General features: G+C 56.7%; 4 protein-coding genes and 1 non-coding gene across 9 annotated transcripts; 4 read left to right on the top strand and 1 right to left on the bottom strand.

Moving 5' to 3' along the window:
- Nucleotides 1-225: 225 nt before the first annotated feature.
- Nucleotides 226-27,829, top strand: KIF19 (kinesin family member 19). 4 transcript variants are annotated; one of them, XM_027974030.2, is made up of 20 exons: nt 226-362; nt 1,930-2,010; nt 12,980-13,090; nt 13,743-13,830; nt 14,116-14,252; nt 15,461-15,586; nt 15,940-16,134; nt 17,892-18,038; nt 19,676-19,798; nt 21,512-21,677; nt 22,324-22,498; nt 22,608-22,803; nt 23,900-24,170; nt 24,254-24,375; nt 24,844-24,980; nt 25,227-25,332; nt 25,488-25,575; nt 26,150-26,544; nt 26,695-26,902; nt 27,163-27,829. In XM_027974030.2, exons 1-20 carry the CDS (start codon nt 324-326, stop codon nt 27,291-27,293), a joined length of 3,042 nt encoding a protein of 1,013 aa, XP_027829831.2. In that variant the 5' UTR covers nt 226-323; the 3' UTR covers nt 27,294-27,829. The 4 variants fall into 4 exon arrangements, with proteins under 4 accessions (XP_027829831.2, XP_042112374.1, XP_042112375.1 ...); XM_042256440.1 differs by having other exon boundaries at nt 26,150-26,902; XM_042256441.1 differs by lacking the exon at nt 15,461-15,586 and having other exon boundaries at nt 26,150-26,902.
- On the top strand, nt 11,018-11,090 carry TRNAC-GCA (transfer RNA cysteine (anticodon GCA)). Its single transcript has one exon. It is a non-coding gene; the product is annotated as a tRNA-Cys (tRNA).
- On the bottom strand, nt 23,318-33,741 carry BTBD17 (BTB domain containing 17). Of its 2 annotated transcripts, none has more exons than XM_060395032.1 (3): nt 33,608-33,741; nt 31,477-31,828; nt 23,318-30,018 (listed from the first exon to the last, which is right to left on the bottom strand). In XM_060395032.1, exons 1-3 carry the CDS (start codon nt 33,690-33,692, stop codon nt 28,944-28,946), a joined length of 1,512 nt encoding a protein of 503 aa, XP_060251015.1. In that variant the 5' UTR covers nt 33,693-33,741; the 3' UTR covers nt 23,318-28,943. The 2 variants fall into 2 exon arrangements, with proteins under 2 accessions (XP_060251015.1, XP_014954462.2); XM_015098976.4 differs by having other exon boundaries at nt 31,477-31,753.
- Nucleotides 33,742-38,820: 5,079 nt separating this feature from the next.
- LOC101105673 (probable G-protein coupled receptor 142) lies at nt 38,821-40,171 on the top strand. Its single transcript, XM_042256830.2, has 2 exons — nt 38,821-38,963; nt 39,684-40,171. Exons 1-2 carry the CDS (start codon nt 38,942-38,944, stop codon nt 39,920-39,922), a joined length of 261 nt encoding a protein of 86 aa, XP_042112764.2. The 5' UTR covers nt 38,821-38,941; the 3' UTR covers nt 39,923-40,171.
- Nucleotides 40,172-40,456: 285 nt separating this feature from the next.
- Nucleotides 40,457-41,510, top strand: LOC132657445 (probable G-protein coupled receptor 142). The gene is made up of 2 exons (XM_060395918.1): nt 40,457-40,556; nt 40,657-41,510. The coding sequence occupies exons 1-2, from the start codon at nt 40,457-40,459 to the stop codon at nt 41,508-41,510; spliced, it is 954 nt and encodes a 317-aa protein (XP_060251901.1).
- The last annotated feature ends 19,438 nt before the right edge of the window (nt 41,511-60,948 follow it).

Genomic DNA, 60,948 nt, shown 5'->3' with positions numbered 1-60,948 from the left:
AGGCAGGGAGCGCAGGCGTCCGCGGGGCGGATGCAGAGCCGCGCCTAGGGTCCGGGGGTCGCCCAGGCTGACGCTAGCCTGGAAGAAGCGCAGGCTCGGCGGCCTCCCGGGAGGAGACCGCCACCTCCCGTTCGCAGCGCGCGGGGGGCGGGCCCCGACGGCGGCCCGCCCCAGGCCCCGCCCGCCCCGGTCCGCGCCCTCGGCCGCGCGCGCCTTGTTGGTTTCGGGTTGTCAGGCAGCAGCCGCGCGGGCCCCGGCGGCGGTGGGCGTGCGGCTCGGCCATGCCCGCGATCTCGGCCTGAGCCCTTCCGCCCGCCGCAGGCATGAAGGACAGCGGGGACTCCAAGGACCAGCAACTCATGGTGAGACCCGGTCAGCCTCCTCCTCCTCCTCGACCCCATCTCCGGCCCCGAGAACCCAGACCCTGCCGGCGGCCCCCAGACTGTTTCCACTAAGAGGGACTCTTAAGACCCGGGGCTGAGACGGTCCAGAGCAACTTTGCCAAGTCGTGGATATCAAGAAGGAAGGCATCCTGGCCACCCTGCTAAGACCTGAGAAGTTGGCCAAGCTTCAGTCCCACCCCCCTTTACACCTCCCACCGGGGGACACCCTGCGGCCAAGACTGCTTTCTGATCCAGAAGAGACAGGAGCAGGGGGCGCCTGACCCATCTTCCGGAAAAGGAAAGTGGAGGTTTCCCAGTGAACGAGGGTACCCGGGACTGGTGGGGTCAGGAGGTTAGAGAGTTTTGGGGACCATAGGTGGGCAAGAGTCCCCACGTGACAGAGGACCGGGCACAGGATTGAGGGTGGCTGGTTATTGAGTTGCTGTCCGTGTCAGGACTCTAAATATTTCAGAGAAGTGCTGGAAGCCACTTGATGGAGCCCCAGGGCCCTGGGGACTGGGCAGAGGAGGAGGTGTGAATGGGGGTCCAAGAAGCAGCTAGAGGCAAAGACAGATTTCTGATTATCAACAGGGCCAGGTCAGAGTGACGGGGGTGGGGAAGACTCAATGATCCCAAGGCTGATGCGCCCTCCCAGCCCCTAACTTCTGAGATCTGGGGAGGTTCCTACACCACCAGTGGGTGCGTGATGACGTAACTGGAGAATAAGGCAACCCCAGCAAGCCCAGGGCTCTAGAACATCCTGTCTGGCAGTTTAGAACTGTCTCTTTGCAAATGGCTTGCCTTGGCAGGTGTGGACAAAGGGGCCGCCCCTGCCATCCATGGAGTTTGATTGAGGAGGCAGGAGGGCACTCTGACAATGAAGTGCCTCTGAGAGAAGGCTTCTTACCGGGCCTGTGGATGGCTAGTTATACCCACCCGCCCAGCAGGTGTTTCCCCTTGATCAGAAGAAGAAACAGCTTCCCCTTCTTTTGGGGAGACCCATGCCCAGGAAGGGGACCCACCATCTCTCTCTGGCCGGAGGACCGAGAGAGGAGGGAACCCCTGATGGGGCTGTTGTTGGGTAGGGATGTAGTCAGCACGAGGAGGGGAGGTTCCCTGGGCCTCCATCCCACCATCCGGCCGCCACGTGCAGCGCGTCACTCACAGACACACAGACAGGCTGCCCCGGTGCCAAGGGCTCCAAGTTTAAAGCCCAGGGGGGCTGCAGGTGCTTAATTCGGGCGTGTGACTGATGCAGCCGGGAGGAGCAGACAGCTGTCTCCTCTGGGGCTCTCCTCTGGTGCACAGGCTCCTGGGAAATTCATAGACAGACACAGCCTGCATGCTGTGGACCCGATGCCCTCGCCCTGGATGGTCACCTTGAACCACCGAGTTTTCCTCAAGATGAACCGGGCTTGGCTGGCTGATCAGAGAGGAACCCATGAGGCTTGTCCGAGGGAAGGATCCTGGGGTCCTCTCATCCTTCTCTTGGGGCCCTGGCACAGCCCTCTCCATCTAATCCCAGGGGTCTGACCTTCCCTCCCAGGTGGCGCTCCGGGTCCGGCCCATCAGCGTGGCGGAGCTGGAAGAAGGAGCCACCCTCATCGCCCACAAAGTGGACGAGCAGGTATGTGGGGGCTGTGGCCGGGAGCTGCACAGCAGGGCCGGGGTCTGCGCTCACCTAGTAGGGGCAGGTATCTACTCACCTGGTGGAGGCAGGAATGACCCCTCGTCTACCCTCTGAATCCTTGGCTGTACTATTGATTGCATCATCAAGGAAACCACCATCCTTCTTCCAGGAAGCCTCCCTAGATTGATCCAAAGAGAGCTAAAACCTTCCCTGGTCCAGGGGGAAGTGAGCTGAGCCCTTTCATCCAGCCCTGAAAAAATTCACATACCTTCCCTGTACTCATGACTTAACTTCCCCACCTTAATGGATCTACTCCCCATAGAGCATGTGTTCCTAGGGTCACCAGACTGTTCATGGTTTGCAGAGTCTTTGGATGTCTGTTTGCTCTCTTGGTCTTCCTGTCACTATCATGAGCTGGGCAGGGCACGCTCCACCTCCACTTACACAAGAGACAATAAATATTTATCAAGTACCCACAACACACTGGGGACAGTGCTAGGAGCCAGGAAACCACGGTGAGCAGAAAAGGCCCTGTCTTCCTTCCATGGCTTTCTTGTAAAGAAACGTATGAGTGTGTAGCCAGCAAGGGCTGCAAAGAAATGGGTGCTGCTGTGAGAGTAAGAGGGAACTTGACCTTGTCCCGGAGTCAGGGAGGACTTCCCTGAGAAAGGATGCTTGATCTGAAACACACAGGATGAAGAGGAGCTCTTTAGGAGTGTGCTGAAGGGGGAATTTCAACCAGAGGGACTTGCGTGTGCAAAGGCCCTGGGGTGAGAGGGGTGGTGATGCACTTGGGTAACTTAGAAAAGGCCAGCGTGGCTCAGGCTGGAGAGAGAAGTGGTGAGAGGAGGCTGGAGGTGTGGGCAGGAGCCACATTGTCCCCCACGGCAGGGGTGTTTTCTGTTTGTTTGCTTGCTTTTCAAGGAAGGTTTTATTTTTGACATTTCAATCTTTAAAAAAATTTTTTTTATTTTTGGCTGCATCAGGTCTTATGTGGGATCGTCATTGTAGAGAGTGGGCTTCCCTCTAGCTGTGGCCCCAGGGCTCAGCAGTTGCAGCGCGCGGGCTCAGTTGTTCTGAAGCCTGTGGGATCTTACTTCCCCAGCCAGGGATCAAACCTGTGTGCCCTGCATTGCAAGGTGGATTTTTAACCACTGGACCAGCAAGGAAGTCCCAGGCAGGATGTGTTTTGGGGTAGGCAGTTGAGGATCCAAGCGTGGGCTGGGGGTGGGCACCGTGGTGGGGGCAGCAAGGGCACTCTTGGTGCCTGGGTAGAGGCGTCATGCTGCTCTAGCCTATGGGGACCCTGAAAACGGCTACTTGCCTCCACTCCGTGGCTGCTGCCGGCTTCTCCTGAGCTTCAGGGCTCATCAAGGCGGCAGAGTGTGCAGAGGAGTCGGGGTGGCCCCGCATCGTGCAGAAAGAGACGCAAAGTGAGCACTTGCTGCCCGTGATCCTGGAAGGCAGGACTCAGGAAGCCCGACAGCCAAGATAAGAAGAGCACAGGCGGGCAACCCAGCATGAGCTGCGAACCTGCCTCGGGGATTCCCACGAGCTGTGGGCATGGCGGAACTGGGTGGCACCGGCCTCCTGATTTCTCTTCCTCTGTTCCCCCTTGGAAAAGGGGAGCCTTCCTCAAAGACCTCAGGGAAAGCATGGGAGGGTTGGGAGGCCCCACCTAAAGGCCAGCGGGAGCAGGACGTACACACACAGCAGTCATGCAGGGTAGGTTCTGCCTTCCACCAGCTGTGTGGCCTTGGCCAGGTTGCTTCCAGAAGCCTCAACTACCTTCTCTGTAACTGGGGACAGTGACCCTAACCCTTCCCTGAAGAGTCTTTAGGGAGTGCGCTGATGTAGGCACAGTGCTCCCCCAGATCCTGGTACGCAGTAGGCATTTAATAGCTGTGAATTATCATCTCCTGGCCTTCCCTGATGGCTCAGACGGTAAAGAATCTGACCGCAGTGTGGGAGAGACCCAGGTTCGATCCCTGAGTTGGGAAGATCCCCTGGAGAAGGGAATGGCTACCCACTCCAGTATTCTTGCCTGGAACATTCCACGGACAGAGGAGCCTGGAGGGCTACTAGTCCATGGGATTGCAAAGAGTTGGACACGATTGAGCAACTAACACACACGTCATCTACTATAAGTTCCCTACCTACTAAGGAGTTCCATTTGGAGAGCACGTTCGTAAGCCCACTTTGTGCGTAAGTCCGACAAAGTTAGCCTAGGTACCCAATTAACACCATTGGCTGTGTAGTACTGTACTGTAATAGGTTTATAATGCCTTTCACCCAAATAATATATTTAAAAACAAACACAAAAAATAAAGAAAGCCTTTTTAATCTTGCAGTACAGTACCTTGAAAAGGACAGTAGTGCATACAGGGGCTGGCGAGGAGTGAACAAGCAAGAAGGGTTACTGACTGGAGGGGGCGAGGAGGTGGGAGACGGTGGAGCTGAAGGATCGTCAGCAGGAGGAGAGGGAGGGCAGGCTGCAGCGGCTTGCATGCCTGGCGCTGATGGCGTGGGCTCCAGGTCCTTGCTGGAACCAGGTGTACCTTGGCATCTTTAAATGTTCTCACCTTGAAGGTTCAGTGTAGGGGACTTACTGGATTAGTGAGAGAAAGTGCCAAGCATTGCTGATGAGAGGGGCCATCCATGAAGGGCCAGGGAACTCCAGAGGAGAGCCCTCCTTCCCGGCAAGGCCACTCCCTGTTGGTCCCGCTTGTCCCCAGGACTGTCAGGGACAAAGATGCCATCTCTCTGCACTGCTCCTGGCTCCCAGCCGGACTGGGGGCTGAGAGATATTAACCGACGCTGATAGAAATGCTCCGGTCCAGGGCACAGCCCATTGTGTGCCCACACACGGCAAACACTGGCTCCTTTCTGTCCCTGCCAGTGGAGAGGGAGGCCGGACTGCGCCTCTGAGAAGGTCCTGGGCTGGACAGTGCTGACGGGCCTGCTTCTTTGTCGGCTTAGACATACAGAGGGTGGTCTGAGTGGCGTGGGCCCGGGGCTCTCAACACGGACTCCAGGCCCTGCAGGGGGAGAACGCTAGGCTTCTGCCCGGAGCATCTTCTCTCCCCACTGGGTTCAAAAATGCACGTGCCTGCAACTTCCCCAGTGGTCCGATGGTTAAGACTCTGCCCTTCCCCTGCATGGCAGTTTGATCTCTGCTCAGGTAACTAAGATAAAACAAGGATGCACTTGCCTGGCCTGCAGTTTGGGAGAAGCCACAGTGCATGGCAGGCTGGGCACCTCTCAAAAACCAGCCACCACTCAAGTGCTCCGTTCCTCTGACCAGTAAGACCCTGGCTGGCAGAAGGTAAAGACACACGAGTCCAAGAAGCAAAACGGGGGACTTGTCTGGTGGTCCAGTGGTTAAGACTTTACCTTCCAATGCAACGGGCCTGAGTTCAATTCCTGGTTGGGGAAGTAAGATCTCACATGCCTCGAGGCCAAAATTTAAGAAAAGGGCAACCTCCCAGTCTGGCCAGGCCCTGCACCCTGACCTCTGTGGCTCTTTGGTGACCCCCAGGGCTCGTCTCTGACCCTGGCCCCTCAGGCCTGCATCATTGACCCCGAGAGGGCTCGGGGCTGCAGGCTTGACCAGCCTCACTGATGGGGCAGCTGTTCAGCTCCTCCTTCTTGAGGTCTGGAGCCCGGTGACTGGCAGGGTGAGCATGGGAGCAGCCCCAGCACAACAGGGCCATGGAGCTGCTTCCCAGCAAAGGTGCCGCTGGCCCAGGCGGCCTGCACAACGCCCTGCCTCTGCTAAAGAGACTTCTTCTTGGGAAGCAGACCTGCCCTTGACCCAGGGGCTTCCATTGCCCCCTTGCTGTGGCCCTTCCTCACAACCCCGCCCCACAGAGGGGCTCCCAGCCCAGTCTGTCCTGGCCTGGGCTTCTGGGCTCTTTCTTCCCTCTCTGATGGAGGAGCTACTTGCTCCCATGCTCAGGCCAGGGGGTGGGGAGCAACCCAGAGGTCACACTACTGAAGCCCGGCCCTTGGTGGTTAGCAGGGAGGCCGTGCTGTGAAAGCCCGCCAGTCCTAGTGGGGAGAGGTGGGCCTAGGCGTCCGTCACCTGTTGGCGTGAGGGGTCCCAGGACAGCCTTGCTTGGAGCTGGGGGTCGTTCTCCTGGGGCTGAGGGAGTCCGTGTTCCCCGGCTTTGCAGAGGTGGACAGGGGCAGGGCAGGGTGTCCTCTGCAGACCAGAGGCTGGTGCCTGCATTCTGAGGAAGCTGGAGCAAGGTTTGGCTTTGTAAAGACGAGATTCAGGTGCCTGTGGTCTTACCTGCCCCACCCCCGTCCCCGGGGGGCTTGATTTGGGTTGACGGTTGATTCGGGGCATCATCATAGCACTGTCAACACAGTGCCTTCTTAAATGTCTCCAGGGCTTCCCCGTCGACGCTAGTGGTAAAGCACTCGCCTGCCAATGCAGGAGACATAGGAGATGCTGGTTCGAGCCCTGGGTCGGGAAGATCCCCTGGAAGAGGGCTTGGCAACCGGCTCCAGTATTCTTGCCTGGAGCATCCCATGGACAGAGGAGCCTGGCGGGCAACAGTCCATAGATTCACAGAGTCCGACACAACTGAAGCGGTTTAGTATGCATACATAGACGTCTCCATGGGTTCCTGGACGCCCAGTGCTTACCCAGTGCCCGGTGCCTGGTCGGGATTTAAGAGATGTTAGTTTATCTCAAGGGCTGACAGTCGGATGGTTTCAGGCCCCGGAGATAAGTGAAACCCTGGCCCACCTCCTGCCCACCCGCTTCTGGCTTCTGGGCTTCCTGTCTGGTGGTCCCCAGTTGGTCTCTGCCACATATATATGTTCAGGGAGGGGTCCAGTAGGAGCTCAGTCTCCTAGCATCGGGCGTTGGGTCTAGACTCTGATGCCAGATCCTTCAGGGAGGGCCCCTGATGACTGTAAAGTGGGGAAGGGCAGCCTGAGAGGGCTGTGGGGCCCAGGAGTCCCAAGGCTAGAAAAAGAAGCTCCCAGAACAAAGAGCTTCCTTCTCCCCACCCCACCCCCACCACCCCTTGGAGCCCACAGCCCACTGCCCCTCCCCTCAGCCTCCCAGACTGTGTTTATCTGCAGGATTTAAGTCACCTGCGCACATGCATAATCCCATAATTAGCCTCAAACCCCAACTGTCGACCTCCCTGTGCCCCTGGGGGTCCTGTCTCAGGAGTCAAGGGACTTCCTATCTCTGTTTTCTCATCAGAAGGCAGGATGTTAATAACCTGCTCTGCCAGGCCGTAGAGCTGTTGAGAGGATTAGAGCAATCCTCTGAGGGTGAGGCCCACCGCCTGGATGCTTCCCGGCTCCATGGCCCCAGAGGGCCAAGCCTGGTGGAGGGTGACTTGGGAGAGGATTCGGGGAGCCTTTCCCTCCTTAGCCACACCGCCACGCATCTCCCCAGCCCCCTCCCGGCCCCAGACAACCACTTTCCATCTCTATAGATTCGCCTGCTCTGGACAGTTTGTGGAAACGGGATCCTGCAATCTGTGGTTCTTCGTGTCTGACTTGTTTCACTGAGCATGTTTTCAGGGTTCATCCACGTTGTCGCCTGGGTCAGAGTGTCATTCCTTTTTGTGGCTGGGTAGTATTCCACGCTGCTCCGCATCTAATCAGCCTCCCCTCAGTTGATGGACATTTGGCTTGTTTCCTACGTTTTGACTGTTGTGAATAATGCCGCCAGGATGCAAGCTTGCTTACACTTAGCGCCTGAATGGGTACACGGCAAGCTGTGTGTTGTGTGTTGTGCTCAGCCATCTCTGACTCTGGGACCCCATGGACTGTAGCCGGCCAGGCTCCTCTGGCCAGGAATCCTCCATAGGATTCTCCAGGCAAGGATACTGGAGTCAGTTGCCATTTCCTCCTCCAGGGGATCTTCCAGACCCAGGGATCAAATTCGCGTCTCCTGCATTGGCAGATGGATTCTTTACCACTGAGCCACAAGGGCAATGGTTAAAAGGGCAGATCTGTGGGCCCCATTCCCCAGAGATTCTCATTCCGTGAATCTGGGCAGTGCTGGGAATCTGCATTTCAGAGGCTCCCAGGAAGACGGTGATGAAGGGATCAGCAGACCCGAGAGAGAGAGGCAGCCCTAGGCCATGTCGGTCACACCTCTGTTACCCGGGTCCTCAGAGTCCTGCGGGAAGGTGGGGACCTGGCCAGGATGTCAGCCAGGTGTGGCCCTGTTCGGAGCAGTTGGCTGGACCTCGGTGGCTTTATGAGCTCAGCATTCTAATGTTTTTTTCATCTGGATACAGGGCTTTCAGAGCCCTGTAACACCCTTCCTGGGATCAAAATCTCCTTTCTTGAGTACCCGCAGGATGGTACAACTAGAAATCTGACCAGCCACAAATTTTGCTTCTTAAAGAACAAACAAACAAATCCAGAAACAGCTTTACAGAGGTGATATCCAGCGGAATCTGGCTTTTGTTTTGCTGTGTCTGGTTTACAGCCCGAGAATAAAGGAGCTGTGGGCTTAGCAACCTGGACTGGAAATGACGCCTCCTGAGCTGGGCACCCCCTCACATTCCTGTTCTCTGCTGGGGCTTCCTGAGCAGGCGAGGGGAGATGGGGTGATTTCTTCTCTCAAGTCTATGGCCCTGTGGGTCCTCCCTGACTTCTGGCCAGGGTGAACATGAGGCCCGGAGAGGTGGTGCAGTCTTCCTGCGGTCACCCAGCAGTCTGGAGCCTGAACCCAATTTGCACATCGCCCCCTGCTCAGAGAACTTCGCTGCCAGTTTGGTGGCTTGAGGGGGAACAGCAGTTTTCATGCGGGGGTGATTTTGCTCCCCCGGGGGCATGTGGCGATGTCACCGTGGGCGGAGGCAGTGCTGGGGCCTCCCGTGCCGGAGGGCTGCTGCCAACCATCCTACAATACCCGAGACAAGTCCCGCTCACAGTGGTCCAGCCCAAAGCATCAGTAGCGCTGAGACTGCAAAACCCTGAGCCATCGAGAGGCCAGAAAGAGGCGGTTAGCGCTGCTCACCTGATCAAAGCCCCACAGCTTAGCGCTGCTCAGCAGGAAGAAGTCCCCACACGCTTTGTTCCTGGTATTTCTCACCTAGGAGATGCTGGGGAGGAGCCTGGTCCCTTCTGTAGCCCCATATACGGATGACACCCTCCTACCCCGAGTCTGAGGCCCCCCCTAGCTCCCCAGTGGATCTTGGGTTTCCCAGCCCAAATCTAGAACTGCAAAGATCACAACTGGCCTTGAGTCAAGAATAGGTCTGGATGTGGGGCGGTGAGGGCAGGGAGAGGGCAAGCCGGGGCCTCTGCGGAGTCAGGGGGCCTGGATCAGTGGAGGCAGGGCCCTGCCGTGTGCTGCCACCTGGCCCAGCCCCAGCCACACCTCCCACCCCACCCCCTGCCAGTGTGTGGGGGGGGGGCCTTTGCGTCTTGTGTGGTCAACGTCCCCCTTGAAACCTCCCAGAGGCAGGTGTCCAGCGTGCTACAGGTTGAACATGGACACTTAAGACTCAGGGATTTTGTGAAAGGAGGATCCCAGGCTGAGCCCACCACCTCCGGGCTGAGGGAGGGGCCTGCCTCGGGGCAGGGGGTGGGGGGTGATGTATCAGTTTCCAAGGCTGCTGGACCAAAATACCACATTCACTCAGTCCGTGTCCGACTCTTTGAGACCCCACGACTGCAGCACACCAGGCCTCCCTGTCCTCCACCATCTCCCAGAGTTCCCTCAAACTCATGTCCATTGAGTCAGTGATGCCATCCAATCATCTCATCCTCTGTCGTCCCCTTCTCCTCCTGCCTTCAATCTTTCCCAGCATCAGGGTCTTTTCTAAGGAGTCAGCTCTTTGTATCAGGTGGGCAAACTATTGGAGTTTCAACTTCAGCATCAGTCCTGCCAATGCATATTCAGGACTGATTTCCTTTCGGATGGACTGGCTGGATCTCCTTCCCTCCACATGTGTCTGTGCCATAGTAGCCCCCTTTTATAAGGACACCACCACCTTATAAAAGGACCACATCCTAACTCAACTGATTACATCTGCAACAACGCTATTTCCAAATAAGGTCACACTCGGAGGTCACACTGGGGAGTTGGACTTCAACATTTAAATCTGGTGGGAGGTGGGCACAGCTCAACCAAACAGATGAGCATCCCCCCAGCTAGGCCGCTGTTGTTCCAGAGGCAGGGACAGGAGGCCTGTTTAGGAGCCTGGGTTCTGGAACCCAGTAGCTTTAAATCCAGTGAGCTCTGTACTTGGCAGTGCAGCCTTGGGTACCAGTCTGACTCCTCATTACAGTCTTGCAATAATGAGGCCTGCTCTAAGTTGTCGGAGAAGGTGAGAAAGTGTGCAAAGCATTTAGCACTTCTTGTGGCCCCAGTGCAACTTTATTTAGAAAGCTTTCCTTGGGGACTTCCCTGGTCGTCTAGTGATTAGGACTCTTGTGTTCCCACTGCAGAGGGGCATGGGTTCAGTCCCTGGTCAGGAAAGTTCCAGATGCCACGAAGTGTAGCCAGAAAAAATAAAACATTCCCTGGGCTGATGCCGGGTGCCAGTCTGGGTGACTTTTAGGATGTATAGGAGCTGCTTTGCGGGGCGGGGGGCAACACATGCTCACAGAGGGGCCCCTACGTCTCCTTCTGTGGCCACCTTGGGTCTGTGCTCGTGGGATTCCTGGCAGTGAGAACAGGAGGAAAAGTTCCTGAGCTCTTGTTCCAACCCTACCTTTCTCCTGAGAACTGCCGGTGATTCTGGGCTGAGGCCACCTGCCCTCAGCCTGCCTGTCACATCGCGGCCTTGCTCGTGTGGTCCCCTTGCTTGCTTTCCCACCTCCCGTTCCTCAGCCAATTCTCGCTCATCCTTTAAGACTTGCTGCTGGGACTTCCCTGGTGGTCCGGTGGTTAAGACTCTGCATTTGCAGTTCAGGGGGCACGGGTTCAATTCCTGGTCAGGGAACTGAGATCCTGCTTGCTTTGTGGCATGCCAGAAATGTTTTAAAAATAAGGTAGATATGCAACAAGGACTTCCTGGTGGCTCAGTTGGTAAAGCATCTGCCTGCAATGCAGGAGACCCTGGTTCAATCCCTGGTTCAGGAAGATCCCCTGGAGAAGGAAACAGCAACCCACTCCTGTATTCTTGCCTGGAGAATTCCATGGACAGAGGAGCCTGGTGGGCTCCAGTCCCTGAGGTCGCAAGAGTCGAACACAACTTAGCTACTAAACCACCAAGCAACAACGATTTACTCTATAGCACAGGGAACTATATTAAATATCTTATTGAAAAAAGGCAGTGCTGGTACCTCCTCTTCCAGGAAGCCCTCCTGTAGTGGAAAAGCTAGGTCGTGTGCCCCTTCTCTGCACTCTGCCTGCCTCCCGGAGCCCAGTGCTTGTTATTAAAATGGTCTGTGACCCGCTGGACTCTGAACGCCATGCAGGAAATCGCATCTCTCTCTGACCCAGAGGGTATCGCGTAATGCCTGGGTTACATGCAAAGTGCCCAGCAGTTGTGGTCACTCGGCCTGAACTCCTGTGCTGCCTCCGGGCGGCCCCGAGCACCCCACCCTCACCCCAGCCCTCCGCAGCTCAGGTCCAGTTCACCTGGCCGAGGGGCACAAAGGCTCCATCGTGTGCCTGAGAGGGCAGGGAAGGGGCTGATGCTCTGAAGAGTTGGGTGCGGGCAGGGGTCCAGACAGATGGAGACCCAGACAAAGCCCTCTTTTAAGAGGGGCTCATGGCAGCCAGCCGTGCTGACGATGTCCTGATTCAGGAGGCTGAATGTCAAAGGGACCAGATGCCCACGGTGCCCATGAACTTGGCAGTGCCCAGAGGTCACCTGAAGGTGATCAGTGGGTGATGGGCATCCGTGCAGGCTGCTCGCCCTCCCCTGCGCTAAAAGCCCCCAGAGGGTGCCCCTCGGGCTGCTGGCGCTGCCGGTGTGCCCAGGAGCTCTGACACCGAGGGTGAGAGCCGTGCAGCTGGTCAGGCTCCCTTGCATCCCTCCTCTGGGACCCACGCCTGGGGACTTGTGGGCGGATATTTCTTCATTTGGGTCTGACATTTGATCAGGGCTCCTGCTCCAGGTATTAGGGCCAGAGCCAGGAAATGGATCCTGGGAGAGGCTTACACGGCCCTGGGGCTGAAGCCTGGAGGAGGTGGCCGGAGACAGGTGTGCACCCCAGGTACACTGCAAGCCCCAGCGTCCTGCACTCAGCTTGCTGTGCCCACCCAGGCTTTAGCAGTCTGTGACGAGGGCCGGGGCAGTGGCCTCCTCGTTTCCCTACACAGAGCCCCACCCCAGCCTGTCTGGGGCATCCCCTCTCGTGGCTCCCCTGGAATCCCACCTGACTGGTTAAGACCTCTGCCTGAGGGTCCCGGGCACAGGGGACAGACTTCTTCCTTCTTCCCTCCACTGAAGATCTCAGAGGAGGGCCCTGTTGGGATCTGGAGGAAGCGGGGGTGGGGGTGGGTGTCTTGGGCCAGTTTAGAAGCAGTGAGCACCAGTGTGTACCTACTGGGAGGAGCCTGGTGGGAGCCCCAAAGCTGTGGTCCTCCCAGCACCGGGGGCTCCTGAATCCTGATGCTGGATGGGGGTGCACCCAGAGGGACCCCTATCATCTCCTGCGTCCATGGTACTGGACCGGCTCCCAAATCAGCCTCCTCTGTCTGCCCCTCGGCAAGACAAGGGCCTCACGCCTTGTCTCCTCTCGAGTTCTTTTTGGGCCGTCACTGGCCCTGACTCCCCTGCTGACCGCAGAAGGGAGCTCTGAGCCCTTGGGGTGGTCCCAGGGCAGCCCGCCCACTCAGTGTCTTGTCCTTTGTTGGGACTCGGTTGACCTTGACCCTGACACTCCTGGACTCCAAGTCTCATCCGGCCCCTCCTGCTCTTTCCCACGTCCTGAGTGGGGGTGAGGCCAGTGGTCAGTGTGGACATCGGGGTGGGCCTGGGACTCCCGGGTTACTGCCCACCTCCCCTTGGGACCTTTGCAGATGGTGGTTCTTATGGACCCAATGGAGGATCCCGATGACATCCTACGGGCGCACCGCTCCCGGGAGAAGTCCTACCTGTTCGACGTGGCCTTTGACTTCACTGCCACCCAGGTGAGGGGGCGCCTGGGCCTGGGGACACATAGGATCCCCTCTCTGCCCTCTGACCGACTTGGGAGGGAGCCCTTAGAGGACCCTGGCACCGAGCCCCAGGCATCCCTCCATCACTCACTCTCTCTACCTGCCGCATCCCCACATGTACACGTGTGCGTGAGCCTGCATGGTGCATACAGAGCCTTCTGGGTGGACACACCGCGGTCAGCACACAAATGCCACCCTCCACGGGGACCCACACAGCACTCCCCACAGGTGGCCCCTAGGGGAGCTGCAGGAAGGTGCTTGAAGCCCAGCTGGTGCTGGGAGGGGCGCCTCGGGGAAGCTGACACCCTCCCAGGGACCCCGTCTCACCCATCCACAAATGCCCCAAGGAGCAGGTGTGAGGCGTCCTCTGGGCTGGGGGCCAGGAGCCAGCTGTTGGTGGGGAGGGTCTCAGGTGTCCTGACACTCTTGCAGGCTGGCATTCTCCCCGCCACACACCCGTGGGGGGAAAGCAGAGACATCCTTCCCCCGTTCTCACCCCCACTTCTCAGGGCCTGAGGGCTCTAGGGATGAAACTGCCTCTGTTGGGGGTCAGGGTGAGCCTGCGGGCCTGTGTGCTCTGCCCTGGCTGTGCCCAGGGTCTTGACGGGTCTCCTCTTCCCTGCAGGAGATGGTGTATCAAGCCACCACCAAGAGCCTCATCGAAGGCGTCATCTCAGGCTACAATGCCACTGTCTTTGCCTATGGCCCCACAGGTGAGGGCGAGTGCCCCCAAGAATCAAGCTCCTCACCCTCCACCTCAGAGCTTGTCTGACCCAGACTGGAGCAGGAATCAAGGATGTGGCCGATTGAAACTGCCCTCTCCCAGAGCCCTTTGGACCCAGAGCCCCACCCCCAGCTAAGGATGCCATCTTCTCCCCCTCCCCCCACCTCCCAGCCACCTGGGAGGCTCCAGCCTTGAAGACAGACCCAGGTTTGCCAGGGGCCCCGCCCTCCCAGTCTCTGTCCTGCTCACCCACCCCCTCCCCACTCTGCCCCAGGCTGTGGGAAAACCTACACCATGCTGGGCACAGACCACGAGCCTGGCATCTATGTTCGGACCCTCAACGACCTCTTCTGTGCCATCGAGGAGACCAGCGACGACATGGAATACGAGGTGTCCATGTCCTACCTGGAGGTGAGCCCTCGGCCCTCCCCGTCCTGAGGGCTTGGGCCAGGAGGCCCGCAGGCCTGGGCCGGTTTACCTCCCGGGGGTCAGGCCACGGGGCAGTCTCCTGGGGGCGCTCATCACGGCTGCCCTCCCATGTGCTTGTGGTCAGCCTCACTTTATAAAAACTCAGAGAGGCAACTAGACAGCCACAGTCCCTCGGTCACACAGTAAGTGGGGGAACAGGAATTCAGACTCAGGACCCTGCGGCTTTAGAGCCGAGCCCTGCCCACTTGGCTACTCCAAAACTACCTGGTCACTGAGCACAGACCTCAGCCAGCCTCCCAGAGGCCATCCTCTGGGCCCACTCCACCCTTCCCTGGTGGCTCAGATGGTAAAGAATCTGCCTGCAATGCAGGAGACCCAGGCTTGGGAAGATCCCCTGGAGAAGGAAACCAACCCACTCCATTCTTGCCTGGAGAATCCCATGGACAGAGGAGCCTGGCGGGCTACAGTCCATGGGGTCGCAGAGAGTCGGACACGACTGAGCCAACCCTGTTTACTTTGCTAGGCTACCTGCAGGCACCCTGTATATGTAGGTACAGGTGAGAACATTACATATATGGACAGGCTTAGACCTGCCAGCCTTCACCACCTTCACACAGCCCCCGATGCCCACCTGTGGGAGTGCTATCACTGGGCAATAGCAGATCAGTGGGGGTGGGGGCCCACAGAGGCCAGAAGCGGTGGGAGAGCCACTGGGCTAGGCTCCATCTGGCTCCTGGCCTCCCTGGCTTCCCCTGGAAGCTGATAATCTCCTGGGTGACAGCTCAGGAGGGGCAGCGAGGCACTGCTGCCAGCACCTGCTCCAGCCAGCGTCGTGTTGACTTAGCCAGCAAGATGCACTTCGGGGGCTGTGGTTGGGGAGGCTGGGTGAAGGTACCATAAGGGTTGCCTAGCAACCACCAGGGCTTGGCCATGGGTTAGGTTCCATCCTCTGCCCGGTGCCCGGCTGGCCTGCTGCCTTCTGTGCCGTTGGCTCTGGCAGCCCAGTGTTTCCCCCCGGATGCTGAAGCCCCCTTACGCCCACCCCATAGGAAGGAAGGAAGGGGTCCATCTCCTTAACCCAGGGTTTCCCTGAGATGAGCCTGGAGCTCTCAGGAGGGATGGGCCTGAACCTCCTGCTCTCGGTCTCCCGTTAATGTCTGTCCCCTGCCCCTCCCAATCGGTCCCATCAGATCTACAATGAGATGATCCGGGACTTATTGAACCCTGCCCTGGGGTACCTGGAGCTGAGGGAAGACTCCAAGGGAGTGATCCAGGTGGCCGGAATCACCGAGGTCTCCACTATCAACGCCAAAGAGGCGAGTCTTGTGCAGCCAGTCGGGTAGTGGAAGACACTAACCTCTGTGTGTGGCGGTGTGACCAGAGGCGGCAGGGCTCTGCAACCAGGGAGCCGCTGCGGCTCAGCTGGGCTGGAGCTGGGGCAGACACAGAGGACCCTGGATGACACGCTCCCGGCCACGCCGACCCTGGGGACGGGCCAGGCATCCCACCTCCCAGTTGACAGACAGGCCTTGACCTCTCAGCCCTCACAGCACATGGCGGGCTGACCCAGCCCTGCCTTGGGCCCCTTCCCAACCTCGAAGAGGCAGGACTGGGGGGCGTCCCCACGGGCCCCCAGAAGTGGCCTCCCTGCTCTGCCCCGCCCACCCAGATCATGCAGCTGTTGATGAGGGGGAACCGGCAGAGGACCCAGGAGCCCACGGCCGCCAACCAGACGTCCTCACGCTCCCACGCCGTGCTCCAGGTGGCTGTGCGCCAGCGCAGCCGGGTCAGGGACGTCCTGCAGGAGGTGCGGCAGGGCCGTCTCTTCATGATCGACCTGGCTGGCTCTGAGCGGGCCTCCCAGGTGAGGTCGGCTCCCCCTGGGGCTGGGGGCAGAGCTTGGGGGTGCAGGGCAGGGAGGCTGGCCCACCCCGCTCCCCAAGGGGTGCAATGGGGACTGTCTCTGGGAGGGTGGGAGTAAGGGGTGCTCCGGAGGGGCCGGCACTGAGGGATGTCACAGAGGACAGAAAGGGTGGGCTGGGCTGGGGTACCCCAGGGAGACCCCCCCTGCCAAGGGGCTGTTTGTGGGAAGGGGCCTGGCAGTGTGAGGGTCTCTCCAGGGAAGGAGACAGTGCGTGTCCCGGAGGACGTGGGGAAACCACCAGGAGAATGAATGGGCCCGGTGAGGAGCTGGGGCGCGGGGGAAATGATGACCCCTGATGGGGGAGACCCTGGGCAGAGCCCGGGAGGGGACCCTGCCCCCACCTCAGGGGGAGAAAAGGGCCCACCACCCACTTGTCAGTGTTCATTCCCCCCATCGCCGTTTGCCCAGCCCTGCCACCCACGCCTGGGCCCAGGCCCCCTCTTGTGGGCAAATTCAGAAGTTTCGTGGTCGCCTGAATCCATGGGCATCTCACCATTAGCACTGAGGCAAACGCAAGCACCAAGGAAAAGTGACAAGGGATTCATGTTGGAACATGTGGGGTTGGTTTCAACAGGGTGGACTGGGAGAAACACATTCTCTTTTCATAAAGGCCTAAAGGCTTCCTGGAGGAAAGGGGCAGGGAGCAGCCAGCGGGGAGAGGGTGTGCCCTGCAGCCACCTGGTCCCACCTTCACCAGGCTGGACAGAGACGTCTCCCAAGGGTGGCAGAGCCTCCTGGGACTTGGTCCTGTCCTGCTCTCACATCCATTCACACACAAATTCATGCATTTCCTAACACACAGGCTTCCATTTTTAAAAAAAATATTTATTGATTATTTATTTATGTATCGGCTGCTCGGGTCTTAGTTATGACACATGGAATCTTTAGTTGCAGCATTCAAACTCTTAGCTGTGGCATGTGGGACCTAGTTCCCTAACCAGGGAGTGAACGCAGGCGCCTAGCATTGGGAGCGCGGAGTCTTAGCCCCTGGACTGCCAGGGGATTCTTCATACACCTTCTTATACACATATACACGCTGTCACATGTACACATGCAGTTCACACATGCTCACACGCCCTTCCCCACATGCACACAAACTTCCATCCTTCCCCCTGGAGCCTGGCGCTCTCTCTAGAGCCGGGAGCCCACAGCCGTGCCAGCTCCCAGATGAGCTGCCTGGAAGTCACGACCTCCCTCCATCCCACCCTAGGCGCTGCCCTTACCTGTGCCAGCGGGTCAGTCCCCAGGGAGACGAAGACCCAGGCTCCATCCCTCCTTGGGAGCTTCCTGTCCCCCGCTCTCGTCCAGCGTGCATGCTCAGTTGCTTCCGTCGTGTCCAACTCTGACCCCATGGAGTGTAGCCCGCCAGGCTCCTCTGTCCATGAGATTTTCCAGGCAAGAGTACTGGAGTGGGTTGCCATGCCCTCCTCCAAAGAATCTTCTAGACCCAGGGATTGAACTGGCGTTTCCTGTGTCTCCTGCGTTGCCAGCCAGGTTCTTTACCAGTAGTGCCCACTTAGGAAGCCCCACTCTTGTCCACAGACCTTCTCGTTCTCTGACCTGGAATGCCCTCCCTGGGCAGAGGGCAGACCAGATCCTCAGCGTCTCTTCCTTGCAGAGCCTTGGGGGACGGGGAGGGGGTTTACAACCCAGGATGGCCTGGGGTGGGGAGTCATACCTGCTGCTCGCCCCCACAGACACAGAACCGTGGGCAGCGCATGAAAGAGGGGGCCCACATCAACCGCTCGCTGCTGGCCCTGGGCAACTGCATCAACGCGCTGAGCGGCAAGGGCACCAACAAGTATATCAACTATCGCGACAGCAAGCTCACCCGCCTCCTGAAGGTACCAGCTGCCACTGGGCCTGGGCCCTGGGCACCCGGGGTGGGGCTGCCAGCTTTGCAGAGGAAAATACAGGATGTCCAGCTGCATGTGAATAAACAACAGATAAATAACGAAATCCGGTTTGGGTATCAGTACGTATGTCCCATGCCATCTTTGAGACATACTTTAAGAAAAGCTCACTCATTTATCCAAATTTCAGATCTAATCTGGGGGTCCTGTAAGGGGTTCCCAGGTGGCTCAGTGGGTAAAAAACAATCTGCCTGCAACGCAGGAGATGCGGGAGATGTGGGTTTGATTCCTGGGTCAGGAAGGTCCCCTGGAGGAGGGCATGGCAACCCACGCCAATGCCCTTGCCTGGAGAATCCCATGGACAGAGGAGCCAGTCCGCAGGGTCTAGAAGAGTTGGACACGGCCGAAGCGACTGAGCTCACGCTTGCAGGCCCCCATTTGTGAACAGCAGGGAGGAAAAGAGGTTGCACCTGAGCATCTGACCGCCCCCCTCCCACCAGCCCCAGGGCTGTGGGTTCGAGGGAACTGGGAGTCATCTGGATTTGGGGGTCCAGGTGGACAGTCAGTCGTGGCTCCCAGAGGCTGCTGTTGCGGGGTGGGGGGCACGCTCCTGGCGGGGCTCTGAATGCAGTGCTTCACCCCGCCATACCCAGTTCCTTTTTGGAGAGGAGGGAGCCATTCTGCATGACCTGTGGGATCTTAATTTCCCAACCAGGGATTGCACCCCAGGCCCTCAGCAGTGAAAGCATGGAGTCCTAACTGCTGGATGGCCAGGGAATTCTTTGCAGTTCCTTTAATCGGGTCAGCGTATCTGAGTTAGGGGGTCATTATTTCCATTTGCAGATGAGGAAACTGAGGCACCAAGAGGCTAAGTAACCTCCCCAAGGGCTCCCGCCAGTAAGTGCTGGACGGAGGGCCCCAGCAGAGGTCTGGCTGGGCTGATGGCAGAGCTGCAGGTGACCTAACGCTGGGCATCAGCCCGCCAGCATCACTGCACCCGCTGGCTGGGGGTGTGAGAGCCGACTCCTGCCACCTAGAAACCCGAGGGGGCTAAGGGTTAGGGAGGTGAAGGAGCTTGCTTGAAGTCGCTCAGCTGGTCACTGCCGCGCCTGAGGGCTTTGACCCCAGGCCCCCGTAGCCCCGTGCACTCTCTCCGTTGAAGAGAGCAGGGCAAGCCCAGGACAAGGGAGGCGGTGGCCACAGGCCCAATTCACTCCATCCCCAGCCTCGCTCCAGCCAAGACAATGGCGCCTTCCGCTGTCAGCAAAGGGGGCGACCTGGAAGGCCCGAGGAGATGGTGGAGAAGCCCAGGACCCCTCAGAGCTCTTCCCACTCTGGTTCCAGCCAACCTTTCCTCGTCCTCATGTATATGAGCAGGGGAGGAGGAGAGCTGGGAGACCCTGACTCAGATGCTGGAAATTTTCAAACAGGAGCTTTGGAGAAGAAACTGGGAGAGGGAAGAAGTGGGGAGACGGCAGGGGGCGCGGGAGGGCCCATGGGGTGCTCAGCACCAGCACCCGCGAATGTGAGAGAGAGACGCACACGCCACGAGGGCATCATGAGTGGGAGCAGGGCCCAGGGAGGCGGCGCCCTGCTGACTGCCGCCCGCCCGCCCCCGGCCCATCCAGGACTCCCTGGGGGGAAACAGCCGCACCGTGATGATCGCCCACATCAGCCCAGCGAGCAGCGCCTTCGAGGAGTCCCGGAACACCCTGACCTACGCCGGCCGGGCCAAGAGCATCAAGACCCGGGTGAGGGGCCCCTGCTCTGTGCCCCCAGCACTCGCCCTTCTGGGCCAAGATTCAAGCCCCCTGGACTGACTCCAGGGCCTGCCACCCCCAGCCTCCGGAACACACACACTGGCCCGAGCCGCCACTGCTCTGGCCCCGTGACTTGCCAGGAAGCCCACAGCTTCTGAGGGGCCCCTTCTCTGTTCTAACTTTATTTGGCCGTGGTCAGCCTCAGCCTCTGTTGTTGTGTGTGGGCTTTCTCTGGTTGCGGCAAACTGGGGGCTCCCCTCTAGTGGCGACTGTGGTAGATTCTCTTGTTGTGCGACACGGGCTCTGGGGCATGTGGGCTCAGTAAGGGTGGCTTACGGGCTTAGTTGCCCCATGGCATGTGAGATCTTCCCAGACCAGACACCAAACCCATGTCCCCTGCGTTGGCAGGCAGACTCAACCATCGGAACTCCAAGGATGTCCCTTTTCCTCCCCTTGCTCAAAGTCTGTGCTCATCCCCAAAGTCTGTGCCCCCAGCCCCACCATCCCCTTCCATCTTCCTGTTTTCATCTTAAAAGATGCTCATTCAGACCTTTACTCCTCCAAAGGCCCTAACCCTAATAGTTACAATAGCGGTGACTGTTACTGAGCACTTATACTGCGGGCCCTTTATCAATTCATCTCATGCGATCCTCAAATGAGGCAGGCATTATTTCTGTCCTCATTTTACAGCTGAGGACAGTGAGGCTGAAGGGAGCTAAGTGGCTTCCCAGCTGGGGAGGAATGGCACTGAGCTCTGCCCAGTTTCCAAGATTTCCTTACATTTTCTGGTCAGTGTGTTAGAATCCTGGCTATCTATGAGGTCATCTGGGCCCACCCATGTGAAGAGTCTAAGAACCTAACCAACATTCTCCTAACACAGCAGTTTTCCAGCTACTGTGTCAGGAGTTGGATGCTTTATGTCTACTCTCTCCATTAAGGAACTTAATGGTGGGAAGAGACCCTTAAAAGAGCGAATTGATAGTTCAGAATATTATTAATAGCAGGCAGCACGCCAACAGCAGGGAGGCCAGTGGGATCCCACGGACCTCTTTAGAGACGGTGAGTGGGAATCTGAAGGGTGAAGAGGAGGCTCCAGAAGGGAGGGAGCAGTAAGGACAGAGGCTCCTAAGGCAGGGAGGAGGTGGTGTCCGTGGCGGAGGTGGGGCGAGGAGAATGCTTCCTTCCCTGGAGCAGTGAGCCAAATGAAACTAGAGAGAACAGTGTGCCTTCAGCACCTGATGAAGGAATCAGGACATTCTCCCAGCAGTAGGGAGCCAACGAAGTTCGAGTGGCGCAGAGAGCTGGGGCTTGAATGGGGGCGCCGCGTAATTTTAGGAGTATGCCTCTGGTAGGGGCATGTAGTTTGATAGGTTGTAGGGTCGGAGGCAGGGCTTCCCTGGTAGCTCAGGTGGTAAAGAATTCGCCTGCAATGCAGGAGACCTGGGTTCAATCCCTGGGTTGAAGATCCCCTGGAGGAGGGCATGGCATCCACTCCAGTGTTCTTTCCTGGAGAATCCCATGGACAGAGGAGCCTGGCGGGCTGTAGTCCATGGGGTCGAGAAGAGTCAGACACAACTGAGTGACTAAGCACAGCATAGACCAGGGTTGGAGGCGAGGAGGTCATTACTGTCATCCAGGAGAAAAAGAGGGTCCCCGCTGGCAGGCCCTGGGCCCCCCGGTGACTGTACCCCGCCCCCTCCCCAGGTGAAGCAGAACCTGCTCAGCGTCTCCTACCACATTGCCCAGTACACGAACATCATTGCTGACCTGCGGAGCGAGATCCAGAGGCTCAAGCGCAAGATCGAGGAGCGGGGCGGGCGGAGCCCGGACCGAGCCCAGCTGGGGCGGGGCGACATCCGCCACAACCAGGGTGCGTGTGTGGGTCTCCGTGAGCCAGAGCCCGTCTCCCGATGCCCCTCTAGGCTGCCTCAGGGTGCTCTGCGGTCAGACAGCGCTGGCTTCAAAGCCGGACTCGGGCTCTTTCTGGCTGAGTAGCCTTTAAGCCTTCCATCCTTCAACTGTCAAGCAGAATCGCGATCTCTGCCTCAGAGACCTAACCTGAGGATTCAGTGCCTCAGACTGAGAGTCACCTGGGCATTTAGCTGTGTGGGGGCTTCACTCTGGGGACTGCAGTGAGAGCTGCGAGACTGGGCCTGGCATCGCCAGGAGGGATACGGTTCCCTGACAGATTTTCTGTACTTGCTTTGATGATTTTGCAGCACATGGCAATAAAGTGTCTAAGGGGCGCCTTTTACTAGTTGACAGAAAAGCACTCTAAAGGCTGGCGGAAGCCCAGTTCATACTGGGGGGCTGGGAGTCACCTTTGGGTCACCGCCTGAAGACAGTGTAGAAGTGGGATGTGGGAGGGGTAATCTAGGAGGTCTTCCTGGAGGAGGTGGTTTCACAGAAGTCTTTTGGGGAGAAAGAGAGCGGGGGAGGGCCCAGGCGGACCCAGACATTCCTGGGCTGACCTTTCCTCCTCCGCTGACCTCTCCCACCTCCCATTCAACGGGCAGCCGAGGTCCAGCTGCACAGCGGGCAGGGAGAACAGGCTGCGATGGAACACCTTCGTGAGCAGCTGATCAGCACCTTCCAAGAGCAAATGGACACACGGAGACGCCTGCTGGAGCTGGAGAACCGCAGGATGGAGCTGGAGATGGACACCTCCCGCCACCTGCTCACCATCGCCAGGTGAGCACCGCTGGCCTGGGATGGGAGCCGGGAGCTGGGGCCGCACCTTATGCCCCCCAACCCCCATGGCCTGAATCCCCCGTCTCCTTTGGGGTTGGGGCTGCGGCAGCTGGAAGCATAAGGCACGCCGGGCACTCAAGTGGCGGGAGGAGCGTCGGAAGGAGTCCTCCACTAAGGATGACACCAGGAAGGACTTGGACACCGGTGACAACCAGCCAGACATCGAGGAGCCCACGGAGGTGGTGTCCGCCCGCGAAAGCATCGGTGCATTGATGACCGAGCAAAAGAAACTGCGAAAGCAGAAGGTACCTGGGGCTCGGGGGCTGGGCAAGGGGGGTTGAGAGACAGCAGGAAGGGGCTGGGGGAGGCTTGTGGGAGGGGTGAAACCTGGGCTTTCAGGCCACAAATCCCCTGCGACTTTGAGTCTCTCTTTCTCATCTGAGGGCTTCCCTGGTGCCTCAGATGGTAAAGAATCCGCCTGCAATGCAGGAGGTGCCAGTTCGATCCCTGGGTTGGGAAGATCCCCTGGAGTAGGAAATGGCTACCCACTCCAGTATTCTTGCCTGGAGCATCCCATAGACAGAGGAGCCTGGCGGGTCACAGAGTCAGACACCAGTGAGGGACGAACACTTTGTGTGTGTGTGTGTGTGTGCTCAGTTGGGTCCGACTCTTTGCTACCCCCTGGACTATATAGCCTGCCAGCCTCCTCTGTCCATGGGATTCTCCAGGCAAGAACTCATCTTTAAAATGGGAGTGGTCAACCCTAGTGGGGTTGATGAGAAGATTAAATAAATCCTTTCACATATTAAAGACTCAGAAAACTGTTAGCCAACATTTTAATTAGGATTTCCCAGACCTCCCTTCTCTGTTCTGGAGCATAGCCATACCAGGGGCCTTCAGGGTCCACCAGTCCAGAGGGCATTAGATGGGCTGGGGTTGAGCTGGTCCACAGAGCTCATTTCCCTGGATTCCCTGGTGGCTCAGATGGTAAAGGGTCTGCCTGCCAATGCGGGAGACGGAGGTTCGATCCTTGGGTCGAGAAGATCCCTTGGAGAAGGACATGGCAGCCCACTACAGTATCCTTGCTTGGAGAATCCCATGGAAGAAGGTGCCTGGCTGGCTGCGGTCCATGGGGTCGCAAAGAGTCGAACAGAACTGAGCGACTTCACTGCATGGAGCCTGTTTCAGGGATGGGTTGCAAGAAGGTGGGCACAGAGGGGTCACTCAGGAGCAGTCCCCGGCTGCAGAGTTCAAGACAAAGCTTCGAAAAGCGGGCCTCGGGGTGGGGCTTCAGCCGGCCGCCCAGCACCCGGGGCCTTGGAAGGGCGAGGACCCGCTAAGCCGCGGGCGCGGGCGGCCCCTCGGGGCCACCTGGTGCTGACGGCCCGCTCGGCTCCCCAGCTGGCGCTGGAGCAGCGGTGCCGAGAGCTGCGCGCGCGGGGCGGCCGCCTGGAGGAGACGCTGCCGCGGCGCGTCAGCTCGGAGCAGCAGCGCGAGGCGCTCGGCCTGCTCTGCCGCGTGCACGAGCTGGAGCTGGAGAACGTCGAGATGCAGTCGCAAGCCCTGCGCCGCGACGGAGCGCTCCGCCACCGCCGCGAAGCCCTGCGCCGCCTGGAGCAGCGCCGCAGCCTCTGCGAGGAGATCATCCGCGCCCAGCGGCAGCTCATCCAGGGTAGGGCGCCCGCCCCGCGCGTCCGACCCGCCGAGAGCCCGAGAGCGCACACTGAGCCCTGCCTCTCCGCTCCCCCACCGCAGACTGCAACCTGGCCGTCCCGCAGCACCTGAAGGAGCTGTACGAAGTGTACCTGCGGGAGCAGGAGGAGGGCAACCTGGAGCGTGCCACCATGATGGACCGCCTGGCCTCTCGGGCCCTGCAGGTGGGCTCCTGGGCTGGACCATGCGCACCTGTGCTAGGGGCAGGACTGATGCCCAAGGCGGCGCCTGGCAGCAACTAGGGTGGCTTCGGGACCGGGCTGGCTGGTCCCCAGAAAGCTGACTCCTCCTCCTTATCTGACCCAAAGCTTCGCCAAGCTCCCCTCCCGTGGTGTTCTCCCGCACGTGTCCCCTCCAGGGCCTGAGGATCAGGGTTGGCCATCTGAGATATCACTAAGGGCCCCAGATGCCCTCCCAGGAGACCAGGCCACCAGGCGGTGCCACTGGGGATGCCTAGCAGACCACGGCTGGCCCCTGGGGACTCGGAACACAAGCCCCGCCCCCCACCCCCTGCTGGGGTTCCCAGCCCAGATTACAGCCCCAGATACTCTGTGTGCCTGTATCACCCAGGCTGTTTACTCAGTCAGAGACCAAGTCTTCTGACTCCCCTCTCCCTCCTTTCCCCTCCCCAGGACAGTGCCTTGCCCAAGATTAGCCCCCCAGGAACCCTGCCGACCCCAGAGGAGTCTGACCTAGAAACCATCAAGATGCCGAACTCCGAGTCCCCGCACCAGCACAGCAGGTTCCTCCCTCTGCTCAGCACTGAGAGGTGAGCCTGAGGACCGCCTCCGGCCATCCAGCCCACCTGAGCCACCAGGCCGTGTCTCAGAGATGCCAGCCCAGACCCGGCTTCCCAGGGAGGATGGAGCAGGAAACAGGGGAGGGGGCACAGGTCTGGAGCCAGGACTTTGGGGTCCTCGTTCCCACAATGCAACAGTTCTCAGGAGGGGTGGTGGTGGGCCCCCCGTGGCACCAGCCTGGGCAACAGCTGCCCATCCTCCTCTGCCAACCTCAGTGAAGTGAACCATGAGTTCAAGGCGAGCTCCCGGGCCTGGCAAGCGAAGGGCTCCTCTATGCCCACCCCACCCCCTATCCTGGCCAGCAACCTGGTGATGCAGGAGGTGAGCAGTGGGCCCCATAGGCCCCTGGATGTGGGTGGGAGTACCCGGGAGGGACACCCAGTGGTTGGGATGGAACTTTTCCAAAACAGCCTTCTGAGGACGTAGGGTCCCTGCTGGGTCCAATGGCTTCTCTTCCCAACCCATTCTTCTCACAGGCTGCCACTCAGGTCGGTCTGAACAGCCAGATCAGCTTCTCCCCTGAAAGCATCAAGAACCTGTGGGAGATCCCCTTGTCCCACAAAGGTGTGTCCCCTGCCTCCCCCGACCCCCCTCATCAGCCTGAGCCTGGCATCATCTCAACAGCTCAGAGCACCCAGCCCGGGGCCCCTTCCTTCCCTCTGTCCACACAGAGCAGGGGACACAACTGGAAACCAGAAAGGGGAACACACGCCCCCTCCACTTCCCACTGGAAAGTAATTTTAACAGCAAATAGAGTCCGAATCCTCCCTACCCTGTGGCCACAGGCGACCCTCATTATCTCAGCAATCCATCCTCAGAACCTGGGACTTCCCTGGCAGTCCAGTGCTTAAGACTCAGCACTTCCACTGCAGCAGGCGAAGGTTTGATCCCCAGTCAGGGAACTAAGATCCCGTATGCCGTGTTTCATGGTAAAAAAAAAAAAAAAATCTTCACAACCCACTGGGGTTAGTTTTACCATCATCAGTTTACAGATGAAGGTTCAGAAACTTGCCCAAAGTTTCTCAAACAGCAAGCAAGTTGGGGTGAGCTGCAGCAGAGAAAGGGGTGTTGGAGGTACAGGAGGGGGAGGAAAACGTAGCCTTGATCCCGGGTTGGGTGCCCCTCTGTCCCGCCGCAGGGAGGAAGGAGACCACGGCCGACACCAAGAGCATTGCCGTGAAGGCTGCCCAGCGCCGCTCGCAGGCCCTGGGGGCCGAGGGGCGCCAACTGCTGCCACCCACCCTGAAGCACAGCAGCCTGTCCCTGCACTCGCTGGGCAAGACTGATGACGTGCGGCTGCCCGGACCGCTGGCCTGCAAGCGGCCACCCAGCCCCACCCTGCAGCATGCTGCCAGCGAGGACAGCCTGTCCAGCAGCACGGGCGAGGCACCATCCCGGGTGGTCGAGCGTCATGGCAATGGCCCTTGTCCAGCGCTGCAAGGCCAGAAGAAAAGCCTCAGCAAGAAACAAGAGGAGTCCCTGGAGGCAAAGAGGAAGCGGAAGTCCCAGTCCTTTGAAGTCACAGGACAAGGGGTGAGCCTAGGGGGACAGGAGCTGGGGGTGTCTGGGCCCCCTCCTTGCAGGGTTCTGAAGGCTGGACTCCTCCAGAGGCCCCAGGGTACCCCTAGCTGTGCACCACTCTCCATGGAGTGTCCCCCAAGTGAACCTAACATCTTGTATCAGATCCCCACGCAGCTCCCAGCTCATCTGGCTCTCCAGCCAACGCAGCTGTCCCGCCCCAAGATGCACGTCACTGGGCCCCGTCCCATGGAGAATCACACCCCAGAACAGAGGTTGCCAGTGGTTGGGCACCTGACCCCTACCATCCAGCACATGGGAAAGGCCACACTGCCTATGGCTAAGGTCAAACTCCCTCCATGCCAGAACCTGGGTGAGTGCCAGCAAGTGGGGGGGGGGGGCGGGGATAGCAATGGGGAGAGGGGAGCCCTCAGCCTGGCCAGGGAGGAGGCTGGCTGAGCTCCTTGCCCCTATGGCTGCCCCTTGCTGGAAACGGGGTTCCTGAAGACTACTGGTGGGACTGGCCTCTGGGGGGGGGCGGTGCCCCTAGGGAGTTCAGAGCCAGTGTGGGTGACAAGAGGGGCATGGAAAGGCATGCCTTAAAGCACAGCTCCTGGCCCTTCTCCATTGCAGGCCCTGAGGACCCCTCCACCCTTGCTGCCCCCTCCAACCCAGCGGATGTTTCCGAACGGGCTGCTCGGATGCCCCGCCTGCCCTATGGCACAGGCACCCAAGGCAAAAATGGACGCTTGCAGCACAACTGAGGGCCCTGCCTGGAACCAGCCCTCCTGCCCACCAAGGCTTGATGGGGTATGGCAGGAAAGGGAGACGGAGGCTGGGCAGATGGGGATGACTTGGCATTAAGAGCTTGGGATCTCAGAAGGCTGGGGCCCCTGGGACCCAGGAATCATGGGGGTGCCTGACCCCCACACTTCCGTGCCTTCAGTGCCACCAGGAAGGGGAGCTGGGCCCAGGAGGCATGGCCTGGATGGCAGGGCTCCCTGCTTCCCAGCCCTGGATCCCAGGGCTCCCTGGGCAGAGGCTCCTGTTGCTGAAACTCTAAGATCTGCAGCCAGGCTTGGCCTGAAGAATGTGGGGTGGGGGTGGAGCAAGGAGGGACTGTTAGTGGGATTAGGGCTCCTGGGCCCACATCTGGGACAAGGGCATGCTGGATGGTTGGGGAAACGGCCTGACGGGCATTTCCCTTACTGTGGGGAAGGAATCTAATATTCCTTAGCAGTCACTTCCACCTTCCCCCTGCCCAATTCCTTTTTAACAATAAAAATTCCATTAGAGTTTTGTTGGTTGTTCCGGAAACTAGACCTTGTTTGAAAGGTGGGGTGTCCTGACAGACTGGGCTTCCCTGCCCGGGTGGTGCTAATGATAAAGAACCTGCCTGCAATGCAGGAGATGCAACAGACGTGGGTTCAATCCCTGGGTCAGGAAGACCCCCTGGAGGAAGAAATGGCAACCCACTCCAGGATTCTTGCCTGAAGAATCACATGGGAAAAGGACTGGTGGGCTCTAGTCCATGGGGCTGCAAAGAGCCAGACACGCCTGAGCAACTGAGCACGTCACTGGTTAAGATTCAACCCAAGTCCCCTCTTCCCACCACACCCTCTTCCTCTCCTGCTGGTTGTAGAGCACAAGTCAACAAACTCCTGGGGGAAAGCGGTTTTCCTCCGGACTCTGAGGTCTCTGCCCAGACCTCCTCCCAGGAGAGGTCAGAGACTTAGGGTTGTGCTTACCCCTCCCACCCCAGGAAGTCAGGGCTCAGAAATTGCTCAGCTGAGCCCCTCAGTTCCAGGTGAGAAAGCTCCCCCAAGGTGCACCTGGCCATTGCGATGCTTTTACCTGCCCTGTCCCCTGTGGGGACGGGGGCCCTTGGGGAAAAGCTAATGAACAATGGGAAGTCTCTGCCCTGTGGAGCCCTCCTTGGACTGTTTTTACCCCCAGAACTGGGTGGTTTAATCACCGCCTTGCCGCTCCGAGCACTGGCTTATTCTACCAAGAGCACTGGCTTCCCACGTAGTGCTGGTGATAGAGAATCCACTTGCTAATGCAGGAGATGCAAGAGACATGGGTTCAGTTCCTGGGCTGGGAAGATCCTCTGCAGGAGGAAATGGCATCCCCTTCCAGTATTCTTGCCTGAAAAGTTCCATGGGCAGAGGAGCTCGCCCGGCTACAGTACCTGAGGTGGCAAAGACTGAAACACAGCTGAGCACACACATACACAACACCAAGAACCTCATGTTCAAGTCAGTGTGAAAACAGCTCCTGAAACCAGGCATCTGGTCTACCACCCAGCTCTAAGGCCGCCAGCGCCTGGTCACCCAGCAGGCCAGGATAGACACCTCTACTTTGCTGATCCAGAGGCATCAGGGATGCTGAGCTCCCCGACCCGGCCCGCTTGGCTACTTGGGGGTCCGGATGAGGGTGTGATAGACGGGCTTGACAATGAGGTGGAGATGCAGGGCGTTCTCCACCAGGTACTCTGAGTTGCGCCGCTGCAGGTCGGCGTGCGCTAGGAAGTCGCCGGCCTCCTCGCTGCTCTGGTGGAAGCTGTACGCGTGGCGGACCAGCAGGCGGCCGTGGTGGCGTGCCCCCACCAGCACGGTCTTCTGGAAGCTCACGCCCGCCGCGTCACCGCCGCTGCTGGCCGGCGTGACCACCAGCCGCGGCCGGCCGTCCTCGGGGCGTGCGAGGGGCAGCGCGGTGCCCGTGGCGTCTGCGTAGACGGGCCGTAGGCTTACCGGCAGCCAGCGTGGCGAGAAGAGCACGTTCCAGGTGACTCGGCGGCCCGAATCGTGGCCGCTTGGGCCCAGCTGCGTCTGGAAGCTGGTGCTGCGATCGTCGCGGGCCGGGTTGTTGATGACCCACGGGGTGCCCCAGGCGGGCGCGAGGTAGTTGCGGGGCAGGAAGGCGCTGCCATTGATGTCGAAAAACTTGGCATAGTGCAGCGGCGAGGCGGCGTGGAACTGGTAGGCCTGAAGGAGCAGGTCGGCCACCGCCGGGCCATGGCGTGCCAGGGCGGCCGAGCGCGCCTGCAGCTGGAACAGCTGCGCCGGAGGAATCATGGGGTAACGGATGGCGCGCAGCGCGCGCTCGGCCACGGCCGGTGGCGGCCGCGCGCGGCCCAGCCACGCCTCCAGCGCCTGGAAGAGCTCCAGCTCGTCCTGCAGCACGAGGTCCGAGCGCGGCAGCAGGTGCGCCAGCAGCTCGGGGCTCACGGCGCCCCACTCGGCGCTCCCCGCCACGGCCGACAGGTTCCAGGCCAGGAACTGCAGGCAGCTCTGGCGCAGGGCCTCGTCCCCGGTGCTCACTGCGTAGTGGTACCAGCCCACCGCCGGGCCCGCGCCGCCCGCCAGGTGCGCGCGCATGTAGTCGGCCACGCCCCGCTGCAAGGAGGCCACGCGGTACTTGGTGGCCAGCTGGTGCAGGGGGATGGCCTGCGCCAGCAGCACGGTCAGCTCACCGCAGTAGAGGTACCTGCCAGAGAGGCGCAGAGATGGAGCGCGGTCAGGGCGGCCACGGTTACCCTACCCAGCACTGCCTCCTGAGTCCCAACGGTACCCGGCGTGGGGCGACAGCATCGCCATTAAGGGAGCCAACAGAAGGACCTTTCCACGCGCATCCTACTTCACCTCCTCGTCTTTCCGGTTTCTCGTGGGATGTGGGAATAAGCAAGCATTTATTGAGCACAGGTGGCTCGGTGGTGAAGCATCCGCCTGCCAATGCAGGAGACGCAGGTTCTGTCCCTGGGTCAGGAAGATCCCCTGGAGGAGGAAGTGGCAACCCCCTCCAGTATTCTTGCCTGGAAAATACCATGGACACATGAGCCTGGTGGGCTACAGTCCATGGGGTTGCAAAGAGTCAGACAGGACTTAGCTGACAGAGCACGTCAGTGATTCCTAGAGTGAGTGCCCACTGAGTGGTTGAGCTCTGTGCTGGGACGAGAAAGATGTAGCTCCTACCTTCACCCGGTTTAGAGTGTGGGTTCCGATTCATATTCTGCCAGTTACTTGCTATGAGAGTGGGCAAGCCATTGAACTTCACTTGTTTGCCTCTGGGAACGAAAGATGTTTCCTAGAATCCCTTAAATCACATGACTAAATTCTAGCTAATGAGATGTCCACAAAGGCACAGGCTGGGATTGGGGGAAAGCCTGGTTAAATAGAACTGACTAGGGTAGAGATTATTGTTCAGTCTATCAGTCCTGTCCGACTCTTTGCAACCCCATAGACTGCAGCACACCAGGCTCCCCTGTCCTTCACCATCTCCTGGAGCTTGTTCAAACTCTTATCCGTTGAGTCAGTGATACCATCCAACTATCTCATCCTTTGTCGTCCCCTTCTCCTCCTTCCTTCAATCTTTCCCAGTTAGGGGGTAGAGGAAAGATGCTTTTCTCCTTCTGTGCTATCTCTTTGTTGCCTGGAAGTTTGAAGAAATCACTAATATTCTGCAGCCATCTTGTCTAAGCTATTAAAGCAGGGTCACTTTCTCAGACTAGAGTGTGGGCAGTGTCCCTGTGCAGCACGCTACCAGGAAGCAGCCCCCTAGCCCTGTGGCTCAAAACCTGGCCAGACAACTAAACCACACAGAGACATTAAAAGAAGAAACTGTCTGGCCCGGCCCTAGATATGAAGCTCGGGATTCAGGGTGGGGCCCAGAAGTCTACAGTCTTTAAAAGCTCTTAAGGCCAGGTTTGGAAACAGCTTTGAGAGTATTTGGTAACTAACTTCAAACCACTCAGAGCTTTCAGGCAGGGGAGTCATGCTGCATTTTGCAAGAAGCTGGTGCAAAGAGGGAAGAGGGAGGTGGTTGCATGGTCATCCTAATGCCATCCAGGGAAGGGGCAGGGCTAAGAGCCAGGGCTTCCATCACCCTGTGAGTGGAGAAGCCAGGGACATGGAAAGGGGTGACGTCTTCCCCCCGATCCTTCCCCACCTGATGAACTTGTCGAAGACGGCAGCACAGTCCCGGGACTCCTGCAACACCACCTCACTCTGATTACTCAGCAGCTCCCGGAACTGCTCACTGTGCAGTCCCAGCAGCAGGCGGTGGGCATGGAAGACTCGAACCTCGTCGGTGCCCATGGCCTGCACCCGCAGCACCACATCGCTGGCATTGCCCTGCCGCAGCAGTTCCTGCAGGCGCTGGAGCAGCATCTGGGAGTGGTTGATGGAGGTGCCCGCTGACTCCCCACCGACATCAGTTTTCTGAGCTGCAGCAGGAAGGAACACAAAGCAGCCCGAGGGGGCAAGCCTTCTGGGGTTGCAGACGGACCAGCTGGAGATGCCTGTGGTTGGATGTGGGCAGAGGGTAGGGGAAGCCTGGGGAGGCTGTGTGCTCCCGTTTGTGCCTGTGAAGTGCGTGGATGCATGTATGTGCAGACAGGCACATCTTAGATAGGGAAATTCGTGAACCTGAGCAGACCCTGAGAAGATGCTCTTGGAAGGGGTGGGGGGGCAGATTCCCGGCAGGGAGAGGTCATGAATCAGAATGGGACAAAATGTCCAGAGCTGGATTTCCCTGGTGACTCTGTGGTAAAAATCCGCCTCCCCATGCAGGAGACATAAGTTTGATCCCTGATCCGGGAAGATCCCACGTGCCACAGAGCAACTAAACCTGTGCTCCACGACTATTGAGTCTGTGCTCTGGAGCCGGGGAGCTGAAACTACTGAGCCCGAGGTCTGCAACAAGAGAAGCCGCTGCAGTGAGAAGCCCGCGCTTTGAAGAAGCGCTTCTTGCAACTAGAGAAACGCACACACAGCGACAGAGACCTAACACATCCCCCCCCAAAAAAATTAATATCTAGAGCTGATCTCCATGATGGCAGACCCCTAGGCGAGGACTGAGAAGCCTCTTGGTCCCCACCCCCTTGCCTCCTGAAGAATTGCCCACCTTACCCCTTGGAAGAGAAAAGTTGGCCCAAAGCAGTGCATTCCCCAGCAAATAATCTATTGAGCACTTACAATAAGCCAGACACTCCCCTGGGAGCTCAGACCAGCACAGTGAACAAAACCAACCAGCTCCTTACACTCATAAAAGCACAACTTAGCTTCTTAGGCAATAAATACACAAATAAGCACTCTGGTTTTGGGCTGTGACCAGTAAGGAGGTGACGGGAGTGGGGTGGCGGCTCCTGTAGGTGCAGGAATCAGAGACAGGCTCCCTGAGGAAGTGATAAGGAGCCCACCCGAGGGCCTGGGAGAGGCTGGGCTTGGTGCTAGGAAGGTGGAGGGGATCTGCCCACGTTCTGAGTGGGAGGTGAGGGGGCGGAGCAGGGGAGGGGGCTGCAGCCTGGGGGGGTGGTCCTGATCTGGGAGGCAGGGGTCTACACTGGCCTCCTGGGGGACCCGAGAAAGCACAGAGTGAGCGGGTCCTGGACGGGACTTTCGAGGCACCTGCGCCTGGGGACGGGTGTCCTCCTGCTTCCAGGCGAGCCAAGTGGGACCCTCCTCCCCTGTTTCCAGGACACCGTGAGGGTCAGATGGGGACACGTGCTCACGGACGGAAGACTCGGCGACAGAAAGCACTGCCAGCAGCTTCCCCAAATGGAGCATGGACTGAGGAGTTGAGGGGAGCAGATGGGCACCCTCACCCTCCCAGTGCGCGTATGTGCACATACACACACACACACACACACACACACACACACACAGAGTCCCAGGGCCCATGTGGCCTCTTGAAGAGGCTCCCAGGAAAGCAGAGCCTCTGTGTATGAGTGAGAGGCAGATAGAGAGAGGGAGAAAGGGTGAGAGAGGAGCCCTGGTTATTTTCCAGCCCCACCATCCCCCAAGCTGTCACAGTGAAGGCTCCAAACGCTGATGGATCCCACTCTCCCCAGCCTGGGCCCAGCTGCCAGGGACAATGGACAGTGGAAGGGTGTTCCTGTGGTTAAGCCCCCTGCCTGCACAGCCCTCCTGCCCTCGGAGGCCGGCTGCCCTCCTCCACGGAGCTGCATGATCAAATCAACACTGTGCCTGGCCCGGCCGTCTGGACACCGCCCCCTCCTGGCTGTGGGCAGTTGGAGCCCAAAGGTCCTGCCCCTTCTTCCTGCCCACTGCCCACTCACCTGCATGAGTGACCAGGCCCACCAAGGTCAGCATGGCCCAGAAGCTGGCCCAGGACCCAGGCTTGGCAGAGCCCAGCCTGCACATCTTTGCACCCTGCCCCCAAGCCCACAGGAGGAACAGCGGAGCCCAGACCACTCCGTGCACATCCCTCCTCCTTATATAGGATCCAGCCCAAGGGGATGGCCGCCCCCCTTGCCCGGCTGGCTTCCCTCCCCCCACCCAGCCTCTGCCTTGGATTGGTGGAAACTGGCCCCAGCTGTTACCCAGGCAACCAGTTGAGCCGGATAGCGGCCGCCCCAGGCGCTATTGTGCTGCTCTCAGGCCCCTGAGGGGACCAGATCCGGCAGCTTCCCCCACGTCTCCTACCACCCGGCACAGCTAGTCACTCCTCTCCTGGGTAGTCGAAGGCTCTCCAAAGGGCAGGCAAAGGGCTCCAGAACCAGAGGCAGCCACTAGCCCAGAGGGTCCCCAGCCGCCTCCCCTGACCCCCCACTCTGGCACAGAGTAAGCTTGGCAGCATCGCGGCTGGAGCAGTATGGTGAGCCAAGGACTGCAAAGGAAGCGCCTGGAAGAGGAGGAGGCCGCGGCCCAGGCCCCACCCCTCCCCCTCCCGTGTTGGGGTGGGCTAGCTCTCCAGAAAAGAGGACAGGGCTCTAAGTAGGGTCCCGTGGGGTAGCTGATGTCATTTGCATGTCCTTCGTTGAAGAAGGTTCCTGGCGTGCTCTGAGGAGGGTGATGGGCCTTAGGGACATGGGGGCTGTGGCCATCACACCCCCCCAGGTCAAGGTGAGCTAGGATGGCGGGGCTGGGCATAGAGCAGCTGCACCCCTGCTGTGCACCCCCACCCAGAGCCGTGCTTGAGGCTGGTCCCCCGCAGGCATCCCACCCGCCATCTGACCAGGAGCTGCCCGGGCACCTTCTTCCTCTAATTCACCTTCTCAAGTGGTCTCAGGTCTCTTGGTTCACCTCCTTGGAAGGTTTCTCTTACCAGCTTCTGTCCAACTTCCTACTGTAATTTTTCCCATCTCAAAGTTCCTCGGAGGGGGCTTCCCTGATGGTCTAGTGGTTAAGACTCCATGCTCCCAAGGCAGGGGGTCTGGATTCCATCTCTGGTCAGGCAACTAAGATCTGGCTTGCTGCAACTAAGAGAGGTGCAGTCAAAAAAAATAAATAAATAAAAGCTGCAAGGAGACACACAGCGGAGCCAGGACCCACCCTGATGGTCAGAGACACTGAGGCAGACAGCTAGGTGACAGTGTCAGCCGGGTTAGTGCAGGGACGAGCTCTTCTAAGGACAAAGGGATAGAGAGAAGAGGGTGGGGTCTGGAGCCCAGGGGGATGGGTGGGCGGCACTGGTGGGGCCTCACCTTTCCCAGGAACAGGTAGGGCCTGACCCAGATCCTTGCGGGAGGGAGTCCTTCCAAGTTGATAAACTGAAATGGTGTGTGTGTGTGGCGGGTGTGTGTGTGTGTGTGTGTGTGTGTGTGTGTGTGTGTGTGGTGGGGGTCCTCCCAGGAGATCCAGCTTAGCCTTTCTCCTGAGGCCTGGCCCTTCACTGGGGCTGAGTCAGAGCTCACCCTCCCTTGCTCTCTGAATCCCAGGGACCGGCTCAATGCATTGATCTCTGCCCCGGGGTTGGCACAGAGAAACCCAACAGCTCCACCCCCCACCCCTCTCTGGAGCCACAGAGAGAGCTGGAATTGGGTCTGGCACCTGCTTCGTCCGGGTTGGCAGAGACGCAGCTGTCCGGCCCAGCGGAAACCCCTCCCAGCTGTCCTGACCTTCATGCCCAGTTCCCTTCATCCAGATTCGCCACCCCCTGCCCACTGGCTGTGTGCCTGCCCTTCCCGGGGGCTGTACCACTTCCCTGACCGAATCCAACAAGACAGAGCCTCAGTGTGAGGGGAGGGCAGGGTCAGGCCCAGTGCTGTTCAATAGGATGTCATTGATGACTTTTTACAAAATGATGCTGAGAGAACCCACTAGTCAGAAAATGGTCTTTCAGTTAGAAAGTCTCCTTGAGACTCAGAAGTGTGACCCACCTGTGCTGGAATCTCCCACCCTCCACCTCGGAGCCAGGGCACTTGTGTCTTCTTAGTATCTTGACGATGGTCATGTACAGGCTAGAGTTAGATGGATGGCATTTCAAGTGTGCAGGAATTGGGGAGGGCCCAGGTTACCCAGAAGACCCAGGAGGGACACCTCTGACTCCGCATCTCTGGGGGGCCTCGCCTCTTCTAGTTCTAACTTGTCATCTCTGAAACTCCTCTACTGATCTAAACACTGACTTTCCAGCGACTGCCCTGGTGGTCCAGTGGCCAAGACTCCAAGCTCCCAGTGAAGAGAGCCTGGGTTCGATCCCTGGTCAGGGAATTAGATCCCATATGCTGCAACTGAGAGTTCGTATGCCAAAACTAAGATCTAGGGCAGCCAAATAAATTTTGAAAAACAAACAAAAAAGCAGAATTTCCAGGAATATGCATTTTCTGTTTTCATTTTCTTAGTCTGAGGGTTTCTGAAGTGTATGCATGCGTGTGTTTGTAGGTGTGCAAGCGTGTGTGTGTGTGTGTGGTCTGTAAGTATGCACACACGTGTTTGTGTGTGTGTGTGTGTGTGTGTGTGTGTGTGTGTGTGTGTGGTGGTGTGGAAGTATACATGCCTGTGTTTGTGTGCTTGTGGTGTGCGTGAGAGTCTTGGAGCTGGAGAGAGGAAGGGGGGCGTCCACCCTGCCCAGTCTTGCAGACAGAAGGTCAGAGACAGTTTTATCTTGCCCTGTGCATCTGGAAGCTCCTTAATTCCTCAAGAGAAAGTCTGAGCTAGAACAATTCCTGGAGACCAGCGTAACTTCCCACCTGAGACAAGAGTACCTATGACCCAAGGGGCTTGTCTGAGGTCTCCTGGCCCAGAAGGGGCTGAGCCTGGATTCAGATGTTGCTTTTCTGCTTTTCTTTCCGCAGCCCCATACTATGTCTTCTGGGAAGCTATTTCAGTAGCCACACACGAGGCAAGGAGTCGCTAGTGTTGGTAGAGTAAGCTTGGGGCAGGATGCAGAGTTTCGGAATCTGCGGATGCGGGAGGATGGAGGGGTGGGCTCCCAGCGCCCCCCACCCCAGCTGCAGCCTCCCCTGTGATGTCTCACTTCCTGAGCTAGGGTGCCCCGGAACATTTAGATTGGGGAACAAGGAATCAGGAATCTCGGTTCCAGGCCGCTCGGGTTTGGGGGTGGGAGGCACAGCAATGATAAACAGGAAAAAATTGCTCCTCAAAGTAACTGACGTGATATGGAAAGCTTCGCCTGAAGCCAGGCTGTCCGGTGGTGGCACCCACCTTCCAGCCTCAGCATCCTGCGTCGTGCTGCCCACCCACCCCCAGCTGGAGAGCCTTGTGCATCCGAGGGGTGTATCTACCTGACCCACTTCCCCTCCTGGTACAACCTGAGCTCAAGGTGGACTTGCGATACCTGAGCACCTGCTCTTCCGGTGGGAGGGCATGATCAGTAAACGGTTCTGGAGGAAGGACAAGGCCAAGTTCAAATTCCGCCTGCTGCCACTTACATGCTCTTAGCCTTATCCTACTTGCTGGACTTCTCTGCGCTTCGGTCCCTTCTCGTGTGAAATTGAGGTGTCCCAAGTTAGCTTGCGGGGCTGCTGGGAGGGTGACCCGTGGGGAATAGGGTGGATCCTCAGGAAATGTTGGCAGAGACCCTTACACCTGGCTGTAAGTGGCCCCCTGCTCACCCGCAGCCTCCTGGTGCAGGAGGGTGGTAGCCTGGGGACTTCTCTGTGCCACTTGCACCCTCTGTTGCAGGAGTCCCAGACACTCTGCGTAGGGACCTGAGGGCCTACTGTGCCTCCTCTGACCAAAGCCAGTGGACTCTTGGAGGTATGCAGTGCCGGGACCTGGCCACCAGGAAGCAGCAAGGCTACTGTGAGTTCCGAGGCTGGGTGTGAAGGTGAGGCTGGGGGTGGGCATCCTGGTACTTCCAGCCCCAGAGTGGGATTTAACTTTGCTGTTGTTCAGTCACTAAGTCGTGTCTGACTCTTGGCAACCCCACCGACTGCAGCACTCCAGTCTTCCCATTTCTTCACCATCTCCCAGAGTTTGCTCAAACTCATGTCCATTGAGTCAGTGATGCCATCCAACCATCTCATCCTCCGTCGTCCCCTTCTCCTCTTGCCCTCAATCTTTCCCAGCATCAGTGTCTTTTCCAACGAGTGGGCTCTTCCCATCAGGTGGCCGAAGTTTTGGAGCTTCAGCATCAGTCCTTCAATGAATATTCAGGGTTGATTTCCTTTAGGATGGACTGATTTGATCTCCTTGCTGTCCCAGGGACTCAGGTCTAACTCAGGGAGCCCAGAGATGGGCTCTGCGGCATTCCCAGAGGGTGAGCGTGGGAGGCGATTCCAGGCTGGGCCTCAGCTCGCTCCAGACTCAATCCGCACACTGTCCCGGGCGCCCACTGCGGGCTGTGCTGGTGACTTTTCCCCACGTGGGATGGGAGAGCTGGCCAGGCTCAAATTCTAGTCTCTCTGGACTGCAAGCCACGCCGGATGGTGTTTATTTGCTAGTGACTGCTTGAAGGAATTGTCCATTTCACCAGGGCTAGGAAAACAAGGGCTTGTGGGGTGCCACTGCGTCTGGGTTTCCCAGAGCTGCTGGCAGCTGGGTCCGGCTCCTCCTGGGGGTCCTGGCCAGCCCTGGGCATGGCTTCCTGCCATCCTTCCAGGCCAGCAGCACTCCCACCCCACCCCGAGGTAGCCTCCTTCTCGACCCACCACCCACAGCCACTGCACGACCGATTCCTTCCAGCCTGGCCCAGGGGCTCCTCTCCAGATCCGTGTCCCGCCCAGGGCAGCCTCGGCGCTCCCTCCCCGGCACGGGTTGCCCCTCCACTCCTCTCTGAGTCAGCTCCTGGAACCCATCTGCCTTTCTTCAGAGTCCTCGCCCCCAGGGTTTCTGATAGCCAGACTGAGCCCAGGCCGGTTCCCAGCACCCTTGGAGCACTGGGCAGGCCATCCAGAGTGCCAGTGCGACCGTTCCCAGGGCCGCCCTCCAGCCTCGCCCCTTCCCTTCCCAGGCTCCCTCGTAATCCTGCTTTGCTCCAGACAGTATCGACTGTTCAGGCTCATCCCCCTGGGCCTCGGGCCCCACCCTCCCCCTCCTCCCCCTCCTCCCCCTCCTCCCCTTCCCTCCTCCCACCACCCGCCGCTTCACACGTTCTGATTGTGCTGATCACAGACTCAGTTCTGCTGGAAGAATCGTCAGGCAAACAGCTGAGAGGGAGCTGCAGGCACCCCCGGAAAAAGCCACAGGGTGACCCAGGACCCAGGAGCATGCGGCTGGCAGAAAAGACAGGTAAGGCAACTAAGACCCAGGAATCTGGAGGTGGGGTGGGAATGGGGAGCTTGAAGTGGAAAAAATCAAAAGCTGGAAGGTGAAACCTAAAATCTGAAAGTGTAGACTAGGCGGGGAGGGACCAGAGTGTGTGTTTGGTCCTCATCCCATATCGGCCACCAGCCAGATGCGTGTGACAGCAGGCAAGTCACACCTGAGCCCCCTGGACTCAGTTTCCCTATCTGAAAACCAGGGCCCTTCCAGCTCCAGTGGTACTAGGAGACAGAAAGAGACAGAGATGCTCTTTGGGGTAGAAAGGAGAGAACTTGGTCACATCTCTCCTTGAAGAGAAGGCAGCTGTTTGCTACAGCAGCGCGGTTGCCATGATTACCATGGGTCCGGATCAGTCACCAAGGATGCCTTAAGAACACAGTGCTCAAGCCCCAGTTCAGACTGTCTGACTCAGGCTGCCTGGGAACCAGGCGATTCAGAAATAATCTCTAAGATGGCAAGAAAGGCCACCAAGCACTTCGTCCCATTGATAGTGGAGCCAGGCCCCTGAGGGGGTGGGCTGGGGTGGAGAGGACATGGCCATTGGGATCGCGTTTGGCTGGACCTGACTAGGGGCTCTGCATGGAGCCAGGGTGAGTAGAGACCTCAGGGCCAAGGTCAGGGTGGGGCTGCTCCAGGCCAGGCTGGAAAGAGACCAAAAGTTCTAACCTGCCATTCTGCACTTCCTAGCTGCCCAGCTACGGGTGACCCTGCTGCCCACACCCAACAGCAGCGGGCTGAGCCAGGAGCTTGAAGGCCGTTGGCCCGAGAGCCCTGCGGCGTCCCCATGTGTGGCTGGAGTCATCCCTGTCATCTACTACAGCATCCTCCTGGGCCTGGGGCTGCCTGGTGAGTGGGGAGTGGGGTCTGGGGTCCAGGGCTGGGCCAGAAATTGGGGTCCTCCTTCAATCCTCCATGCTGACCTCTGAGACACGGGATCGTAGATTCCTTCCCCTTGCCTTGTGGTCACTGCAAAGCCAAGCGTAGTGGGGAGTAAAAGCGAGGGTGCTCAGTGGCTGTTGTGTCTGATGCTTTGTGACCCCATGGACCGTAGCCCACCAAGCTCCTTTGTCCATGAGGTCTTCCAGGTAAGAAGTCTGGAGTGGGTTGCCATTTCCTCCTCCAGGGGATCTTCCCAACCCAAGGGTCGAACACACAACTCCTGTATCTCCAGCACTGCAGGCAGATTCTTTACCACTGAGCCACTGCAGAAGTTTGGCATGGTCAATAGCTAAACCCAAGTTTTCACCAGAGCAGACAGCCCCCTTTTTCCCCCAGGAATGGGCATCTCCTAGAATGACTAACGCCATGCAGAACAGCCCAGAGCCTCACATTGACAGCTTCTTGCACCATCCGCTGCATTCAGAGAGCAGAGCAGGGGTGTGGATGCAGGAGAGGATGGGTGGAATTAGGGAATGGCTCATCCCTGCCTGTAGCCTGGTAAGGCAGTGGCCTGCGGTGCCATGGCTGGACAAGGAAAGGCTGATCATCTGCTTAACCTTTCCAACAAAGTGAGGTTTCAGAAGGTTCCGGAAAGACGAAAAGAGAGGCAAGAAGCAGCAGGTGGGGAGGGATGAGGAGAAAGCACATCAGGCAGCCCTTCTAACCTCTGACCCCTCCCCTCCCTAACCTCGGTGACCATCAGTCAATCTCCTGACTACAGTGGCCCTGGCCCGCCTCGCCGCCAGGACCCGGAAGCCCTCCTACTACTACCTTCTGGCACTCACGGCCTCAGACATTGTCACCCAGGTGGTCATCGTGTTCGTGGGCTTCCTCCTGCAGGGAGCCGTGCTGGCCCGAGAGGTGCCCCAGGCCGTGGTGCGCACAGCGAACATCCTGGAGTTTGCTGCCAACCACGCCTCGGTCTGGATCACCGTCCTGCTCACGGTGGACCGGCACAGAGCCCTGTGCCACCCCCTGCGCCACCGGGCCACCTCGTCCCCGGGCCGGGCCCGCCGGGCCGTCGCTGCTGTCCTTGGTGCTGCGCTGCTCACTGGCATCCCCTTCTACTGGTGGCTGGACGTGTGGAGGGACGCAGACCCGCCCAGCATGCTGGACGAGGTGCTCAAGTGGGCTCACTGCCTCATTGTCTATTTCATCCCTTGTGGCGTTTTCCTGGTGGCCAACCTGGCCATCGTCCGCCGGCTGCAGCAGAGGGGCCGGAGCGGGCCACGGCCCCAGATGGGCAAGAGCACCGCCATCCTCCTGGGCGTCACCACGCTCTTTGCCCTCCTCTGGGCACCCCGCATCTTTGTCATGCTCTACCACCTGTACGTGGCCCCCGTCTACCGCGACTGGAGGGTCCACCTGGCCCTAGATGTGGCCAACATGGTGGCTATGCTTAACACCGCCATCAACTTCGGCCTCTACTGTCTCGTCAGCAAGACTTTTCGGGCCGCTGTCCGAGAGGTCTTCCAGGACACCCACCTGCCCTGCACCCTGGGGTCGCGGTCAGTGGGCACGGTGGCAGAGCCTATGCTGAAGCCTCCGGGACTCCCCAAGGGGGCAGAATTGTAGAGGAGGAGCCCACACAGGGAGTTTGGGATGGCTCATGCTCGGATTACTGGGGTCTTTGTGCTTGTGCCCACAAACTTTATCAACACTCTCCATTGCAATCTGGGGGTGGGGAGAGTGGTTTCTCGCTTCAGAGGTGACTCCCCAGGAAGCTAAATTAATGTTGGTGGGCTGAATGAACGAATGAATAGATGGATGGATGGATGAATATGAATTGCTTCTATCCCACCCCTTCCTGGAGCCCACCTCTCATTCCCTGCGTCAATTTCTTCTCTGGCTTCTGCTGGCAATGCCAGGGAAAAAGGAAGATGTCCCCAGGATCCCAGGCCTTTCCTGGGCTGGGGGGAACCATGTGTGGGGACTGAACAATGGGGAGGAGCTGTCTGGGAAAGTGGTCTTAAGCAGACTCAATGTCCCAGCTCTGGGGTGACATAAAGACCTTGGGGTCTTGAGCATCCTGGACTGATTTTGACTGACTCCCTGCGCTGGAGCCAGAACAGGTTCAGGGGCCCCAAACAGCCCGGGGCTGCAGTCTTCATGGTTGCCAAGGAGCAGGACTAAGCAACAAAAGGCCCTCTTAGCTGAGGGGCCAGGAGAGGGGAGAGGCGGCCCCGGCCACGCTGCTGACCTCACTGCACTTGGGGAAGAAGGCTCTTTCTCCACCAAGAGGGGGAAGGGAGGTGGCTCCACTGATGGGAGGCCCAGGGGGGCTCTGCCCGCCCCTCCCAGACTCTCTCCTTTTGGCGGTGCCAGCCTGGAAAGGCAGCTGGGAGAGACAGCAGACGGGCCTCCCACCTGCTCCAGGCATTGGGTAAACACATTAGCAGTCTGCTTTCTGCTTCTTCATCAGGCTGAACTGACCTTTCCCCTGAACGGGAGGTCCAGGAGGGCCCTCACCAGCACCCAACCCCTTAGCGGGATCACAGAAGCGAAAAAGGCAGATATGTGCCGGGCAAACGGTCAGCGCAAAATAAACGCATTCGGCCTTCCCCCTCCCCTCCCTACTTCTCTCCCCACAGCAGGAATGTCCAGGAAGGCGCTTTCAGCCACACCCATAAGGGAGAAAAGACAGGTCCCCAATCCTGTCTAGATTCCAAAAAGCTCTGAAAACCAAGACTGTGTCCTGCGTTTGCCACAAACACATTGAGGGGCGAAACCTGACCGGAACAAGCGCAGGTGCAGGTATGTCTCGGCACCAGGAGCTGCACTGACTGCATTTCAGACTCGGAGGGTGTAATTCCAGGTGATGCCCTACACCCGGCTAGACCGGAGATCTGTTACTTTGTCTAAACCACACGTTACCTTCCTCTATTCTGAAAAATTATGAGACACCTCTGGTCCCAAAACTGAGAGAAAGGACGGCAGACCTCTGAGCAAAGTCAGCCTGCCCTGAGTCGGTCGAGGGCACGGCGGATTCCCCCATCGTTACCAAACCAAACGCGGGTCCACTCTCCCCCAGCGCAGTATAGCCAATCCACTGACTCCGGGTTGTGGTGGAAGAAAGTGCAGCGTTTATCGCAGGTGCTAAGATAGGAATCCAGGCAGCTAAGGCTCAAAAGGCTGCAACCCCCTGATGGCTTTTAGGGAAAGTGCTTTGCTTTTTAACATCATCTATTTATTTGTTTCTTTATTTTTGGCTGTGCTGGGCCTCTGGCTGTTGCTGCCAGGGTTCTTTCTCCAGTTGCAGGGAGCGGGGGCTGCTCTCGAGTTGCCGTATGCGGGCTTCTCATCGCGGTGGCTGCTCTTGTTGTGGAGTACAGTTTCTAGCACAGGTTCAACAGTTGTGGGGCACGGGCTTAGTTGCTCCACAGCATATGGGGTGTTTCTGGACCAGGGGCCAAACCTGTCTCTTGCCATGGAAGGCAAATTCTTTGCCCCCGAGCCACCAGGGAAGCCCTGGGGAAAGGTTTTTAAACAGTGAGGGAGACAGTTGCAGGGTGAGTGATCAGCTCATGGACACTCTTCTGATTGGTGGGTAGTGAGGTAATCGGGAGTCAACATCATCGACCTTTCTGTTTGCAACCCATCTGGAGTCTACGTGCCCGCAGACCGCATACAGCTAACATCTTCCACCTGGTGGGGGCTTCAGGAGCTGCAAAAATAGCTCAAAGGACTTTGCACAGAATATTACCTATAGCTCTTGAAGAGGAATTGAAATCTTTGACTTGGTTTAATGACTAAACTGTTACGATTTTATCTTGTTTGCCTGTTTTCCTTTCGTCCAACAAATGTATTTCCATGTAATTTAACATACCAAATAAGGAGTTCGGGCTTTTAAAGCACTAGGTGCCTGGACTTCTCACTTGGCACCCTGCAATAAATGCTGCATTTCCCTTCACCTGGAATGGGTGAATTTAACTCAGATGACCATTATGTCTACTACTGTGGGCAGGAATCCCTTAGGAGAATTGGAGTAGCCATCATGGTCAACAAAAGAGTCTGAAATGCAATACTTGGATGCAGTCTCAAAAATGACAGAATGACCTCTGTTCATTTCCAAGGCAAACCATTCAATATCACAGTTATCCAAGTCTATGCCCCAACCAGTAATGCTGAAAAAGCTGAAGTTGAACGGTTCTATGAAGACCTTTTAGAACTAACACCCCAAAAAGATGTCCTTTTCATTATAGGGGACTGGAATGCAAAAGTAGGAATTCAAGAAACACCTGGAGTAACAGGCAAATTTGACCTTGGAATGCGGAATGAAGCAGGGCAAAGACTAATAGAGCTTTTCCGAAAAAAAGGCACTGATCATAGCAAACACCCTCTTCCAACAACACAAGAGAAGACTCTACACATGGACATCACCAGATGGCCAACACCGAAATCAGATTGATTATATTCTTTGCAGCCAAAGATGGAGAAGCTCTATACAGTCAACAAAAACAAGACCAGGAGCTGACTGTGGCTCAGATCATGAACTCCTTATTACCAAATTCAGACTCAAATTGAAGAAAGTAGGGAAAACCGCTAGACCATTCAGGTATGACCTAAATCAAATCCCTTATGATTATACAGTGGAAGTGAGAAATAGATTTAAGGGACTAGATCTGATTGATAGAGTGCCTGATGAACTATGGAATGAGGTTCGTGACATTGTACAGGAGACAGGGATCAAGACCATCCCCATGGAAAAGAAATGAAAAAAAGCAAAATGGCTGTCTGGGGAGGCCTTACAGTTAGCTGTGAAAAGAAGAGAAGTACAAAGCAAAGGAGAAAAGGAAAGATATAGGCATCTGAATAAAGAGTTCCAAAGAATAGCAAGGAGAGATAAGAAAGCCTTCCTCAGTGATCAATGCAAAGAAATAGAGGAAAACAACAGAATGGGAAAGACTAGAGATCTCTTCAAGAAAACTAGAGATACCAAGAGAACATTTCATGCAAAGATGGGCTCGATAAAGGACAGAAGTGGTATGGACCTAACAGAAGCAGAAGATATTAAGAAGAGGTGACAAGAATACACAAAAGAACTGTACAAAAAAGATCTTCATGACCAAGATAATCACAATGGTGTGATCACTCACCTAGAGCCAGACATCCTGGAATGTGAAGTCAAGTGGGCCTTAGAAAGCATCACTACGAACAAAGCTAGTGGAGGTGATGGAATTCCAGTTGAGCTATTTCAAATCCTGAAAGATGATGCTGTGAAAGTGCTGCACTCAGTATGCCAGCAAATTTGGAAAACTCAGCAGTGGCCACAGGACTGGAAAAGGTCAGTTTTATTCCAATCCCAAAGAAAGGCAATGCCAAAGAATGCTCAAACTACTACACAATTGCACTCATCTCACACGCTAGTAAAGTAATGCTCAAAATTTTCCAAGCCAGTCTTCAGCAATACATGAACCGTGAACTTCCCGATGTTCAAGCTGGTTTTAGAAAAGGCAGAGGAACCAGAGATCAAATTGCCAACATCCGCTGGATCATGGAAAAAGCAAGAGAGTTCCAGGAAAACATCTATTTCTGCTTTGTTGACTATGCCAACGCCTTTCACTGTGTGGATCACAGTAAACTGTGGAAAATTCTGAAAGAGATGGGAATACCAGACCATCTGACCTGCCTCTTGAGAAACCTATATGCAGGTCAGGAAGCAACAGTTAGAACTGGACATGGAACAAAAGACTGGTCCCAAATAGGAAAAGGCTGTATATTGTCACCCTGCTTATTTAACTTCTATGCAGAGTACATCATGAGAAACGCTGGGCTGGATGAAGCACAAGCTGGAATCAAGATTGCCGGGAGAAATATACTTAACCTCAGATATGCAGATGACACCACCCTTATGGCAGAAAGTGAAGAGGAACTAAAAAGCCTCTTAATGAAAGTGAAAGAGGAGAGTGAAAAAGTTGGCTTAAAGCTCAACGTCCAGAAAACTAAGATCATGGCATCTGGTCCGATCACTTCATGGGAAATAGATGGGGAAACAGTGGAAACAGTGTCAGACTTGATTTTGGGGCTCCAAAATCACTGCAGATGGTGAGTGCAGCCATGAAATTAAAAGACACTTACTCCTCGGAAGGAAAGTTATGACCAACCTAGACAGCATATTGAAAAGCAGAGACATTACTTTGCCAGCAAAGGTCCATCTAGCCAAGGCTATGGTTTTTCCAGTGGTCATGTTTAGATGTGAGAGTTGGACTGTGAAGAAAGCTGAGCGCTGAAGAATTGATGCTTTTGAACTGTGGTGTTGGAGAAGACTCTTGAGAGTCCCTTGGACTGCAAGGAGATCCAACCAGTCCATCCTAAAGGAGATCAGTCCTGGGTGTTCACTGGAAGGACTGATGCTGAAGCTGAAACTCCAGTACTCTGGCCACCTCATGCGAAGAGTTGACTCATTGGAAAAGACTGATGCTGGGAGGGATTGGGGGCAGGAGGAGAAGGGGACAACAGAGGATGAGATGGCTGGATGGCATCACGGACTCGATGGACGTGAGTTTGAGAGAACTCTGGGAGATGGTGATGGACAGGGAGGCCTGGCATGCTGCGACTCATGGGGTCGCAAAGAGTCGGACACGACTGAGCGACTGAACTTCCTTCCTTCCCCACTACCTGGTGTCTGGAGACTGGCTTTGCGTGCAGCCGCACAGGACCCGATTCTTGTTCAGTAACACTATGCGCACAGAGACGCGTCCATGGGAAAAGCTGATGAACCAGAGCTTCATTCCTTGCTTAAGGAGGAAGGGGGTGTGAGTGCTGGTTCCCCAAGAAGGGGCGCAAGACGTGATGCCTCCCTCAGCCTATCCCAGGGGCCAAGTCCACCCTACAGAGCGAAGTGCTGGGAAGAAAGGCATTTTTTGATGCAGAATCAAATGATACATTGTGAGGGAGAGACCCCCCTTCCCACTTTATAGGAAACCTGCAGGGCCCTGCAGGAGAGCTGTCCCGTCTCAGGGGAGACCTTGGCCATGGAAGGCAGCTGCAGTGGGGCAAGACAAGAAGCCTTTTTCAACTGGCTGGGGGGCTATCTTCAAGGAGACAGAAAGGGACTTCACTGGTGGTCCAGTGGTTAAGAATCCATCTGCCAATGCAAGGGACACGGGTTTGATCCCTGGTCTGGGAACTAAGGGGCTTCCCTGGGGGCTCAGACTGTAAAGAATCTGCCTGCAGTGTGGGAAACCTGGGTTCAGTCTCTGGATTGGGAAGATCCCCTGGAGAAGGGAACTGCTACCCATGCCAGTATTCTTACTTAGGAGAACTCCATGGACAGAGGAGCCAGGCAGGCTACAGTCCATGGGGTCACAAGGAGTCGGACATGACTTAGAGACTAACTTACCACCACCATCATATTTCCCTACGAAGCTTTAGGTAGCAGTTCCTTTTTGATATCTTTATAACCTTTAATGAAAGCGAGAGATCATCACTAAGATAAACAAGTCACTGAATGAAAGGTATTCTTGAAGCTGCTCATCTTTCCTTTGTGAATTTTTGTCATTAAAGTCTCAATGGCTTCTGGCGATCTTCACTCCGGGGTGTGGGTCGCCCTGCTTATTTCCACCCCATCTGCTGAAATACCTTGGCTGATGGAAATCCTTTTTGAAATTCCAAGCTTTTCCCTTACAGGTTCCTCCCACCCCGCCCCAGATTCTCCATTTTATCAATTGATCTTATCTCCTATCTTTAACCCTGTGTTAATACCTGAGGACAGTTGTTTATCCTGTATTTCCAAGTCTATATATATGATTTCTGCCAGTCTGAAAGTTGGTCGACAACTTGTTTTCTGATCCCTGTGTCCAGGTGTATTTGTGCCCTAGATCTGCCATAACAAAATACCGTAGCCTGAGGGGTTTAAGCAACAGAAATTAATTTTCTTAAGGCTCTGTGAGCTGGAGGTCCAAGATTAAATGTCGGCAAGCTGGTTGCTTTCGGAGGCCTTATCCCTTGGTGCAGAGGCTCCTCTGTGTCTTCTGAAGCTCCTTCCCTTGGTAGCCACATCCCTGGTGTCTCTGTGTGTGTCCAAATCTTTTTTTTCTTTAGGGTCTTTTTTTTGATGTGGACTGTTGTTATAGTCTTTATTGAATTTGTTATGTTAATTCTGTTCTATATTTTGGCTTTTTGGTTGCAAGGCATGTGGGATCTTAGTTCCCTGACCAAGGACTGAACCTGCACCCCTGCAATGGAAAGCAAAGTCTTGACCACTTGGTCTGCCAGGGGAAGTCCCCTAATCTCCTCTTCTTAAAAAGACACCAGTCATATTGGATGTGTGCCCACCTTAATGGCCTCATTTTAACTCAATCATCTCTTTAAATTCACATTCTGACGTACAGAGGGGTTAGGGCTTCAATCTACGAATTTAGGGAGACACAATTTGGCCCATAGCACTGTGGTTATTTCAAAAGGAAGTGTTCGTTTGGCTGCACGTTCAGTTTTTGATGAGAAGAATTTTTCTCTTAGCTCTTTAGGAAATGTCCTCCCACCTTTCTTTCTGGCTGGTGTAGCAGGATTCAATGTCAGTCTTGAATCCTTAAACATGACCTCTCCTTTCTTCCTGGATTCTTGGAAGATCTTGATGTTTTTGGTTAAACCGTAATGAAGAAACATCTGAGGACAAGTGTCTTCCCTCAAGAAGTTTCCAGAAGTTGGCTACAGAACTTTGAAATTCCACACTGAGAATATCTCCTCCTCGTTCAGAAGAATTTTCTGCATTTTCCTAGCTGTGACGGGGTTGCTGGCCCCCTTTCTGGCTGCTGCTCGTATTTGTTCTCGCACAGGAGAATAAAATTGCTGTCTGCCACATCTCCTGGGCTCCTTTTAATGCTCTCACCTCCAACAGCATGTTAGTTTGGTTTTTTTTTTTTTTTTTTTTTTTTTCCCATTCTGCACTGGGCTTAAAGTTTGCACAGGCTTCCCTTGTGGCTCAGCTGGTAAAGAATCGCCTGCAATGCGGCAGACCTGGGTTCAAGCCCTGAGCTGAAAAGATCCCTTGGAGAAGGGAAAGGCTACCCACTCCAGTATTCTGGCCTGGAGAATTCCATGGACTCTATAGTCCATGGGGTTGCAAAGAGTCGGACACAACTGAGCGACTGTCACTGAAGTGTGCACGGCTTCCCAGCACTGCCAAAGATCCCCTCTTACCTGCACTCACTGCCTCTGCTCCCTCACGTGGTTGTCAGCGGTCCCGGGGGCTTCTGACCTCCCTCCGCTAATCCCGTCGTGGGCTCCTCCACCCCCAGCCCCCCAACCTCCACCCTGTCCTTGTCCATTGGGTAAAGGGTCCCACGGCTGTCCACGTGCTCCTGGGATGGGGACGGGTGGGAGGAGGCATGCTGGAGACAAGGAACCAGCCTTCTAGAGGGTCTGCTATTTTCAGCAACCATGCCCAGGGGAGGGGGTCGCCCCCAGAGAGCAAAACTTTACTTATTTACCAGATTAAATGTTCAGCCCCTTGGTCGGCCAGGTTATAGATCTGTCGGCAAGGACAATGGGATGGTCTTTGGCATGGGGGTGTCTTGGGGATCTTGGTGTACCCCCCATTCCCATCAAGGCCCTGATTTCTTAGTCAGCAGGGAAGCTTGAAGGTCTTGCAACCCAACTTCCCGCTTTGTCCCGTCACTATGGGCTGAGACAGCAGGGGGCGCTGCAGGACAGGCTGGATGCGCAGACTGGCCTGGTAGCCAGGGGGCGGGCCTTTAAAGCAGATTTCCAGGCAGATCTGAGTTATCGCCAAGAAACTGTGCCTGCCCACCTCCACTCCCACCCCTCCACGGCCCTCCATGCCCCCACCCACCCTCACCCTCATCCCCATCCCGTCCACAGCCAGCAGGGAGCAGCTGGGCAGGAGGGCTCAACCGGTCCCCTAGTCACTCTTCTCCACCCTGAGGCCACAGAATCACGACCTTCCTCCAAGCCGGGAGGTGGCGGAGACGGGCGGGTGTCACTGTCGCGGTTTCCCCAGGTCCTCTTGGCGACGGGGAAGGCTGGCTGCGCGGCGCAGTGTGTGAAGGGCCCGGTCCTCACCCTCGTCCCTCCCACCTGGTTCGGGCAGCCCCTCCCGCTGATCCCACATTGGCTGCCTGCCCTCCCCGCGGTGGGCACCGGCCTACCCGGGCTTCGCAGCCGCAGGGCCTCGGTCAATGCCTCTAGGGTCCCAGGCTCCCCTAGCAGCCCCTGCCCAGGGCATGTTCCCTACTCAGAGAGCGTGAGCCTCGGCTTCAGCCCCACACCGCCAGGATGGAGGAAGCAGGCAGGAAGGGGAGAGGGACAGGGAGGGGGCAGGAAGGGGAGGGTGAGCAGGCAGGGAGGGGGCCTGCCGACCCCACAGTGAGTCACCGGCCAAGCTGGGACCCGGGGTGGGGGGCTGAGGCCGGGCTCCTGGGATGCTTCGACCCTTCATCCAGGGCCCCCGGGGGCTCTCAGGGCACCGAGGGGGCAGGAAGGCAGGCCTGGCTGAGGGGCGCCCTGCAGGGGAGGGAAGAAGGGAAGGGGGTTGTGGGGGTTCGTCTAGAGCCTCCTGCTGTCTGATCACACCTCCCCTCAAGGAGCTGGGAAAGGGGAGGCCCCAGGGGGAGCCGGGCTGCCGCCTGGCCCTCCCTCACCTTCCCCTGGAAGGGAGAGCTCAGGCCACGGTCTAGGTGCCCCTGGAGAAAGTGGGTGCTGGCCTGACTCCGCCTTGTGGCCAGCAGGGGGTTTCCCACCCAGGGCCCCCACCTACCCTCCTCCTTCTCGGGGTCATCTGGGCGGGAGCAGGGAGGGGGTGATGAGGACATGGTTGGTCCACTTCCCACGGTCACTCCTGGCCTCTGACCCCAGGTCCCATACCCCTGGCCGGGCATGAGGGACTGGCTGGGGCCTCCCACCCCTCCAGCTGAGCCTGGGCAAGGGCTCCTCCAGGCTTGGGCACCCCTCCTACCTGCTTGCCCGCCTGGCTCCGCCCTACCACCCCAACTCTCTCCATGGATGCTGGAAGTGAAAGAGTTAACAAGGTCTGTGGCGTTTCCCTCCCAGACTCCTCCTGGATGTATATTTAGCAGACTGGGCAAAGCCAGGGAGAGGAATGCCCAGCTGCCCTGGCGCTGGCGCCCCTGATGACCACACCACTCCCGGGAGGGCGGGGGCGGCTCTAAGTGGAAGGCTGTGGCCTCAGGGGTTCTTGGAGGCCCCTGTGGAGAAGGGCAGGGCGTTGCTCCTTTTCCAGAGGGAAGGATCTCCCAGGGCTGGAGGATCTCCCAGGGCTGGAGGAGGCAGGATTGTGGGAAAGGGGCTGGCATCAGAGGGCTCACTGTCAAGGGGCGTTGGGGCACAGCTGGCTGGGAGGGTTCCTTCCACCTGCTGAGCCCGATGCTGGCCTGGGCCAGGGACCGTGGGAACTGAGGGTCGCAGGCTGGGTGCCCCAACCGGTTCAGGTGCCCACCTGGCTGGCTGGACATGGCCGGAGGGGAGATGGCTGGGGAGCTGTGTGCCAGCAGTCACCTGTTCACTTTGGGACAGCGGGCATCGCCAGCAGACGTCACGTGGGGTGGGCTAGAGCAGGAGTTCTTCCAAGTTCTCCGTCGAGAGCACTTCCAGGGGCCCGACTTTTGAGAAGTGACTGACAGGTGGGGTGATGGCACAGTATTTTGGCTTTAATGGTGGGGAACCCACTGAGCTGGCACCAGGGCACCTGGGCTCTGGACCTTCTCTGATACCAACACACTGCATGACCTTGGAAAAGTCATTTCTGGCCCCAGGGGTCTCAGTTAGCTCATCTGTAAAATGTGGAGGTTGGACAAGACAGGACCCACGGTCAAGTCCATTGGCAAACTCCTGAGTCCTGGATGAACCTCAGTTCAGAGGAGAAGGGTGAGACACAGCCTGCTGGTTGGGAGGCATCTCACAGAATAAGCAGCAGCTTCTGAGAATCTCCCATGGACCAGTGTATGTTTGTGGTGTGTGTGTGTGTGTGCACGCCTCCTGGCCTTCTGAGACCTCTGACCTCTCTTAGACCTGCTGCCTCACCTCCAGGGAGCTCCTCTGTGATGAAATAGAAGTGGGCTCCCATAGAGTGAAAGTGTTAGTTCCTCAGTCATGTCCGACTCTTTGCAACCCTATGGACGGTAGCCTACCAGGCACCGTGGTCCATGGGATTTTCCAGGCAAGAATGCTAGAGTGGGCTGCCATTTCCTTCTCCAGGGGATCTTCCCAACCCAGGGATCTAACCCAGGTCTCCTGCATTGCAGACAGACGCTTTACCATCTGAGCCACTAAGGAAGCCCAATACTATCTATTAATATTGTTTAAATCAGTGTATGATAATAAATATTAATATATTTAACAATATTAATAATTAATAAAATGAAAACAATAACAGAAGTAGAGCGTGGACTTCCCTGGTGGCCCAATGGGTTAAGACTGAACTTCCAGGGCAGGGGGCACAGGTTCGATCCCTGGTTGGAGAACTAAGATCCCACATGTCACATGACATGGCCAAGAATAAATAATTTTTTTTTTTTTTTAAGTAGGGTGTCCTATGTGAGAGGTAAGAAGTGCATACCTGGTTTTCTCTGATTGGTCCTAAGCTGGAAGCCCGGATGAGAGTTAGGGCAGCTGTCAATCATTAATCAAGCCCTGCCCACGTGGGATGATTGCTACTAGGGTTACTGTTTGGCTTTCTGGACCACTTGTCCGGGATAGCGGTCTGATTTCCTACAAGTCTGACTTACGGCTAGCAGGCCGGCTTCCTGGCATGGTTGCCGCTGATTGCGGGTCAGAGATCTATTTTTACAGAAGCTCTGGCCATGATCCATCTGTATATTTAGTGTCTCAACAACAACCCATGAGTATCATCCATTTTTCAGGCAAGCAAACGAGGAAGTCATAGGGCCGAAGTCATAGGGCCAGTACATTTCAGAACCTGGACAGGAAGCCACTGGTTTCGAGCTTATATTTCTTTGCCTTTCAGTCTTCTGGAGGCAAGGATCCTGACCCCTAGCCTCCAGCCCCTGTGCCAGTACATTGAGCTTGCTCTTAGTAAATATTCATTAAAGTTAAGGCGTAGTAAAGTTTGAGGGAACCAGGTAGAAATGCAAAATGAAAGTGTGTGTGTGTGTGGGTGGGTAGTTCCCTGGTGGCCCAGTAGTTACAATTCTGGGCTTTCACTGCAGTGGCCCAGGTTCAATAACTCATCAGGAAAATGAGATCCCACAAGCCACCTGACATAGCCAAATAAAATAATAGAACAGAATGGGGTGCTGAGGGATCCTGGCTGGAAGGGCACCTGCAGTTAGAACCATCAAGCATTCGACCATCTTCTCTCTTGGCATCCCACAGGCATCTCTGCACTCCGGGCTTGGAAGCCGAAACCACAGGCTGAGACATGCGGGTCTGGGCCAGCTGGGTGGGAGGGAACTCGCCTCTGGGAGACAAAAGCCATCAGCCCACCAGCCTGTCCACCACCCTGTTCTAACTGATGTATTGGGAGGTCTGGTCCAACCTCGTTGAGTAATTAGGGCAGTCAAGAGCTGAGAAGGACACTTCCTCCCAGGAGCCGGCCTGGGGGTCTGGCCAGGTGAGGGGACGGGAGCCTCCAGCCCTGTTGAAGGCAGAATTCTCAGGCGGCCGCGTGATCTCTGCCCCTGTCCTCGGGAGTTACTCCGTGATTATATTATGTTACACAGTAAAGGAGAGAACCACACTGCAGGGGAGGGCGGTGACCTGAGGTCAGGTGATGGGGTGGTCAGACAACCCCCACCCCGGGGCAGGGGGAGGTCAGGTGATCTGGCTGCTAGCGTGTTCTGTATTCGCCCTGAGATTCCACAAGCCCTAGTTTGTGTATCTCTGAAGGGAGCGGTTGGCCTGAGCAATCTAACCCTGCCAACTGTGATCTGGATTCCTCTGAGGCCAGGAGAGGCTAGGAAGAAGGCCAGCTCCTCTGGGTGATGCTGGTCCAGTGGATGTAGGCGGCTGTTCAGTCCCGTGGACAGAAATAAGCAGAAGAAATCACTTCCGGATGTGGGTGCAGTGACCCTGGACCCGTGGGATTCCCACCCCACCCTCTGCAGCCTCAGTTCCTCTACGACCTCAGGTTGGAAGGGCTGCACCTAGAAGAACCAAAGTGCATGGCTGCTGATCTTTCCCAGGGCTTGGTTCCGCTTTCTCCCTGGGGCCTTACAGGAGGGTGTGGTCACAACTGATAAAGACCTGAGCGTCCAGCCAGCCCACTCAGTACACACAAAGGTTGGGCATCAGGAGCCTGAGCCAGGGCTGGGGAGGTGACTGGCCCCTCGCCACCGCCACCCACGGGCCTTCTGACACCGTGAGGACGAAATTCACTGCAAGAGAAAGGAAGTGGGCAGGGCCTGCACAGTGCCGTTAGAAGTTTCCGTGGCTCTGCCTCCATCAGCCTCTCTTTCTTCTTTTCCCCAGAAAGGCATCCACCAGAGGGCTTGGTTCCCTGAAAATCTAAAGGAAGAAAAAAGCACCTAGAGATGATCACACTAAGGGAAGTAAGTCAGAAAGACAAGCACTACGTGATATCACTTATATGTGGAATCTGAAATATGACCTACATGAGCTTATCTTCAAAACAGAAACAGACTCACAGACGTAGGGAGCAGACTTGTAGTTGCCAAGGGGGAGGCAGGTAGGGAGGGATGGAGAGGGAGGTTGGGATTGGTAGATGCAAATTATTACATATCGAGCGGTTAAACAACAGGGTCCTCCTGTCTATTCAATATCCTGGGATAAGCATGCTAAGTTGCTTCAGTCGTGCCTGACTCTTTGAGGCTATGGACTGGAGCCCACCAGGCTCCTCTGTCCATGGGATTCTCCAGGCAAGAATGCTGGAGTGAATTGCCATGCCCTTCTCCAGGGGATCTTCCAGACCCAGGGATGGAACCCACGTCTCTTACATCTCCTGCACTGGCAGGCAGGTTCTTTACCGCTAGTGCCCCCTGGGAAGCCCACACAAAGCCCTCTGTTGGCTTCCTATTGCCTGGGGTAAGATGCCGCCCTTTGAGGTACTAGCTGCCAGGCTCTCAGCCTGTTTCTCCCCATGCCCCCTCCCAACCACACTCCAGCCAAGCTGTCAGATTCCTGGCACCTACTCAGTGCCTGACAAATGGGTGTTATTCTCCATTAAATTGGTACCAAGTGCGTGAGTGATAACAGGCAGTCTGGCCAATCGGAGAGTTTTCTTTTAGCTTTGAGGTTCCGAGCGGAGCAGACAGCACCTATGTGCACACCAGTCTTAGCGCCCTTGCTATACAGTGCTGTCCAGCGGCTCTGCGGAGACAGTCTGGGTCCCCTTGAACTGGGGGGGTGACCTGGGCCTTTATCGTCCCCACGCCTTGCTGCCTGCCTGCCACTGGCTGCCCTCCGTGGGGCTCCAGGGGAAAGGAAGGGCTGCAGGTGGGGCAGAGGGCCCTGGTGGGAGCTCTGGATCAGGTTGTTTTACCAGCAGCACAGGGGCCCCTTCCAGTCCTCCAGGCCCTGAAACTCACCCACAGGAGCGGAGAGCAAGGTCGAAGCTGAGGTGGAGCTGAGATGCCAGCTCCTGGGCGAGAAGGAGGAGGAATCTGCACAAAGGGTCCTTCTGCATCGAGGGGCCCCAGTGGGCAGGCCTGCAGCTAAGGAAACATCTTTAGTGGTTTTTACTGCAGGCACCTACATTCCTGAATAGCTGGAGGGGAGAAGGCCTCAGAAGGGGGTGGAGGGAGGCTCCCCACCTGGCCTTGCTACAAGGAACAAGCATTGAAAGGAGCTAGAAATATGGTACAGAAAGTTCTGGGAGCTTGTTAAGGGCAGACCCTCAAGGAAGCCAGGAGCCAACCAACAGAGCCTGGCTTTCTTTCTCTCGGGGACAAAGAGCTCAGTGCAGTGTTGAGCTTCTTCTTAGGGGAGTCCTGTGTCCATGAGGCTTTCAGAGAAAGGAGTTTTCTTCAAGGGAGAGGAGTGCCTTTTCTCTCTCTCTCTCTCTCTCTCTCTCTCTCTCTCTCTCTCTATTTTTAGATCTCCAGAGTGTATCTGGTAAGAGTTGGGGCCAAGGCTGTTGGTCACCCACCCACATGGGGTGGAACCAAGTGGGACAACTCTTCGGCCAGAAGACAAAAGCGTCTCTTTAGCTCCAAAGGACACCACTGGGTCTTAGACTCAATGTCCCAGGCATTGTGAAAGGCAGAATTCTAAGATGCGCCCTGAAAATTGCCCCTGTGATTGCGTGCTCAGTCGTGTCTGACTCTTTGAGACCTCATGGACTGTAGCCCGCCTGTCTCCTCCGTCCATGGGATTCTCCAGGCAAGAAAACTGGAGTGCGTTGCTGCTTCCTTCTCCAGGGGATCTTCCCGACCCAGGGACCAAACCCACGTCTCCTGTGTCTCCTGCATTGGCAAGTGGATTCTTTACCACTGCACCACCTGAGAAGCCCCTAAGATTATTTTTTCATTAAATGGCAAAAGGGATTCACAATGGAATAAATTTGCTAATCAACAGACCTTCAAATAGAGTGGTTACCTGGATGAGCCTGACCTAAACTAAAAGAGCCCTTTAAAAGCAGAGAATTTCTCTGATGGCAAAAGGAGAATCAGAGATTCCAAGCACAAGAAGGATTTGAGGCACCATCAGTGGCTTTGAAGGAGGAGGCAGTGTCACCAAGGGGTGGGGGCTGCAGGGAAAGGACGTGAGAGCTGCCTCCAGGAACAGAGACCAGCAAGCAGCCAGCAAGAGCACAGGGGCCTCAATCCTACAGCCGCAGGGAACTGGTTCTGCCAGCAACCTAAATAAACTTGGGAGCGAATTCTTCCTCAGAACCTTCAGTAAGAGCTCAGCCTCACCACCTCCTTGATTTTGGCCTTCAATTTTTAAGTAGGGACCCAGTCAAGCCCACCCCAAACCTCTGACCTACAAAGCAGGGAGCTAATAGATCAGGCTTGTTAAGCCCCTAAGCTTGTGGTGACTTGTTACTTGGCAGTCAGGAACTATTGTACCTACAGTGAAGGGTTCAGGTTATCATGCATGTTGACCCAAGTGAGAAGAAAAGGCATGGTTCTGACTCACCCATGACCTGGAGGTGGCAGGCTCCTCCTTCACTCCATTTATGTCCCTCCTCCACACTGAGGCATCCAAATCTTTGTCCATTAGCCTCTGCCAGAGGCCCCAGGCTTCCCAGCTGATGCAGCGGGTAAAGAATCCACTGGCAGTGCAGGAGACACAGGAGACCCAGTTTGATCCCCGGATCAAGAAGATCCCCTGGAGAAGGGAACGGCAACCCACTCCAGTAATTCTGTCTGGAGAACCCCATGGACGAAGGAGCAGTCCACAGAGTCGCCGTCTGACACTGAGCTCAAGCACTCAGAGGCTCCAAGCTCCAGTCACTGGACTAGGAAGTTTGGACACAAACCGTGAACAGGATGGCTTCTTGGGCCTAATTATCTGTGTTTCTTATCTGTTTGCTTCTCTGTTAACTTTTCCTGTATTTCTGCCGAAACTGTTTGATCACAGTCCTTGACAAAAGCTAAATCCCTTCCAGCAAGTTATCTAGGACTCCCTGATCCAGGACCCAGACTGTTCTTCCAGAGAGTTCCTTAAAGCTCAGAATGGATTGCTTTCTCTGTTGGTCCCATGATCTATGTGACTTGATTCATCCTTCGGCAGAGATGGTGAGCTGTCCATCAAAATCCATGCTCCTCTTTCATAATATATGCTGCTGCTGCTAAGTCGCTTCAGTCATGTCTGACTCTGTGCGACCCCATAGACTGCAGTCCACCAGGCTTCCCTGTCCCTGGGATTCTCCAGGCAAGAACACTGGAGTGGGGTGCCATTTTCTTCTCCAATGCATGAAAGTGAAAAGTGAAAGTGAAGTTGCTTCAGTCATGTCCGACTCTTAGCAACCCCATGGACTGCAGCCTACCAGGCTCCTCCGACCATGGGAGTTTCCAGGCAAGAGTACTGGAGTGGGGTGCCATTGCCTTCTCCATTCATAGTATAGAGTTGGTGCTAAAGCACTGAGACTACATTTCCCAGCTGCCCTTGCAACCAGGTGTTGTCAGGTGACTAGTTCCCACCAATAGTATGTGAGCCAAAGAGATGTGTGCCAATGCCTTAGGAGGCAGGGAAAGAAGCAGGTGTCCCTCTCCCATCCATCTTCTCTTCAGCCAGCTGGATGGAGGTGATGGTGAGAACAGCGGAGCCTTGAGATGGAGAGAGCCTGGGTCCCTGGATCACAATATGGAGAAAGTTCAGTCGCTCAGTCGTGTCCGACTCTTTGCCTCCCCATGAATCGCAGCATGCCAGGCCTCCCTGTCCATCACCAACTCCTGGAGTTAAGCCACTGGCCAATCAAGAATCCCTGCCTTGGTGTGTTAAAAGAGTAAGAAATAAATTTCTAAGATATTTAGACCATTAAGCTTTGGGGGTCTATTTGTTACTGCTTTTTAGCCCACTTTTTATGACATGTATCCCTCTACTTGGCCCTCGACCTGAATCGGATTGCACAAGGTGCTGACTAAACTCCTGGTGTGAAAACCTCCAGTATTCCCTGTGTTTCACTGCCCTTGGCTTTCCAGTCCTCGTCCTGGTTCAGGCTGTCTGTTTGCTCCAGAGTCTGGCTGACTCAGCTGGCCTGGGCCACCATCCATCTGCTGTCGATGAGTGCCTGGCTCACAGAAAAATGCACGTTTATTCCCCCAAAACATAGGGTTCTTTTTTTTTCAGCAAAGGTGGTGCAGCAATAAATTTGGAAAAGCGAGCACCCAGGCCTCTGGTTCCTTGGGACACAGCCAGGGAACACACGTCTTCAGGCTCAGCTCTCTGAGCCAGAGCTGCCAGCGCTGGGAGCAGAGGCGGCCCAGGCTGATGGGGGGAGGAGAGGAGACCAGAGGCGACAACTCTCTCAGAAAGCAATTACGCGCTTCTTGGTGGCCTCAGGGACAGCCTCAGCTTTTTTGGACTTTCCCCCCAGGGAGGCTGAGGCATGGGGGAGGAGAGCCTCTGTACCTGCAGCTCTTGAAGGCTCTGCTTAGTGATGTGCGGGGCAGAAGACTCCGAGCAGTCTTGGCAGAAAGGCAGCCCCGCCCTGCCTGCTGCCGGGGGTGCCCTCTCCTGTGCCCGCAGCAGTCTCCGGTGTAAAGAATCCATCCTCTTGTCTGTAGCAGCCGTGTGGGGAGCCCGGGAAGGGACTGGAGTGGAGACCAAGATCAAGAGCCCCAACTGGCTGTCCACACATGGAGTACAGCTCTGGGTTTCCAGCCTCAGCAGAGAGAGGACAGGCTTGACTGTGGATGGTCAAGCCGCCTAGAACAGGTCCAACAGGCCCTGGGCAGGCTCTGGTGGTGGCTCACGAATACCACAGCCCAGCTCCGACTGGAATCAGGATGCCCTGGAGGGCCTAGACTTACACGACAGCCCCTTGTTCAGATGGCTCCAGGAAGATGCCTCTGCCTTAGCAATTTCCAGGGCAAATTTGCTTTTGATTGAAGCCTGGAAGAAATAGTGGCAGACTCCCCAGGGCCCAGCAATCTAGCCACTGGCTCCTGCTGGTTTTTCCAGTCTGTGAGCAAAAATCCAACCAAACGCCTAGGCCGTCTTGGAGGTTGCTGTACACTCAGTTGCTTGCCCGCTCAGTCGTGTCCGACTCTTTGTGACCCCATGGACTGCAGCCTGCCAGCCTCCTCTGTCTGTGAGGATTCTCCAGGCCAGAATACTGGAGTGGGTAGCCTATCCCTTCTCCAGGGGATCTTCCGAACCCAGGATTCTCCTTCATTGCAGGAGGATTCTTTGCCAGCTGAGATAATGATGATAAGCTGACCTGGGCTGTCCCACAGATGCCCAGAACCCACTCAGAGAGGGTCAGCAAGGGTCCCTAGGCCTCCCCATACGTCTAGGTGGCTGCACAAGAGCCCTGAATCCTCCATGTATAGCCAAGGGGGCACCCCTGCTTCCCATCCGGGCAGATCTCAGCACTAACCCTGCAGTGATGATGAGCTGAGGAACCGATGGTGAGCGCATCTCATTCAGGATGTATCTGTAGAGATTTTGTTTCTTTCTTCTTCTTTTATTTTTGGCCACACAGCATGCAAAATCTGAATTTCTTGACCAGGGATCGAACCTGCATTCCCTGACACAGAAGCCTGGAGTCTTAACCACTTGGCCACCAGGGAGGTCCCCATTTAGAGATTAAAGTAAGAATCTTTTCCCAACATCCCCCCAATTCCTTCACCGTGGCTCACCACCCTTTCTGCCCCAAATCCTTTCCAACAACTTAAATCCTTCCTTCTCCATACCCAGCGTGGTTCCTCTCATTCTGTCACTGGTAACTTAGGACTTTGCTCACATTAGTTCCTTCCAAACATCCCCTTTCTGAATCTAGCTGGGTCCTCTGCATGCCCAGTTGGCACGCGCATCTGATCAGATCCCCATCTACAAACCCCATCTCTCCCAGGGGACCCAGGGGTCTGCAGTTTGGCGGGTGCAATAATCCAGTGCATGCTGCTGGGCGCCCACAGGGGATGCCAGAGCCCGAGGTCCTCCCAGGACTGGCGGCTCAGATGGCTCCTGGAGCAGAATAACCTGAGCCGGCTGCCCTTTCCTTCTCGTGAGTGACTCAGCAGGAAGCTGGCTGACAGAAAACAGACCAAGTCCTGGGTCTTGCAGAAGGGATAGCGAGCAAGGCCAAGGCCTTAGGCTGCGCGGGGAGAGGTACTGAGGCTGGCAGCAGAGCTGGACACCGAAAAGACGCTCAACCTCACTTAGAACAAGAGTCAAATGAAAGCTGTACCCAGGTCCCATTTTCCACCAAGCTGACTGGCAAACATCAAAGGTTTGATCACACACTGAGTTGGCAAGGGTGGAGAAAGGCTTTCTCATGCTTTGCTAGCAGAACTGTAACCCATACAATGTCCCTGGAGAGTAATTTGGCACTCTCTACTAAATGCACAAATTCCTTGACCCAGCAGTTCCACTTCTGGACATACCTTCTAGTTACCCCTGCACATTGGTGAAGCGACAGGTGGCGTTGTTTATGAGAATGACAAGACAT

The sequence above is a fragment of the Ovis aries genome, chromosome 11 (assembly GCF_016772045.2).
Source record: "Ovis aries strain OAR_USU_Benz2616 breed Rambouillet chromosome 11, ARS-UI_Ramb_v3.0, whole genome shotgun sequence".
Classification (NCBI taxonomy): Eukaryota; Metazoa; Chordata; class Mammalia; order Artiodactyla; family Bovidae; genus Ovis; species Ovis aries.
The sequence above is the reverse complement of the archived record's forward strand: the minus strand, read 5'-3'. Positions and strand labels throughout refer to the sequence as shown.

What these genes read in the sequence shown, in the direction of transcription:
- KIF19 (XM_042256440.1), top strand. Translation starts at nt 324, where the DNA reads ATGAAGGACAGCGGGGACTCCAAGGACCAGCAACTCATG. An exon ending in TGTCCATGTCCTACCTGGAG is followed by an intron (nt 14,253 to 15,460) that starts GTGAGCCCTCGG and finishes CGGTCCCATCAG; the next exon opens with ATCTACAATGAGATGATCCG. An exon ending in TGGCCTCTCGGGCCCTGCAG is followed by an intron (nt 24,376 to 24,843) that starts GTGGGCTCCTGG and finishes TCCCCTCCCCAG; the next exon opens with GACAGTGCCTTGCCCAAGAT.
- BTBD17 (XM_060395032.1), bottom strand. Translation starts at nt 33,692, where the DNA reads ATGTGCAGGCTGGGCTCTGCCAAGCCTGGGTCCTGGGCCAGCTTCTGG. An exon ending in GGGCCTGGTCACTCATGCAG is followed by an intron (nt 31,829 to 33,607) that starts GTGAGTGGGCAG and finishes ATCCAACCACAG; the next exon opens with GCATCTCCAGCTGGTCCGTC. An exon ending in GTCTTCGACAAGTTCATCAG is followed by an intron (nt 30,019 to 31,476) that starts GTGGGGAAGGAT and finishes CCTCTCTGGCAG; the next exon opens with GTACCTCTACTGCGGTGAGC.
- LOC101105673 (XM_042256830.2), top strand. Translation starts at nt 38,942, where the DNA reads ATGCGGCTGGCAGAAAAGACAG. An exon ending in GCGGCTGGCAGAAAAGACAG is followed by an intron (nt 38,964 to 39,683) that starts GTAAGGCAACTA and finishes TGCACTTCCTAG; the next exon opens with CTGCCCAGCTACGGGTGACC.
- LOC132657445 (XM_060395918.1), top strand. Translation starts at nt 40,457, where the DNA reads ATGGCTGGACAAGGAAAGGCTGATCATCTGCTTAACCTTTCCAACAAA. An exon ending in AGAGAGGCAAGAAGCAGCAG is followed by an intron (nt 40,557 to 40,656) that starts GTGGGGAGGGAT and finishes TCCTGACTACAG; the next exon opens with TGGCCCTGGCCCGCCTCGCC.